Raw genomic sequence first — 72,089 nt, 5'->3', positions numbered from 1 at the left:
CAGAAAAAGATGACTGTGAAAATTCTACATCAACATTTTATCAGGAAGACAAAGTATGAGTCGCAGTTACAGATATAAATATATATATATATATATACTGAACTCTGATTTCAGAGTAGATACACATACCATGGTTTTGTCAGGCATTTGCCTAAGGGTAGGTGATTTTGCTGGATATTAAGTACCTTCTGGGGAGGAGGAAGGAGGTCAGATTTATTTTTTTTAATTTTCTTTAAACTTACCGGAGTTTCTTTCCAAATTTGTTCCAGCTTACTTTTGTCCAAGATTCTCTCTAAGTGTACCCTACCCAATGCGTGGGGTAGACAGACTTCAGAAACAGAAAAAAAAACAAATGTTGAAATTGCCTCTTGCTTTTTCATTCTTTCCTTCCTTTTTCAATGTTTCATTGTTGCACATAGATTGCAAGTTGCATTCCCACTGAGAAATGCAGGGCATGTTAAGTAAGGAGTAATTCAACCAACCAACCATCTCTGAACACTGCTTTCTGCATGGTCAGTGGTCTAGCCTCTTCCTATCCCATCATCAGTCACTCTTCCGCAAGCCTCCTCTTTCCTGTCCTCCTTCTCTGCTCTCCAAATACCCTCTCCTTTCCCTTTTCCTCTGTAACTTGCTTCTTTTGCCCCTATATACGCAAGGACATACCTCTGCACAATCATATTTGATCTCTCAATAATAAAGCTGACATTAAAATGTTAAGTAACCATGACTAATGATAAACGAGGTAGGACTTCAGGAACAATGCACCAAGGAAGCAAAAATGTCTATACTGAGCTAATGTAATTGCTCTGTGGTGGCCAGAAGTGAACACTTATGAAAAAAATGTGAAAACACATTGTTTGGAGCACTCCCTAACCTGAGAATGTTTTAAGATTTCAATCAGTTAGTGGTCCGGGGATTTCCTGTGTGGCAGCCAGCATCCAGACTACCATTCTCTGCATCCATACATTAGCTTCCTCAGTTAATTTTTCAGTGCCCTCTCATTTTTGCATTTGTGAGAAACAGTGATTGTTGTTTGAATCTTTTTACAGAACTTATGTGGTGATTCAGCTAGCATCCTTTACAACTGCCTATGTGCTATATCCAGTCCATAAAGCCAGCAAGTTTTGTTTCACATCCAGTCAGTAATCACAAGCTGGTATTATCTTCCACAATAAAAACAAAGCAACTATCATTATATCACATCTGTTTTTCAGCTTAAAGCAAGTGTTTAAGGGCAGCTCTGGAACCAGACGCATTTTCTCAAAATACCTTTTCCAGTTTGTCCCTCTGTATTGCCAGCGGTCATACAGTGCAAATTAACTCGTATGTTTTTGGATGTAAGCTCGATGGTGAATGCCAGCCCCTGATTTTCTGCAGTCCAGGGTACACACATCCACAAATGCATGTAATACTTACAATAATGCTTTGTTAAGTGGCAAGTCTAAAAAGAGGGTAATGTTGCCTGTTGAAGATCAGATGAACAAGGTAGGCAGTGTAGTAGTTTTAGCCTACCTTTCAAGTGATATATTTACAAGCAGAACAGAGCTTGTACATATCTCAGGAAATGTGACTTTCAAGAAATTTCAACGAATTTGAATAAAAACCCTCAGGGTCCTTCCAGGTTTTGTTGACAATTTTTCAGGAATTTGTGTAGTTTCTGCAGCTGCATGTCATAGGATTTCCAGAACGGGTTGACTCAGTCACACCCATGTATTCTTGTAGTGTTCTGTTATTTACAAGGTGCTCTGTTAAAATGGACAGTTATGATTTGGCTATAGGCATAACTTCAATTGTCTTTACATACTGTCACATATCTTAACTTCCACATAACTTAAGACTTTATCCTTCAAAGAATTCATTAGCCCAAACCAAAGAGTCCCGCTGATCTCACTGTATTCTGGATCAGGTTAAACATACAGACCACCACCAAGAGAAACAGCAAAATCTAAACCTGAACTAGAGGGATAATATGGTCTTGTAATTTTCTGCAACAGTACTACCTTCACAGCAGGTGAAATTCTGGCCTCACTAACATCGCTGACTAAATTTCTATGGAAGATTTCACCAAAAAGGTTTCACTGATACATACGCTTTACAAGTTAATCCACTTAAGCTGTTATTTCTAATTTGAGAGCATGCTGCCTAGAAAATGGTCAGAATGTTTACTCCTTAAAAAATAATTCTGAAAAGAAAGATGCAAGGACTGGAGAATACTGAATACATAAACTCAAAACCCTAAGCAGTCAGCTCCAATTTTTGATATATCTGATGCAATTTTCTTAATTGTTGCAGCATAATTCTAAATTACTAACAGGACATTTTTCTTTTTTCATTTCTTTTCTTTCCTTCTGTTTTCTTTAAATTTGCAGCTGCAAATCAATGCAAACTCATTTAGCCATTACCCAGGAGAAAACTTCTATTTTGTAAAGTGAACACTGTGCTTTCAGGACCTCTCTGAAAACATTTAACAATGTTCCACCCTTGGGCCTTTCCATCATCCAATCCCTAGCTTGAAAGCTTGCATTCTCACTGGCCATCCTTTTAAATATGCTTTTGTAAAACTGCACTGAAGTGAAAACTGTTCACAAAGAACTCTGTTTTATTATTTTAAGTAGAAAAGGTAGCTCTTCTGCCTTGATCCTGGCATCTTACAGGTTATTTTTTTCTTAAAACTTTGGCCAAAAATAGCAATAAAATAGACCAATTCCCAGTTTCCTATGTTACAGCCAACAAACTGATTGCATTATTACTGGATAACATCACCCTTTTGGAATTAAGCTGCTAGCTGAGGTCTTATAACAGTGAATTCACACCGCCACGGTTAGCAATGTCAGCATTTCTATTATAATAGTCTCTTCCTCCTCCTACTCTCTTTTCTCAAAGGACTGAAATTTGGACTTAAAAATTAACTTAAGGTTGAAGCACTGACAACATAATCCCTTGTCCATAACTCCACGTCTTATCATTTGAGCATATTTATGACAAGTAGTTTTGAAGTATTTTCAAGTACAGGCCCAGGCATGCCTTCTTCCTACTTCCAAAACTTCAGCATGTATCCAGAGAACATAGGACTCATTCCCACTACCTTTGTGGCTTAAGTTTCTTAATAAGTTTTTAATCATCTCTTAATTTTAATAAGACACTGCTTTAAAACTGTTCATCCAACCTATACGGTGGACTGGAAGATGTATGTTGCTAGAGCTTCACTTCAAAAACCTGTTTCAGAACCAGGATGTCATGCAAAAAGCATGTTTCTCAAAAGCACTGCTGATGCTGAACTACACAACATAAAGAATATGAAAAGGGTCCACCTGGGATCCACGAGCATAAGCAGGAGACCTGTTGCATGCTCACCATGAAGACATCTGCAACACATTCTAGCTGGGACATGCCACCAGGACTCCGTGGCAACCACATGCATCTAAAACCCTGCAGTTTGCTTGCTAAACAGGGCAGACCGTCCATGGCGCATTACACCAATGCTCCCTGCCACTTTGACTCCGGACCCCTTTCCAGGTCTTAGTCCCCCCTTCCCTCCCCACCCCGCCATCCAGCTGGCTCTGGGCTGTGTTTGCGTTCACCCGGCCGAGTGCAGGCGGCACTCCCTGATGCAGACGGCCGGGGCGGGTGCGTGAGCCCCGCTGGGCCGAGGTCAAGACCCTGTCAAGAGGTGAGCACCAGCACCGGCCCCGGCCCTAGGCCGCTTGCCCAGACCAGCCTTAGGGTTTCACCCTTGGCGCCCGGGCGCACTCCCTCCGGCAGCATGCTGGGGCCGGGGACACGAGGGACAGCCACCCCCTCCCGGGCCCGACGGTCACTTACGTTGGGGGCGGGTGCCGCCGGGAGCGCTGCCGGCCGCAGGGCCGGACTCCGGCCCTGCCTCCGACGGGGGTGCCGGGCCGACAAGGAGGGAGGGGGAGAGGGTCGGGCTCCCTTTCGGTGTCGGAAGGGTGAATATGTGCCGGAAAACCGGGCGTTTATTCCACGCTGCAGAAGCAGAGGGGCAGCAAGGAGGGGGCTGTGTGAGGGGGGCGGCGGTGCCCAGGGAAGGGCCCGAGGACGGCCGCAATGTGCCCGCTCCCCGCGTAGCTGGTGGATCCGCTAACCGGCGGCTGCTGCGGGCCTCCATGAGTCACCCTCGGCCGCGGCAGCGTCAGCCTCGCCGCGGCGTTGGCAGCTAGACGAGCCGCGGCGCAGAGCCGCCGCTGTCCTCGGATGAACCCGTGGGGCTGCCAGCGCCAGCCGAGTGCGCGCAAGGCGAGAGCCGGGGCTCTGCCGGCGCGGCGGCGTGCGACACCCCTTCGGCGGGGATGGCGGAGACGGGGCGGGGGGCGGGAGCGGGGGGGGCGAGCCCCTCGGCGGCCGGGCCGGAAAGGTAAGCGTGGGACAAAGGAGGTGCGGCGGGGGCACGGTCACTAGAAGGGCACGGGGCGGGGGAAGAGGAGCTGCCCTCTCCGGGCCGCTCGTCCCTGGGGGGGGGCTGCGGCGGCTTGAGGGGGGTCGGCGCGGCCGGGAAGAGGGAGTGGGGGAGCGTGGAGAGACCCTGCGAGCCGGGCGGAGGTGGGGATCGCCCCCGACAGCGGGGATGCTCATCGGTGCGAATGGCAAACGCCTTTGGCCCTGTCCTGTTAAAACAATAAAACAACAGCATTCCCTGCCCCGCGGTGCAGAGATCCGGCTCCTCTTGGGCGCAAGGTGTATGGTTGCCCAACAGCCTTATCTCCCCGCTCCCGACCGCGGGCAACGGCAGGAACCCGGGGCAGCTGCTGGCAGCTGCCAACGATGTCTCGAAAGCCGCAGGCAGGGTCACGGCCGCCTCCGCTCCCCGCGGCGTGTCCCCGAGGTGGTGTAACTCGGTGGGGGCTCGGAGCCAGAGCTTGCTTCTGCTCCCACCTGTCATCTCTAGTTACTCTTTGCAGTCTGCCCCCCCCCTTCCCCGACAGCTGGAGCCGGCGAGTCTCTTAAGGACGAGGCAGGTTGCCCACGCGAAAGCGTGTAAAGTTGGAACCCAGGCAAGACACTTTCACCCCTCCAGCCGCGTCCCGGGCGGCCCCGGCGCCGCGCTGTTCCCGGGGCTTTCAGCGAGCGTTGGCTACCGGGCTGGCGCTTGCAGGGGTCTGCGGTGCACCCGCACCCCGCACCTCCTCCCCTCGACGAGCCGCGCTGGGAGGCGAACTGCCGCCGGGGAAGCGCTCCGCATGAGGGAGAGGCGACCTGGCAAAGGGCTTTTAAGGAAATTCTCCGAGGGAGGGGGAGGTCCTCTTTGCCCCCGGCGAGAGAGCCCGATCTGCACACGCAGATGTGTCGTCGCGGTGCAGCAGGTCCCTAAGAACAGCGCCCGAGATTTCCCAGAGACAGCACCTTAATAGCCGTAATAATTAAAACCAACAACAACAAAAACCCCCTTCTGCCTGGCCTTAATGATCCTTTACACACATTCCCCGCCCGCTCCCTCCCCCGTCCCCCCAGTGAAGGGCACTGATTATTCTCACTCCTCTGCTTGCCGGGAGCGCAGCCTGATGAAAGGACTTTATCCTCGAGTGACTCCATCGCTTGCTCCTCCCCCTTCTCTCCCCAGCCCGCCGACCGCCTCGCTTCGCTCTCAGCCCTAATTGGGCTCTTGCTAATATGATTAAAGCCCAGTTAAATGTTTCTTGATAAATCTTGTCAAGAGAGTATCCCCCCCTCCCCCTCCCCTCTGTTGGTTGTCAGAAGCCTGGTTTACAGATAGGACATGCCTGGCTCCTGCTGTTCATACTCTTGTGGGAAGTTGGCATTTCACAATTGTTCCTTTAACAGGGTTGTTTTGGAGCCGCTCCTGGAGATTGTTCGTCTTCAGACCGGGCTTGCTGATAAGAACCGCCCGTGGCTTTTATGTAACACGTTAGGATTTGATCCTGGTCCCAAAATCCCACTGTAGCTTCAGCTTTCACTTCACTGTCCCCGGCCCCCCGCTCCCGCTGCTGAGCTCTTAGAATCCTCTTCCCGGAAAAGCTCTTGCTCGATACGAGCTGTCGAGGGGCGACCGCCCCTGTCAAAACAGCGCAGGTCTCGGCGGGGCTGCGCGGGGACGCAAGGTGCGCGCCGAGGCGGCTGCCGCCGACAGCGGGCGGCGGGCAGCGCTGCGCACCGTGTCGGACCCCTGCCACCCCGGTCCCTGGCGCTAGCCCTTTTCTTTCGCCCCTCTCTCCGAGCCGGGAGCCCTCGGGAGAGTCTCTTCCGTTGCTGCCCGCACGTTTTGCGGCAGCGCTCATGGGAGCGAGGGAGTTCTCTCCCCTTCACCTGCATCTGTTTTCTTGTGGTTTCCCTGTAATTGGGCTAGAGTTAAACCCCATCTCGCACCCTCTATCACTTGAGCAATTTGGTTGAATTCGTAGGAATTAGGAACCACGTGGAGGACGAGACTAGTCCCCGGGAGCCGCGGCCCTGTGGCCGGTCGCGGGCTGGCAGCGCTGCTCCCGGGCGGGGCAGTGCAGTGCAGCGCAGTACGGCGCAGCCTGCCCCGCCGGTTCGGGGGTGCTCGTTGGTGGTGCTGTGGTTCTCTCGCTTTTTGATTTTCAGTTTTCTTTGGGGGTGCCGAGCTTCGGCCGGGGCTTTTCGAGGGCGTTTGGTGGTTGTTGCTTCATCCTGACTGGGCTTGAGGGCTGGGGGGCGGGGGGGGAGGGCTGTTTGCTCCCCCGTGAAGCCGAGTGTACCCACGGACTGGAAGCTGTCCTGTCCAAGGCTGGAGGTGGTATTTCCCGGTGGCCCACTGGCTCCAGCCCGCGCCCCTCCGCGGCAGCCCGTGCCCCGCGGGGAGGCAGAGAGCTGCTGCCGCGCCGCGTTTGCGAGGGGGACACGCACCGCCTTCACCCGTGGGAAAGGTGGGGGCAGAGGCCACCGAGGGACACGGACCGACTGCCTCTGAACCCCAGCCCGGAGAGGGCGAAGGGCCCCAGAATCTCTCCCGCTCGCCACTATTTCAACCCCGCAGGGTGCGGGGCTTCTTCGTGCCCGGGGCTCGGCCGGGGACAGGCGGCAGCCCGCTGCCCGCCCGCCCTCGGGGCCGCCGGTGGGGGAACAGGAAGGCCCGCGGGAGACAGCGGAGAACAAGGTCAAAACCAAACAAACGAAAAATGACCGCCAGCCCCGGGGAGCGCAGCTCCAGCAAAGGCGCCTGTTCCCTGGACAGGGGGAATCCCGAGCCAAGGGACAAAACGGAGATGCGCCCTCCCGCCGAGCCTTGCTGCAGCCTAGCAGTGGAAGCCCAGGGCAGGGGGCTGAGCCCCCCCGGGGCGGGCAGGGAAGGGGCAGAGACCCCCGAGGGGGGCAGGGAGGGGGCAGAGATCCCCCGAAGGGGGGCAGGGAGGGGGCAGAGTCCCCTCAAGGGGGCCGGGAGCGTGGAACACAGCCGAGCCAGCCGAGCAGCGACCAGCGTCCCGGAAGGTGGTTTCTCCTCGCTGGTTCTCCCCAGCTGAGCGTCGGACCCCTCGGGCGAGGTCTCAGACGAGGTTTGAGGATGGTTCCCTCTTCCACCTCCTTTTCTCCCCGCCCCCTCCACACATGTCTATCCCTCTCCCCCCCGCGGGGGTCTGGGTTTGTATGAGACCACGAGAGCTGCGGCCCCTTCGCCCGGGGCTGTTGATTTACCAGAGGAGAGTCCCAAATAAGCAGCTGTTTGTGCTCTAGCTGGAACGCTGGAGGCTTTCTAAGAATGGCGCTTTTCTTACTTTTTTTTTTTTTTAAGTTTAATTTTATTTTTATTGGTACATCGAACCAGCCTACAGCATTGCTGGCGTCCTTCCACCAGGTGTCTGGGGCTCAGAGGAAAATTCAGATTTATCTTAAAATTATGAGACAGTTTCCCTCCGCTCCTCCCAAATAAAATAATTATTACAGAAAGAATTGGTACGAACTGTCCAGGTGGGGATTCAAGCTGGAAACAGAAAAGCACCTTCACCCCACCAGAGTGGTGAGGACACAGAAAGGCCTTCTGCAGGCAGAAAGGAATCAAAGCAGCTGGAAGATGGAATTTGACTGGTTTGGGAACCAGCTTCTGAGATGTGGTTACCACCCAGCAAGGGACTTGACCCCGTGATCTAAAACATCCTTTCCAATCCTCTTCCTATAAAATAATAATTTGTCTTTCTATACACCAAAAGAATCTCCAAGTACTTTGCACACATTAAACTTTTCTGCTTCACAGCAGTCTTGTAGGTACAAGTCCATATTGCCACTCTACAGCAGTTAACTGGTTTGCTCCCGGGGTCACACTTGGAGCTGGAGGCACTCTCTCAGTAATGACACCTGGAGCTCACATCACCTCCCAGCTCTGCTCACTGAGGTCCCAAACGAGACCGATGCTGTTAGAAACTATGAGAAGGCTACCTGCAAATACAAGGGGCTGCTTTGCAAGATCCAGGAAATACCAGTTCTGGATGTTGTTTTAAAGCTAAGTACACAGTATGAGGAAACAAACCTGGAACTGGAGGTTTTGAGTTTTAGACTCTCAGTGTTTGACTATTATAATTATTTAACTAAGCTCCAGTTAGTTTTGTTAATTAGTCCCTGTTACTTTTACATGAACCTTTCTGAACTTACTGAAATATTTCCTGCTCACCTGATTAAAAAAACAATTGTTTTCTTTCTGAATAGATGGATGAGGACTGGTTTATCCTCATGCTTTCGATGTAGAGTGAAAAACCTAGACTCAAATCTGTTTGCTTTTCTTATGCAAATCTTCTCACAGGATTAGAAGGGAAAGTAAACAGCAGTCCAGCCTTAAGATCTTTTTCCTTTTAGAGACAGCCTGTTGTATAAATCTGAAACAGAAACTGTTTTCATTTGAAGATCAAATAGAAGTTATCTAGTGAAGCTGACAAATAGGGGCAGAATAATCTGTTTGCATTTTTGGGAAATGGATAGTTCTGGTTTTGTTTCAAGGCAAGTAACTTTTAAATAATATTTAACGAAATAATTGACCTTGATGTTTAAACTACAACTTCCTTCACGTCATTAAGCCCACTGTTTTTTAAAAAAAAAGTTTAGTATCTGAACTCTGGCATTCATTCTACTAATCTCATAATAACATTTGTTTTGTTGGAATTTTGTTTGGTGAACTCATTGGTGAAAGAGGAGAGAAGGAGTTCAGAACAACATGAGCTTTGCAGCTCTTCTTTTTTCTTTTTTTTTTTTTCTCCCTGAAAAATAGCAAAAAAAAAAAAAAAAAGGCAGAATGACCTTTCAGGAATAATTTTTCAGATGGAAGAAAAAGGAAGAAGCTTTGAACAGCTGAACCATAAGCCTTGGGACAAACTGTTTTCTTTTAACATATATTCTTTTAAAACACATTGCAATCGTTGACTAGAAAAAATGATTTTGTGAAGTCTGTCCTCATGATAATTAGGGGCTGAGTCTGCTTTTGAAATGTGAGAGAAATGGAACTAACTCTATAAAGTGTGTCTATCACATAAAGCTTTTAGGACAGCTTGATTCACACTATATCCTGCTCTTTGTTCAACTGACAGATTTCCAAGTGCAGAAAGAGGCACATATCTGGGGGCTGCTATTATCTAAGCTAAATATGTACATTTTGGATCAGTTCTATTTTATATGAATACTCACAACTTCTGCTTGGGGATCTTAAGCGTGAAAGGATTGCAGAGATATGCATTTTATTAGCTATCCATCAATCTTTGTACATGGACAAAGGTGCATAAATATACACATTTACTAGTTCCTCTGCTCTGTAAGAGTTCAGAAAATTACATGCAAAATTATTTCAAATAAAACCAAACAAGCAACCAAACAACATATGCATTGCCATACAAGAAAGCAGGCAAACAAACAAGGTGAGGGAGAATAAAAGTCATAAATGAACATGGAGGGGTTAGCTTAATTTTTATTTGTCTGTAAATGACAAATAGCATGGCAGCAGTGGATATTTTTTTGTTGTTTGTTTAAAGTTATGTGATCCTTGAATTACAAAACACTGGTACCTTCCTAAACACTGTTGTGTACCCTGCACATTATGTACTCATACACAGATGAAAGCTCTTCCTTTATCCCTGCTGACACGTATTATTTTTGATTTTCAATTATTTTCTATTTTCAATATGTGGATGTAGGAGGAATCAGGTTGCTTTACTCCCAACAAAGGACACGTAGCTAACATTTCCACTGATCAACAATATTTGAATTCCCTCTCCAGTGCACAAACAGTCAGCTCAATAATGATTGCAGGCAAGGGATCTAAAGAGCATCGCGGTGTTATGCAATTGGAGATGTGACATTATCTGGCTATCTGAGCAGGGTCACGGTGATCATGGGACAATACAAGTTCCATGTCAGGCGTCATGTTGATGCAGGTTGTCTCAACTTCACACAAATGTTAAACACAAATTAAGTGGCAGAGTCATCTCCCATCTCAGCTTTATCCTTTGCCTCTTCCTCCTTCACGGCAGAATTGGCATTTCAGAGCATCCCAGTGCAGTCCCTCAAGCTCCCGTCCCGCTCCTCAGCCCCACATACAGGACGCCAGCTGACTAGCTAACCAGCTATGTATGACACAGGGGCAGTACCCACATCAGGAGAGATGATGTGTATTTCTAGGAGGTATAGCTACTGGTCAGTTTATGTTACCCCCTTACTACAATCCCATGCTCTGGATCAAAACCAGCAAGTGAAGGGAGGAGGCATCCCCATCCCATGAGGCTACTGTGCAGTTCCCTTGTCCACAAAGGCTGCTTTCATGCCCATCAAGCTGTATTTTTGCCACTTAGTATATGTACTTATGCAACTACTGCTGTTCAGTTTCACGCAGAATCAGAACATGGCACCTGGGGATGGCAGTTCTTCACCTGAGGTGGTGCAGATGCTACATCAAGGTAGCAGTTGTCATTCACCTATAGATCCTTGCAGAAGCTGCTGGTCCTATTTTTACTTTTTTATTATTAGTATTATAAGCTACAAGGAAAACACAGTACAGTAACTCTTGCTGGTGAATTCAGTGCTGTCTCTGCTATGTCACATCAGACCTATGACCTGCCTGTTTTGCGATATGCAGCTGACTCCCAGCCAATAGGTCTTTTCCCGACAACCAAATGCAGCCTGCAACATACTGGCAGTGACAGGAGATGGCAATCCAGTCATACTGGGCAGACATGCTTGTACCATCTTCTGTTACTCTGGTGATGATTTGTGATGAACTCACCTGGCATATTGCCTCAACCCAGGGATTACAGTGCATCTCCTCAGCGCAGAGTTTAAGCAGGGAGCTGTGCAAAACCAGGCTTTGCTGTGAGACTGAATACACTGCTCTTCCCTGTTCCCCTGAGGATGAATTACCTTGAGATTGTGCTGGACCTTGGGAAATTCTCTCACCCCAATACTAATATCAACTCCCCTCACACCAGGGAGTGAGTGACAGTGACTATGCCCTAAATTTCATCAGTCTCCAGCTGTCTTACTTTAAAATCTGATGTCTCTTCTTATCAGGTATGGGTATTCTTTGTAACCTCTGCTGAACTGCTATGGAACATTTCTGCACACTGCAAAACAGCCACTGAATATTTCCCCCTGGGCATCTGTGCCAAATTCAGTGGTTCTTAGGGAGATCATGCCATTGAACTTGCAAAGCTTTCTGGGGAATGTAGGTGACATGTTATGTCAATGTCTCTGTCTACCCTTGCTTCCCTGAGCTTAAACAGTATCTGTCTGGATACATTTCTTTACCCTTTCCTCAAAACGTACCTCTGGCTCTGTCAGAGAGCCCTGGGGAAGCAGAAAACATGATGAAGGTGCTAGCAGTGTGAATACATACAGAATTAAGACTTCTAGCTGCTACAGCATGTCACTTCTGCCTGCAACTTACTAAAGCAGAAAAGTCTTGTGGCTCTACTTCACTGGGTTACATGACACATGCCAGAAAGCGTGACACATGCCACTCCCCATCTCCTTGTCATTATTAGGCCAGGGTAGGAAGCATACCCAAAGAACATGCACACAGCTTTGACAGGTTCTGCCTAATCCACCCACATGATGGCATTTCTTATGCTAAGTGCCAGAGCAGTGTAGGGAAACTACTGCCTCACCAGCTGCTGGCAAGTCAGAGTTAGTTTCATGGTTATGTTTAAGAGATAGCCTGACATTACATTAAGAAGTCTTTGTCTCCTTTGGTGCAGTGCTTAGAGAATGACATCAAAAGCCTTCCTAATTCACCCCCTAGGTCATGGCACAGAGCTGTGTGTACCCCAGGAGACTGTGAGTCACAGTGGCATCCATGACTAGCCTTATTCCACGGAAGGAAGTAATGTTCTTTGAGCATAAAACAACCAGGAGTAGATTACATCCCTTCTCATGCCAGCTTAGCCCTGCTAGCTGTTGGGACAGGCACTGGAGAGGCAGGAGCAGCCTCTAATTTCCCAGCCTTGCTCCTCCCCACCCCTACCTCAGGGAAGCTGTTCCTCTCCATGCTGGGACATGCCATGTGGGCAAACCACACAAGAAGGGTTTGCTCAACCAGGCAAGGAAGAGGATGTTCTGGCTCTCTTCTCTGATGTGGTACAGAATTATGTCACATAGTGAGACATCCATCTCTCCTTCAACAGGCTAGGCGTATCTGATCATGAGGATGCTGTGTGTTCTCCATCCCTTGGCATTTGTCCTTGTAATTAGTCTATCTGTTTCTGATTTATTCATTTTCAGGCAGTCTTCTGCACCCTCGCTCCCTCACTTGGGCACATGGGGCAAACCACAGACTTACCCTTAAACTACACAGAGAAATAAAATCAGAAACAGACAAACCACAAGAATCAATAGCAAGAAGCAGAAGGCACATGATTGGATGATGCAGTTCCCTTTGGAGATCCATCTGCCTTGAAATGTGATGTAACTAGGCTCACATACCATGTCTCTGAAGGGGGTAACATCCCTTTTCATAACCTGACTCACAGGGTAAAGCTATGCTAGCTCAGAGAAGCGAAGGCATGTTTAAAAAATCATTTCTAAAGAAAAAAAGGAAGTACAGTTTGTGTTCACAGAGCTAAAGTGATTGCTTTCAAGTCTGATGTGACTCCTGTTACTGTTATTGTTGCTTCCTAGAATTTAGGCTTGAATTTGGCAGAAGTTGAGAAGCAAGGGCATGCATAGAATCACTTGTGAGAATCAGTGTGTCTGTGTGCAAGGGCCAATTCTTTCTGGAATAAACACCAGTCTCTAGACTGCTGGTTAAAGTGGCAATATAAGATGGCAGTCAGACACATGTAGGCAAGGCAATTTACCTTTTTCCTACAAATAAACACCACTGGCTAATGAACAACACCTCCCAGTGCCATTAAAATTAATTCCATAGCTGTTCCTCTTTTGTCTCCAAAAAGTAACATCGTTGCCTGAAAGGGAGTATCAAGACATTAATCAAAAATAGATGATCAGTACAAGAAATGAAGGCCAAAGAGATGAGTATAAATATCTTCTTGCATATCCAGAATACAGGAGGTGTCTGAAAACATTGTAATTAGAGTTGATACACTCTATAAAGCCATACAGATAGTATGCACAGCTGTCATACCTATACTGAACATCTTTGATACCCTATGATTCTGTAGCCCTTCATCTGGTGAACTATGTGAAGTTGTTGTTCATGTGATAGATCAGGCAATGGAGAAACTCTCCAGACAGAAACATCTACTTGTTCCTCGCTAGGAAGAATAAACCTTTCCATTTTTTGGAATCCACAGAAATACAGATGCAAAAGCAGGACATGGATAAATGAGAGAAGATAAGGTATTGCTCCTACAAGCAGAACATCCTGTCTTCAAGATAGGTGAGTACTTCCAAGCTTTCCAAATGTTTCATTGCCCTCCAGATAGACAGTAGATCTGCACACCTCTCCTTCCCTAATATTCCAGCATTTTAAGCCATAATAGAACCAAGCAGAAAGCAGAAGTTAGTCTCGAAAAAAGACATGAGACAAATAAAAGGAAAAAAAAAAAAAAAAAACTAAGCAAAAAAGCCTGAGGACCCTAAATTCCATAGTCAGCCTCCTGGATATGGCCACAGAATTTTGCGCATCTCCACAAAGACGTGGCTGGTTCTCATTTCCCATTAGCAGAACTTGGTGCAGCTGTATAAACAGCACATTTCTACACCTACTGGCCTTCATTCATTTCCTCCAGCGAGGTTTTTAATTTGACTGGCAGCTAGCCTATCTGGACTGCTGATAAGAAAAAATCACCCTCCATTCTTTACATCTCCACTGCCTTTCCTCTGATTCTCACCACAGAAGTGTACAAAGAATTAAAGAGCGCTCCAAAGGTTCATAACCAACTATTTACCCTAAGTGAGGTAGATTATATTTGCTTACTGTGTCCATTGCCATGCTGGCACGTGTACAAGACTAACTCCTTGGGGTAATATTGAATACTTTGAGAAAACTTTTGTTTATAATAAACTGTTTGCCAGCGGGTGCACATTTGGTGTTGTCCAGGGTATACTAGTGCTTAAGCTCACAGGGCGTATGGGACAGCGCCTCGTCTAGCTTCACAAACACGGCTTCAGGGACGGTCCTGGGGTGTGATCGATTTACCTTAGTCTTTAGCAGGATTATTAAGAGTATTTTGAAATTCTCTCAGGCATTTCACCAAGAGAAAATGTAATTAAACAATGTACAGAGGAAACATTCTTTCAGGAAATACAACCTGGTCTTAATCAGCTTGCCTTTTTGAGAGTATACATATCTTGACAACGTTTTAAGTGGAGATAAATTAAAACAATATTTACATTCAATAATATTTAAAGCATTGTTTTCCATAAAGTGAAAACATTGAAGTTGTTCACTGTTGCATTTAATTTTGTTTTGAACTTTATAACATTCATGTATTTAATATTTTGCCTACTAAATTAAATATTTTATTGTCACTGCAACTTTTGGCTTTCTGCTGTGAGAATGATTTGACACTTATGGAACACTTCCATTATGTCAAATATATTTTCTCTGAATTTTTAATCCATGAAAACTTCAGCACCTTCACTTTTTTCCCAAATACTGGTATTTCTCATAGAATGGAGATTCTGTTTCCTGACCAGCTCTGCTAACATTTCTTGTTCTATCAAAAAGAAAGGGGGAAGGGTGTCACAAATGCACAACTGTAAACTTGTCAGGATACATTTCTTATTGTTGGCTCATATGTTGCCCTCTTTTGGTAGCTTTTGTACTGTACTACACATAAAAAATTTAACAAGTGCTGTAGCAACTCAGCATCCGAAGGGGACGAAGTGCTGAATGTTTAAACTAAGTAACTGTATGAGGAGAGGAGTGGGTTGCAATCTTGAACTAGCTTATAGAGACATCTTATCAAAAAAAAAGAAAAGCACTAGGGTGTGAATGAAGCAGTGCAGTATAAAACTGGACTATAAAGGTCAATTAGAAAGAAGAAAAAGAAGGATCTCTATATATTTGCTTATGTCAATAATTTAACTCCATCTCTTGACTTCCATCCTGTGATGACAAACATAGCTTTCAAGTATTTGTTCAATCAAGATTTGTAAAGGGAAGCTCTATCCTAATCATCGTGATCCCCGTTGCTTTTTTTATAATCTATGCAGGGGTTTTATTAAATTCTTATGAGCATTGACCCGTCAAAACCAGAAGAGTTCCCCCTAACTTTCCAAGATTAAATCCCTGCCAAAGTCAACACTTCTATTTTCACTATTAAATTTCTGAAAGATAAAATTAAATAATAGATGTTCTTTTTACACACTAATTTACTAATACTAATTATAAAATCGTGTGATATTTACTGCACTATAAGTCTAGAATAATTATTTAAGTGAAACACTGAAGTGTTGATTTTTTCCAGAGATAATTTTCTACTATTTCTGAGCAAAATTAAAAAAAAAAAAAAAAAAAAAAAAAAAAAAAAGAACAATCTCAGTCTATGGCAATGATTAAAAAAGTCTAAGGAGCTGGGTATTCACCTTGTCTTGACTTTCAAAAAGATCAAGTACTAACTCGCCCAAAATGCCATTCTTAGAGAATGAACTGCTCTCTACTTCAGATAATTCTCAGTTATAAGCACAATAAATGGTTACACAGAAGAGATATTCCCACCATATCTGTGATCCCAGTTCAGCATTTCACAGCCCTATTTAAAGATTAATTTTTCTTGGTTTGAAAATTAGCATCAGGAATTCAGCCTCACAGGAACTCTTTTATGAACAGTCACAGAGATGATTTCAGAGCTCAGAAAGGAGCTATGTGTCCCACCTTGAATTGTGGAGTTTTTGTGGCAACTCCATATGATCAGGAATTCTTGGAATAAGGAAGGACTCCCAGCCTTTCAAAGACATAAAGCTGTGCTTTATAGGCATTCTCCAGTGCTTTAGTCAAACCTATCTATCCCAAAGCCCCAGCAATATGAGCTCCCCTTGAAAGACCATCTGACTGTCTTCCAATTTTCACATTGAAAAAAATACACCCAGAAGGCTTGATTCCACTACCTTCCTCCCTTTTAGTTATATGATGCTGCCTAGTTTAAGCCTTTGCAGACCTCTGTTCTGCGCATAAGAATGCAGCAGTCAAGCCTTATGGAAATATGACTGCCTGCTGATTTTGATGCAGCTAATACGAACCTTTCGGTGGCCAAGGGCTCAAAGACTTTTGTCGCATTTCCTCAGAGGTCTAACCAAGCCCCTTCTGCTCCAGTCTAACAAAGTGCTTAAACATGTGCACCCTTTAAGCTGATCTGTAGTTCCTTTGTTAAAGCCACCTAGCAGGGCTGTAAAGGGAGATGTAAATCAGCAGCACAGCTCATGCACTTTATGCTTAATGAGATGCTGGGTTTGAGCCTCAGTCTTTCCCCCCAAAGTGATTTTTCCAGCCTTTGAATCTTTGTGGGATTTTTTCCAACTCCTTCCAGTCAGTCAGTGGCTGGCAATATTCAACACAGATTTTAATGTAATGGCACAGAGCTTTACACACGAACTATAATGTCCCTGCTTTGTAACAGACATCGATATGTGCATAGCTTTTATCACTACACAAAATCATACCTCACTCCCATCTTTCTGTTTTACACTATACCTTGAAAGTCTATCAGCACTATTGGTGGCCAGGGCATACACATTCCAATATATCTTCTTTTCTCTGTGTGTGTGTGAGCTGTTTGGGGGGAATTTGTACGCAGCTTTCTAGCATCTGCCTGTCCTTTGATAGTATTTCTCTGCTGTCTCCTGTTTGCATTCCTTCCTGGTTTAGTATCATCAGCACATTTCACTATGTGAAATGTTTAGCTCTACTTTGAGATGAGCATAGAGATATTAAATAGAACAATGTCTGTCAAAATTCCCTGCCGTGACCCACAGGACATTTCTACAAGCTACGAGAACACTGCAATTGATCATTGCCCTTTGTTTGCATTCTTTCTCCCATCTCAGTCTACACGGCAGTGTTCCGTGCCAAAACAAGTTCTTTCTCTCAACATGAATACCTGAAACAGTAGCAAATTACATATTCAGTGCTCCCTATATCCACACTCCTGCATTCCCACCCAGTCTGTTTATCTCTTCACTCACTAGCTGTGCATGTTACCTTGCTTGGAGCACGCTGACCATGGTCCCCAAATCTATATGACCTAGGTCTATATGACCTAGGCCCCCAAATCTATAATGACCTTGGTCCCCAAATCTATAATATACAGAATGTATAAAGTTGCATATTAAGATGAAGGAAATGTTTAACATGCTTTATCGTATCTGTTGTGGTTGAAGCCCAGCCAGTGACTCAGAACCATGTAGCCACTCACTCACTCCCCCCCTCCCTTCGTCCCCCCAACTCCCAGAGGGATGGGAAGGAGAATTGAAAGAACGTAACTCCCACAGGTTGAGATAAAAGCAGTCCAGTAACTAAGGTATAACACAAATCACTACTGCTATCACCAATAATAATAATGATAAGGGAAATAACAAGGGAAGAGAGTACAACCACTCACCACCCGCCGACCAATACCCAGCCTGACCGAGCAGTGATCTAACCGTTCTGGGTAACTGCCCCCAGTTTATATACTGGGCATGATGTGCTGTGGTATGGAATACCTCTTTGGTTAGTTTGAGTCAGGTGTCCTGTCTCTGCTTCCTCCCAGCTTCCCCTCCTCCCTGGCAGAGCATGAGACTCACAAAGTCCTTGGTCAGAGTAAACATTACCGAGCAACAACTAAAAAAATCGGTGTTATCAGCACTGTTCCAGGCTGAAAGTCAAAAACACAGCACCGCGCCAGCTACTAAGAAGGAGAATAATGACTGCTACTGCTGAACCCAGGACAGTATCCAAGACTACACCACTTGCTCCTCCTGGTGATATTTGCCTCTATGTTTCCTCAGGATTAGTGGATGAAGAAGAGTTTGGCCTAAAATGTTTAAGAAATTTTCCTTGATTTATGACTTTTGAGGCCAGAAAGGGCCACTAACCCACCCTGTCTAACCTCTTCTGTGTCACAGGCTATAGCATTGCCCTATTCCCCATATACTAAGCCCAATGATTTCTGTTTGGCTGACACGTATTTTCCAGAAAGGGATCCAGTTTTGATATGTACACTAACACTTTCTTGGGCAGTTTGTTTCAGCAGTTCATCACAGTTATTGCTACAAATCCAAGTCTCATTGCTTGCCTAATTTGCTTGTCTTATACTTCCACCCACTGATTCTTGTAATATGTTCATCTGATGCAAGACAGTTTTTTCTTGGTGTGAAGGTAACTATACACTGTAATCCAGTCATTTTGGTAAGGGAAACAAAGCATATTTTCCAATCTGCAAGTGGTTCTTTTGCCTTTTATCTCACCCTTTTTAAGATTTTTAGCAGTCAAAACACGGTAACACACCACTGCCGTATAGGCAGCATTACACTCAACTCCTATGTCCCTGCTAATTCATTCAAAGACAACATTAATCCTCTTTCACACCATCAGACTGAGCCCTGTGTCCAGTTGCTTCCCCACAGTGATACCAAAGCCTTTTCAAGCACCACCCTCGGGATACAATTTCTAGTGCATCAGTAAAGCCACTGTTAGCACACAACTTAAAATTCATCATGTCTGCAGAGGTCTCGCTCACCAAATTTGGGCTGCTCCATCTTCATAATTTATTTTTCATTCCACCAATTTCAATTTCCTCCTTAATTTACTAAGCATTGTTTTATTAGGTATGTACTTGTCTCTCAACCATTAAGGACAACTCTGTAGCCTGCCAGGCATAACACCCATTTCTGCAAACTGACTCCAGAGCTTTCATTCAGAGCTGACAGATACTTTTTGACATCTATCAGTTAGTCAGTTCTTAATCTACTCAGCAGTCACTCAATATCTATTGTACAGCACTCATTTTTTCTAAGTGCCTAAACAGAGAAGGCAAACAAGTATATTTGAATGCTGAAAAAATAGACTTAGAACCTAAATCCTGCAAAGTGTTAAAGAGCCTAATCCCCACTGGTGCCTAAACACTTATTAGCATGCAGATTTATGGACTAGTTTTAGGTCTGCAGTTATGAAACCTCATGTTTTGTATATTTTTCTGTTGATATTAGATTCTCTTATCTGTGAAAGGCAAAACTTAGACATCACAGCTGTTGGATGGACCACACATTTTATTTTCTAGTTACACACACAGAGCGTTCCTTTTGTTTCGCTGCATCTCCACAGGTAACTGTTATTTTTCAAAAATAGTTGTAATGTCAGTGTAAATCTGTTAGATAATACTTGTAATAACGTTGGGTGTGTATTGTACTGCTATAGTGACTTTCATCCATATATTCAAAGATCCTAACTATTCCCTCATCTGTTTCTATCAATAGGATTTATTTATTTGTGTCATAGTGTTTCTTTCTTGTTAATTGCTTCAAGTTATTTTATGTAATTAAAGACAGATGGTAAAGCAAAGTTCAGTATCTCATCCATTTGTTAATCAGTGGCTTATGCAGCTCTATAAATGTAGCAGGGATGTTATGATTTTGGGGTTTTGTGTGCTGTGCTTTAAATTAAGTACTGGGACCAATTCCTAGTTATGCTGAAGCCAATGACAAAAACTGCCATTGACCAGGATCTCGCAGTGGGAGACCGTGGATGAGGAAAGCTGCAGCCAGCTCAGTGTGGTGTTTATGCTTTACAGAGGCGCATTGCTCACCAGCTCTTAGACCCAGGTCTTACTGTGGACCTTTGCATCAACAGCATCCATGGCATGCTGGTGGGAAATGAGGAGCCACGTCAGAGTGTCAGTGCTTGTTCTCCTGACTTTGTGGAAACCCATCCTTGGTCTCAGCATTCTTTGGGTTTATTCTATTTGGAGGATTTTTATTTTATTTTTTTCCCCATATGCAAGGGAGCAAAACATCTGTTTTCGTTAAGGACATCTTGTTCTTCAGATTAGAGAAAATCACCAAGAAAGGGAGAACAAATAAAAGTCTCCAGAGGAAAAAGAGGCCCACCATGTACTCCCCCTGGGTAGCCATCTTGAACTGATTCAGAGTGTTGTCCACAGCCGGCAGCCTGTGAGCAGGCTCTCTCCCTCCCACACAGGCCATGCACCACTCCATATCCAACCTATTCATGGGCTTATTTTGCACCAGCTATTTTTTATCTCCAGATCTGTCTGCAGAGTGCTCTCCTCACTATGAAATCCATCGGCAGGCTGCAGCATACTGTATTATTTTGATGCCTTCATCTTCTTTCATAAAGATTAGTCATGTTTTTGCTGGTGTGCCTGCCTGTTCCCTTTGCGCACAGACTGAGTGTACTGTTCGCACAGCCACACAGCCATCAGCAGCAGCAGTGGGTTTCTGACCAACTTGATTCTCATCTGCTTTTGCCTGTCTTTCAGTCCAACAAGCAATTTGACTTTATCTGTTTTGATTCAGTACTAGCCTACTCCTATTCTTTCTCACATTCTTGCATTTCCACCAGAGTATGTGACTGACAGAAATGCAATTCCCCAATTAGATTACAAGGGGTGTGCTGGGAATCGCAAGTCAGCCTAAGGATTTATGTGCTACACCAAATTATCGTAACTGACACAATACTTCCAGCAAGCTAGTTTGGAAATATCAGAATCTCCCCTATCCCCTCTCCACCCCCCTTCCTTTCGGAAGGCCACATTAGAGAGAAGAAGGATTTCTCATCGCTACCGTGAGTCATGCTCACACTGAGCACATGGTTGGTGAGGTCAGCGACAAGGGTTACTGGGCTTGGACTATAGAAAAAATGGATTCTGCTAAGTGACAGCACAGTCAGAGCAACATGAAAGAAGAAGAGGAATGCAGAAGCCACCAAGGCCCCTAAACCACAGGCAGAACGGAGGAGGAGACAGACTCATGCTTCTTGGAAGAATGAGCAGAGACAGGTGGCATGAGACACTGTGCTCTTTTATTCACCTACCCTTTTGGCCTTTAACATAAGCTTTTATTTTTCCCCCATGAATGTCCACGAATGGGGGAAATTCACCTATTTTACTCAGCCTAGGATGGGATTTTTAAAATCACAAACACACTTCTTGTTCTCAGGAACATGCAGTGAGGCATATTTGAAAATAAATGGGTAACTTCTGCCAAGTAGGTGTCATGCGTAATCACTATTTAAAATGCAGATATTCAACTTTAAGCACATGCTTAAGTCTCAATAAAGACAATGTAATTTAAGCAAAGTGTAATACAACACGTGCTTGGTTGAGTACTTGAATCAGATCACAGGCAATGAAGGATTACCCAGAAGTCCAGCAGTGGCTTGTAGGATGGTACTTAGATTGTGTATGTGTGTGTGTTCCTGTGAAACAAGTTTCATCCTTCAGGAAACCAGCTGTATTTGCTACCTATTGTAAAAAATGGCAGTTGAAAATTCCGAACTGCTTTAGCACAGAAATAAAAATTCTCTAATGTTGATGTTGAAATACAGTTTTCAGTTTTAAAGGTTGATAGTTTTTTGTTAGTTAGTTAGTTTGTTTGTTTGTTTGTTTTAATTCTTAAATGCTACAGCAGCAAGCAGACACACTTTACAATCTATTGCATCGAGCTATTTTTTGGTAGTTTGGCTCCTGCCAACAGCAGGTTCAGAACTACCAGTTCTAATAACTTTATTTTAAAGATATCTTTCACAGTTTATTCATGGCACTCTGAGAAATTTAAATTGCTGGATTGAGTAAATGGATACAGTTTCTTTTCTATTGATTCCCAAGTAATGGATTTAATTAACTGTTTCAGCAATTCCTGAGTGATCTACTATAGCTGTTGAAATAAATTTCTTCTTCGAGACAGGTCACCTAGAGTGGACTCCCTGAGTTGTGCCTATTTTTTTGCTCAGGGTTTAACTGAATTTTATTTTCCTTTGTAATTTTGTATTGCATCAGTCTAAAAACGGCCAAAGATTATTCTCGCCTCAAGAATTCCAGTGACAAATTCTTTTACTAGTCCCAGTTGTAATGGACAGTCAATTGCCATCATAAACTCTGTATAAGTATCATTATGAAATCTGTGATTTATAAGCATTTTCCATAGCAAAAAATATTTTGATAACCCATGCTTCTCCCTGCTGTGGCCAGCAAGAAAATGCAAGTGAAAGAGTTTTCTGCCTTCTAGATTTAGTGGGAAAATAGCGCCTTCAACAGCAGTCTTTTCTGAACACCAGCTCTAGAAATGTCACACATATGGGTGGCTAAACTTTACTTTGAGTTATTTCTCTGCCATCTAAGGCACACACTGAATGGAGTTTCAAAGGACCAAAATGTAGCCTTTTAAATTCATCCTGTGTTTACAGTTATTAACCAAAGAGCATGTATTATACTACTATAACTGGCACTTGTTATCTTGTATACTTTATAAGCTTTTCAGCTGAAAAATAGACTGGGTATTCTATTAAGTGGTGAAATAATAGATCATGTCTTGATTTTATTATTTGATTATTCAAGGTTAGAGAAACATAGTTTTACTTGTCCTCTTCAGTATGCTGATCATTAGCTATTTTAGGGCATATTACCAGCAGCAAGTCTTCTGAATAACCTGTATAGTGACAGTACCACATCAGAAAAAGCCCTTACAATTCATTAGAGCCCTATCTGCATGCTCACAATATTACTGAGTGACTTCACTAAGTGGCAGAGGTGTATCTTCACTAAGTGACTGAGATACACCTCACTCAGTGAAGTCAGATGTTTGCATTTACCAACAAGTTTTAAAGCATGACATTGGGTACAGATTCCTGAAGAGTTTCCAAATACAGACAGCATCTTCATAAATTTTGTCATTGAGACTCACCCCTGCCTCCTGGTTTTGGTGGCTGAATAACAGCCCTGAGGCAAGTACAACTGTTAACATTTAAAAGTGCTAGCTGAGAAATATTTAATGCATTTTTAGCTACTTGTAACACCATTAAATTGTAGCAGGAAAAAAAAACCAAACAACAAAGTCAATCCTCTCTGACCAGCCAGCTCCTCTACAGACCTCCAGCAGACACTCCTCAGGTCTTTGGTGGTCTGCAAACCTCAGTTTGAAATCCACTGCAGTGTAGAAATGACCTCACACTTAGAGCAGATGAGAGTTCTTCACACCTGTATTTTATTTAATTTTTTTTACAGTAAGAGATGGATCTGGCTTCAATTGCATGATAAAGACAGATAATTTTGACTAAGAGACATGTAACTAAACCACCAATATATTCTCTTAATTCAAAGCAGGAATAAGGGGAACATTTCCAAATCCAAAGAATGTATTATATCATCAGCTCCTTGGTTTTAAGTGGTTCCAAATCATCACAAAGATTGTGTAAGAGCAGCTAATTCCCAATATAGATATCCTTTTCTTGGGCACTAAGTCATGCCAAGACCCTGGCTGAAATTTTACAAGGAGCGTCTCAGATTGTACTTTAAATAATAGTTATTAGTCATAAGGATTGGCTACCTTTCTTTTCTTTGAAAAGAAGCTATAAATGTACCATCGTTTATTCATTTCTGAAATCATCGCATTGTCCTCCCAGTGTTGGCTTAAATTTACAAAGTTTAAGAGTATATGTTGTGGGGTATATGTTTTGGGTGCCCCTACTCTTTGAACTCAAGTTTAAGAGTTTGTGTCCCATCTGCTGTAAATTCTATCAAAAGTGTGTTCAGCTAGCAGTAACCACTTGAGTCTTTTCTGCAAATTTCTAAAGGTGGGATTTACTCCTTTAAATAAATTTAAAACAATTTCTATATTCAATAAAAATAATCTGATAATTACTTTTAGTCTTACACTGGTGTACCAGTTTCAAGGTCCAGTCATTAACTAGGACTCCAAGTTAATAAGTGGTGTACGGACAGAGAGGAAGAAAAATTTCCCTACCCCAAAGGGTTTGTAATGTAAACTCCTAATTTAAAATTCATTATTTTTACACATCACCTTACATAATAATCACAATGCCATAAAAGACTGAACACATGCTTGTAATTAAAGTGATGGCAGTCTCATCCCATTGTATGAAAAATAGCTCTATCATAATGGTCCTGACTTCATGCCAGAATAGCAGCTAATCATGGGAGAAAGATGATCTAACGCTTACAGAACATGAAAATAGAATGAAACGTTGTGGTTCCAGCCTATTTTCTCTAGACTTGCTGGGTGATCTTGTGCGTGCTACTTAAGCTTTCAGTCCTTCAATTTACCCATCTGCACAACAGCAATAACAGTATTTATCTGACTCAGAAAAGTTTTTGTAAGGATAAATCCATAAATCAAGTCTCTTACATACTCTCAACAAACCTTCTACGCAGCACCCGTCATAGATACTCTCAAGAGCCACACATGGACTACTGATTTTAGCCACATAATGTGTCTAAAAAGTAGAGTTCAGGAAATATGTGGCAGGAGCAAAAAGATCCATTATAGTCAAATAATTTCTATTCCTGTGCTATTTGTATGTCATCTCTAATATGCAATAAGTTTAAATTCTTTGTAAATGAACAGGATCACAATAAAATCTTACAGGGAGAGAAATTCTGGTAAATGCTACCGTGGATAACTTTTCATCTGAAAAGAATGCAGGAATAATTCTCAGTAGTCACAGCATCACTGTGTGCTTGTACCTAGCAGGAAATACTGATACCAGATCATCAAGGTCAGTAGTCCCATTCATTGACAAAACCATTCATGATATGAGAATGAATGAAGTGTCTTGAAAGTTAGCAGTGTCTGATTCTCTGAACAAGTTTCACAGTTCAGGACAGAACCAGTCTATCGGTGGCATACTTTCAGCATGTAATCGTCTGTAAAGTCACGTCCCAACAGAGATAATGAGGTCCCATTCATTATTTGCCAAAGAAGTGCAGCAGGCTTAGACTGCTGCACTTCTGCTGGAAAATTAGGTGTTTGAAATTTGGACCTGATTCTACCTTCACTGAAGTCAATGATAAGACACCACCTGATTTCAAGGGAGCAGCAGCAGACTTTTTGTAATGCAGAGATGGCATTAAATTCACTTATGCCTCTCTCACAGAGTGGAAAGCAGGTCATGGGTCTGATGTTTGCAGCAATAATGAGGAGGCTTTAGAAACTAAATGGGATGTAGCTGATTATTTTAGCACAAACTGAACTGTAAATACTAATGACTTACCAAGCATCATTCTCACCTGTTGCACAACCAGCACACGATGATGTCCAGAAATAGTGTAACATCATACTTTGGTAAAAGGCTCAAGGGCTGGTACTCTGTTCACTCACACCAACATGAATCAGGAGGCAACTTCACTGGAGTAATTCAATTATGTAAGACAAAAATTAGCAAGAGGAGAGTTAGGCTTAAAAAAGACCTCGACAAGCAGTGAAAGGGAAGAAGGTGTCACCTGCCCTCCACACTGTCCATCTGAGGTAAAGGCAGCCCAGATCACCTGTGCTTGTAGGGAGCCCAGCACCAGAAGCGTCCCCAGCAGCCCTCCTGTCACATAACCTGTGGCAGCTTTGTTCAGGATGAAAAAATCTGGGAGGGTTGGGATGAGAGACAAATCAAGCAAATGGAGCCACCCCAAAGAAACCCACAGGGAAGATCAGGCCCTTGAATTTTACAGTGACACCAACTCACCTTCGACAGTCCCAGGCTAAGGTACAGGGTTGCTCTCAGCCAGTTTTTCTGTCCAGGGGGCTGGCACATGGGTTGTAGTGAATATCCTGGAGATACGGTCTGGTTTTGACACTTGTCCTATCTCCCTGATAAACATAGCTGCCCTCAGCAGAAGGGCATTTGCTGCTTCCGGCATCGGGTCCAAATTCCCTGTATTCAGTGCAGGGTATTCAGACAAGCTTATCTTCAGTGTGTTACCACAGGTTACTCACATATATTATTTAACTTCGGTGAAAATGCAAATTTCTTGGTCCATTATCAGCTCCACTCCTGTTTATGCATCTCACATTCCCCGATACATGGTGAAATGCTCAGCATGTGCACTGCCCTGCAGTAATTCCTTATTGCCCACCAGCTCCTGCCCCCAGTTGCAGGGCAGGACAGGGCACTGCCACGAGTCACCAGCTGTTCATACAGGAGTGCACAGCCGCTCATAACAGCATCCTGTTGTGAGCAGCCGCACAACACCAGGCAAGGCTACATGTGAGTGCACAAGGTCCCCGCCAGGACATCATCTGACACTTAGAGAGGATTGGTCTAGCACCAGGAACTGAAAACTGATCTTTGAGTCAGAGTCTGAGGCCAACGGGGCTATGTCCTACCCAATAAGCGCTTCTATTTTCTGAGCTCAGAGAAACTAGAAGTATCATTATACAGCCCTTTTATATATTTTTACGTAGACCCAGTATGTCGTTCTGTCGAGACAGCCACAGCATTTGAAAATCAGAAGCAGAAGACCCTTAACTCATTCTTTCCCTTATACATAGCAAACACTGGTACTTTAACAGCTGTGGGCATCCCCTACTGTGTACAAAAAGCTAAAATTAAGATGAACAGTTCCTGTGCAAAAATTTAGCATTCATTATAATAAACAACTCTAGCTTGTAAAGTTAAGGGGTCTTTTACATCATTACACTCTTCATTAGTACTATATTTTGAGCAGTATTTTAACTATTTCATAACTATCTGTGAAACAACATTTTCCATGTCTCAGAACAATCAACTAAATCAAAGATTTAAACTAAATCAGTGCTCAACACAACTGCAGCCTTATTTTTGAATGCTGAACCAAATTACAGAAAGCTTTGTTAGAAAGCAAACTAATGCTATTTTTCAGCTAGAACATGTGCATACATATAAAGGCAAAACATTATTCAAAGATAAAGTTGCAGATGAAATACAAGATTATGAATACTGAAAATGTCATATGGTACTTTAGATTAGGAAGAATAACCTTTGCATTTTTCTATGGTACCTTACACCTGAGAAGTTCTAAATGCATTACAATAATGAAGTCTGAAACATCACTGTGATATATGTCCCCATTTACAGATGGGTAAGCTGAGACTGTAAATGGTTCTTTATGCCAATTTGTGCCTTACACAATCAATCAAAGAACAAAACAGCACAGAACTTATAATGTCCTGGCTTCCACTTCACTGGTCAAACTTTCACCAGATCATGTCTCATGCCAAGAGGACCTCATGCTAACAACCTCATTGTATTTGAGAGAGGGACCCGGAACTTTCAATTCCATTATTGCAATAACACTTCATCACTTGTATTCCTGCCTATTAGTTTAGCATATACAATTATTTTTACAGCCAAATAAAATAAGTTCAGGAATTCACATATTTTTATTTTAATTATGAATCGTATTATTTTCCAAGCACTTCAATTAAAATATCATTGAAAGTCTTTCTCTCATTTGTCAAAAGTCCCAGTACATTTATTCTCCTTTTATGTGGTATTGGATTATTTACTCTTCATTTTCGACATAGAACAAGCCCTGACGAGTAACTAGATGGCAGACATGACACGTCCAAATCCCAGAAACCTGGGCTCGTCTGACTTCATTGGTCTGTTGAGGGTTTGGCTTTTTTCCTGATCTTGCACATGTTAGCTCCATCTTTCTGCAAATGCATCAGCCAGCCTGCCTGAGCTGGTCACAGGCAGATTAGTAAAATTAGGCATCTGCAGATGTTAGGCTACCGAAAATGAATGCCAATGCTGTGAAAAATATTTCAGGGGATTTCATTCTGTGAGGGACTATGGGATTTGTCAAGGTGGAAGGCCTTCTGCCCCCGCTCCAGTGCAGATGCTGCCTTTTAAGACCCTTCTTTTTTCTCAGAGCTGCTGGGGCAGTTTCTGAGCCAGAACTGGGTCTGAAGCTCAGATGTGAGGTGCCAAGGTATCAGCAACGCCTAAGTATTGGCATACTCCTGCAGGATAACATATCTGCATGAAAAGCAGTTGCATAGTTTATAAGAGTTAGCAGGCAGCACGGCTAACAAGGACAGAGCAGCGCGATCCACGGAAGTGTTGAGCAACCACAACTCCCATTTACTTCAGCACTTTTGCAGATCAGACCTTCAGGATTATTTGCTTTTTGAAATAAGCCAGTTGTGGTCTACATCAGTCTGCCCTCTTGGCAGTGATGGCCCAAGCCATTCCTTGCTGGCTTTGACCAGCCATGATCAGCACAGCTTCTGATCATAGACCATGTAACATGGCTATTTTTAGCATATCAAATACACTGAGAGACGAAGGGCCCATTTTTTGCGAAGTGATTGAAATGCCTGTTTCCTCTCACTGAAAGTATTTCTCTCTCCAGGCTCAGCAAAATATTGTTTTTTGACAAACTGTGAGTCCCTATCATGCCACTGGGCAGACTGCTTGGGAGAAAAGAATCAGTTAGATTATAAAAGCTTTAGATGATTCGTTTATTATATCACTTCGTTTATCTTTTCAGTATCATTGTTCTGTCAAGTAATCGAGAAGAATAAGGGCTACATCACAATTACACTTTGCTTTGACTCACACAAACCAAGAAAGACGGATCAATGGTGGCTGTCATGCACTGCACCCGCTCCCTCTGCTGTCCCTTGGAAGGAGCTTTCGTTCACTTTTCATTTCTGGCTTCTCACTAGGAAGAGCCAATGAAGTGGGAATCTTCTTCAAGGTGATCTTCTGCATTGTTTACTCTTTTGCATCAGTAGGAAAGAAAAGTAACTAAGCAACACAATACAGGGTTTTTTGACTCTGACTTACAAAATTCTAAGGGTTTTTTCCAGAGTCTTTCCTGCTGCCCTATATCACTGCCATTGATTTATCTGTTCCATTGCGAAAAGCTTATCCTCTGCTAGCCTGATTCACTGCTATATCATGTAGACATCATTCATACACTCTCCCAAAAAGTTTACTTGCAGGGCTTCCTAAGATGAGAAAATAACCTGGCTAAGACAGCTGTAATTGGATTGATCTTAAAAAAAAAAAAAAAAAAAGTTTTCTAAAATGTTTTCCTGAGACTCATTGTGATGAGTTTTAATTTTTCTACAAAATATCTGAGGAACACAGAGGGACCTACCCAACCAAATCCAATTGCATTGCAACTTCGCTACCCACCTGGGTACAAATCCCTTCTTTGTCTGATTTAGAATATAGATGTAGGCATGGAGCTGCCACATGACTCCTTTAGTTGCTGGTTGCTTTGCAGAATTTCTCCGCCTCTCTCTAGCCCTCTTTCTCCATTTTCTGCCAATCTGTACTCTCCCTGCTGTCATCTCCTCCCCTGGTCTACCTCTAAAAATGTAGCTCTTAAAATATCCTGACCAGCTCTGTGGACCTGAGCAGCAACAAGGAAGACCTGGCTATCAGACAACTATTTGTCACACACACTGAGACTCATTAGTTCTTCATACACCCTTCAAGAGTATTTGTTTAGGATGGGCTGTGAACCTATCTCAATCAAGAGCATCTCCCATTCTCTGAGAGATGCAGGAGGCTCTGCCAGTAAAATTACTGGGTTCAGAAACACAACATAGCTTGTCATAACAAGTTGCTCTGGCAACATCTGTTAACAGCCCACAGAACTATGTAGCACTTAAGCCAGATATAGACATAATGTAGTTTTTTGCACTGAGCTGTAGTTATTTGTACCTTTCCCAGACAGCAACATATATTTTTTGCTCCTGGCCTCAGAAAACCCCACCATTTTTTCAGGAATCATTTGCAATTCTCTGGCATTAGGCTGCAATGCCCTGCCAGGTGCATCTCAGGAATAGCCTTTTTTTGAGACATCAAGCTCAGAATTACATCAAATTCTGTCAGACGCTCCTGTCAACGCTCAGCCAGCAGCACAGTCTGGTCCAGACATCATTGCTTCTCATTTCAGTGTTGCTCCCAGATTCACCATCACTCCAAATCCTTAACAACATAGCATCCAGTTTCATACACTCTATCCAGAACTGGAAAAGCTGGCCTGGCACCTCCATGCAAGACTGTAGAAAAGCAGTTTCGTCTTTTTTGTTCATCAGTATGACCATTCTGGTGTCTTACACTCATGGATTTGCACAGACCAATCCAGTCTCCTACAAGCAGTGAGGTCATATCAACATGACTACTCTACCACAAGTGTTGTCTATAAAGAGGGGTAGGTGATTGATAAGCAACAAGACAAGGACTCCTGTTTTCTTATGCACATCCTGTTGTGCATCAGCATCCTGTTGCAAGTCACAATTCTTCTATGCTTTTATCATTTTGCATGAGCAATGCATGAAGGAGGTGAGTGCAGTGACAAATTCCAGAGTTAAAATTACTTTCTTTTGGGCTAAGGGAGTCTTTCTGAGCGACTATAGAGACAAAAGTCAAAAGAGGTTAATGCATGCCACAGCTATGCCATGCCCTTCCTCTAGCTCTAGTAAGCCTGGTGGGTTTTTCCACTGAAACAGCAAGGGATTTTCCTATCAGAAGGCACTTGGTATCAGCAGATCTTCCAGCTTATCTAGATGTCACATCTCTTCCAATTTAAATGCTACATCAGTGGTTATTAAGACTGTATTGCAAAGAAATAAAAGTAAGGAAAACATTCTGGAGGTGCTCTGGATTCTATTAAGGGATTGAATTTCTCCCTATATTACACTTTTTCCATATGGCTGAAACCTGGAGCTGCATAATACTCTGAATATGCTCGTATACTCTTAGTGGTATAATCCCAGACAGTGACAAATGACCTCATTCCAAGAGCAGTGTATACATCTTTATGACACCAACGCTCAGCCATGCTCTTGGGATATTCTCTCCAAACAATGACTGGCAGATAACATAAGGTTTAACTTCTGCCTTCGCTTTTGTACTTGCTTTATGTCTAGCACTGCAGAGCTACTTGTTTGTTAAGCACTCAGCCTTGTAACAGTATAGAGATGACATGAGATATTCCCTTAGCTGCCACCGAAGGATCTCCTTTGGTCTGTGAAGGTCAACTGTGGTGCACAGTGTGTCACGATCTGTGTGTAAAGATATGCTCTGGCATGCTAGAAGTGAGTTGATAACGTCTTACCCCTGCTTGGGCCCTTCAGCTGCCTCTTGGGGAACTGCGAAAGGCTGCCAAGCTCAAGATGTGCTGCATCCTGCAGTTTGGCTTTCCCGAGAAGAACAACCCCTCCCCCCAAACTCACCCACGCAGTTCTTTACCCCAAGAAGAGGTCATCACACAAAAAGTAGATAGGAGGGAAAGAGACTGCTCACTTGACTATAACTGCAAAAGAAGGAGTCCAGAGTCCTCTTGAGATGTTGTGTAAAGAGAAAGCAATCTGGGCTGTCTCCATTTTTACAGAAAGACCTCTGTGCTTTTGTGGACTTCATGGCCTGCCAGATGGAAACGGCTCCAAGTAACACTGCCGCAGAAAACCAGGGAGAACTATAGCCCTAAGTACTGCAGGTGTAGGAGGGAATACTTGCTCAGATGATGATTCATGTCAGCATCTGAACAAATAAGGTCAGACAGCCAGAGATTATTCCAGTGAAGGGGAGTTGATTTGTTTGGGGGGCAGAAAGGAGGGGCTGTTTGTTTGTTTCGTATCATTATACTGAAACCTGGCCCTGCTCTTGAGTTTTTTTCCCAAGAATTAGTTCTCATTTATTTTAATTAAGACCTCTGTTCAGTAAAACATAAAACTCGGTGTAGCCTACCTGAACCAGAATAGCTGTATCGAAAGCAGAAAACCTAAGGTTGACATACACCGTACAGTCAGTATTATGTAGCCTTTATAAACATATCTGCAACACGTTTAAGGAAACCAACTCTGCTACAGAGCATTAAAAATAAAAAACTACTTGCCTCAAAGGGGTGAGAAAGGATTAATTAGTTAGTGCTCGTGCAGGACTGTGTAGATACAAATTGTCAGGCTGTGTTATTAGTAAGCAGAAGATGCCAACAAGAAGTAGCATTGTTAAAGGCACGAGGACTAACCATGATTTTGTTCTCACATTTCTAAACGATTCTTCTGCTATTGAAAGGTGTTGGCCTTTCAGCCTAGGAGACTGAAATCCTTTTTCTTCACCCAAAAGAGCCTTCATGGGCTGTGCATACTTTCTCACACTCCCTCACCAGTGTTCTTCACTATTAGCTTATAGATGCTAAACAGTAGTCCATTCTCCATAGCCCTTTTATTTCTTAGACTCTGCTTCAGCTGCCAAAAAAGGTGCCATTTAGACTCCACTGTTACAGTAGCTCTTATGATCTAGACATGGTGTCTAGGATCTAAGACTTCCTAGCAATTTCACATATGCTGCTGTGCTGCATCAGAAGAGAAGGGCTCCCAGTTGCCAAAAATGTGTGCAGAATTCAAAGCAGTGACCTACAGATGAAAGACACCCCATCCCAAAATAGGCCAGCTAAGCCATCCAGTCCCCAAAAGTCAGCTCTTCACTGAATGAAAGTGTATTGTCATGGGGTGCTGAGAAGGGGAAAAAAAAATTTAAAAAATTAAAAAAAAAGCAGGTTTAAAATATCTGTGGACAATGGCTGTCTAGAGCTGCGGCTGCCGGCATTCAGACCTTGCTTACGTAATATTTCTATCATTCACCATCCTCCCATCCAACTCCTCAACCCGTGCCAAGGTGCTGGAGGGAGGTCTTGTTCTTATTTATGCAGCATGAATACAAAATCAGAGAGGGTGGCAGAAACTTCCCACAGAAAGGTATGGTGCCTTTGGCATGCTGAGGAAAATAGCAGAGCAAGAGCAACTTGTAAGTTAGGGGGAAGAGAAAGATTAAAGAAATTGGAATAATCATATCCAAGCATTTTCTCAAGACACAGGATGACTGCAGCCCTTTAAACCCAAGACTCACACAGCAAAATACGCCATAGCAGAGCAAAGCATCTTTTCTCCCTATGTTTAATATATTGCTCACTTTGACAAGCAAAATCCATTTTTCCCCCATTGTCCTGCCACACATACAACCCCTGCCCTCCCTCCTCACCAGATGAAGATCAGTCAAGGAAGGTGATTTTGTCACCTGGAGTTAATTTATGCTGGTCTCCATTGTGTGGTACGGTTGTGCTGGGGTGGGACCTTTTCAGATGTTGGGATGATAGGAGAAAGAACAATGAAGCAGCAGAGTATGTGGCGGGTGGCCGAGTCATCCTATCACCATGTATTTGTGTAGTTTCTTTTAGTGCCATCCAATCTTTCCTTCTGTCCCTAAATGGCCTGTGTTGAAAATGTCCCTGCTTACAGTTGCTCAACTGGAATGAGGACAAACTGTTTGCAGTGGCCCCCTTCCAAATGCTTGTGCTGTAACTTTTTGTCTTGACTAGTCTCTGGAGATATCTCTAAAGTGAATTTCCTATGACTCGTTTGCAGTACCCTGAAGTCATGCCGGATTTTCTTCCTCTACACCTTCACCTTTGTAGCAGGGATCTTGTTTAAAACATCCCCATCACAGAAAAAGCCAGAGGACGCAGAGCCTTTATGCTGTTATGTCACAAGTTCCCCAGTGAATTAAAAGTGAGGGGGTTGGGTCTCAAGGGTGCCTGAGTTTACAAAGAGGTGCTAGCAGGAGAGCAGACCCACAAGCAGAAAAGGTATGGCCACACCAAGCAGTGTGGTTATTAAGTACCAGTGTTGTTACGAATGCATTGCCCTCTACCCTAATACATCACCCACTTCTGTAGGTAGAAATGCCTAGCGTCTTGGCCCTCCAGACTGCTTCAGTCCAGCACTGAAGGGGTGGTGAAGGTACTCTTCCCCCTCACACTCACGTGTGAATCAGTCCAGGATGAGACAGCAGCTAAAAAAAAAAAAAAAAAAAGTATAACAAAACCCAAAAAAACAGAATTAGCAGAACCTAAAGAACTAAGCCAAGAAAGGAAAGGTTTATAGTTCCAAAAACCATTGGATGAAGTTTTGCACGTAGACTCATTAACAGACATTACAGAAGAAAAAGTTCACTCCCCCCCACTTAGATGCATTACCTATTAGACATGTAAGTATCAATAATACCTGCCAAGGATAACTAAATTTGAAGACTGTTGTCTGCTTATTTTTAATGGATGTTAATTATTAGTTGTTCATCAAAAGTGCAATCTGCTTTTAGAAAAGAAGTACAGAGTTAATGCTATAAAATGGAGTCTTTTGAGTCCGCAAGAGCAGAAAAACAGGCCTGTGTAAAACATCCCCCCTTTCAACACTTTGCTGAAGATGATCTGAGGAGTCTGAGTGAAGGAGTGAAGTGTGGAAATAGGACGCACATGGCTCCTCCTGGAGCCCCTGGATATACAAGGGCCATCTTCCTGCTGTATGGCTGGAAGTAACCTGCCAGCACACACCCACAGCAGCTCCCCCAGAGGGGACTTTTCCCAGCTCAGCCTTTCCAGGGCTCCCAAGTCACAGGGGAGCCCTCCTATGCAGCTCCCCTCAAAGCATGCCAGCATCTTTCGCCTTATATCAAGAGAAACAGGAGTGGGAGAAAAAAAGAGCAATGAATCTTAGTGAAGGCATCTCATGGTTATTATGGTCATGGGGTTGTTTAGTTTGCTCACCACTTTAGGTCGTGCATCACTTTGCAATGGCACCTCCTACCCTGTGACTGTTTTCTAGTCTCTTGATTTGTCAAAGAGAATTCATCTTTAACACATATCCTTGTGTTTTTGAGATGATGTTACTGACTAGAAGTGGACACAGCACAGCTGGACAGGGCATTCCAGACACCTTGGGGTTGCTCAGTGTTTTCAGGCTTAGCAAATGTAAGGAATTTTTTATGACTTTGCCATTATTCTGGGGATTTAAAATCATTGCCTCTAGTGCTCTTTTTTTTTTTTCTTTTTTTTTTTTTTAACCCAAGCGGTGTCATATGATTCTATGATTCTATGATACTGTGCCTCTGCCTTCCAGTTAGTCAGCCAAATGATCACTTGCATTCAGGATCTCACAAAACACCAAGACTACTTTGTTTTTCATTAGCACCAGAGGGGAAAAATAAACAGGCTGGGCTCATGGTTTATAATTGCATATGTAATTACCACTTTAAGACCAGTGTTAGCAATACAAATTAGCTCACTGCCCTTTGTATCATCTCTGCAGAGCCTCTCAAAGTGCACGTAAGCCATCCCATTTTTGTCCATCAGGCAGCCAGATTCTAATCTCAGATGTGCCGAAAACTGTGATGTACCTCTAAAACTGATCTGCTCTGCTTGCAAACACAGCACCCAATATTTGGAGCCATCCCTTGACATTCACCATGCAGTTGGAAACAGAACCTGTCCAGACCAATCTTTGGGCCAAATCCAGCTGGCAACATTGTGTACCAAAGCACCTTTTTGTGGAGTTACCTCTGATTTGCTTTGTTTTCAGCATCTCAAAGAATCTATGGGAAGAGGTCTGCTGACATAGGAAAGGCAGAGTTTGCACTTGACATGATCAGTTTCTTCCATATAAGTAGTGGGGAAGATGAGGAGCATGTTGTCAATAAAACACAGAAGTTATTTACAATTCAACTTGAGCTTCTATAAAGTAGTGAATAGCAATGAACAAGTCCAAAACCATTCTGTTCTGGTTTGATTACTATTTTATTCTCCCAGAGCTCATATTTTAAAAGCGACAAAGCAGAGACACCCAGAGGAAGGGAAGTTTGATTCTAAGAAGCTGTAAAAAGAAATGCATAGCCACAGATCAGGGGATAATTTTATGTCTCACATGTTTTCTGACCCTGAGGAGCAGCTTTAAACTGTTGCTGTCCTACTTGATTTTAGCAGAGGCTGAAGCAGACTCCACAGTTTACAAAATAGGGGGTGAGTGTGAAACCTGAAAATGTAGATCCATAACAATATCTTGGTCACTGAGGCCAGAAGGACCCCTTGTCCACCCCTCTGCCTGTGGCAGGATTGATCTAATTATTCTATAACTATTCCTGTAGATGGGTGTCTGGCCTTGAATAACTCCAACAGTGGTGATTGTCCAATGGCTCTTGGCAGCTTGTCCAACTTCCAAACAGTTCTTCCACAGTTTTGCCTAATATTTAACCTAAAACTTCCTTTCTGCTTCAGCCAATTATTATTTGTCTCATCCTTGTTGACTAATGAGAATAATTGATCCTTGTCCTCTTTAAAACATTCCTTTATGTCTCCCGTTATTATGTTCCCCACACTCTTCTTTTGCCTTTAGGCTACAGGTGCCAAGTTATCTTAACCTTTCCTCTTAGATCTGAATGCCAAACTTCTTACCATCTTTCTTCCACTCCTCTAAATTCTTCAATTTGTACATGCTTTTTTCATACAGAATTGAATGCAGTTACTCCAGTTATGCTTTAACCACTGCCAAGCAGAGCGCAATAATTACTTCAGTAACCTTACTGACCCCATCTAATAACAAAGGCAAACTGCAGCATGTAATTAAAATCTAAAAAAAATAACTATTTTTAAAAGCTAATTGCCTTAACAATCAGAACGTTCTACAGCTCAGAGCACACACACTAAAGAATTTTAAAGTTATTGTTAATTCAAAACATCTTTTTCAATTATATTCTGTATATTGTATTCTGGGCTATATGCAGTTTTACTCCTATTAGGAATGGTCTGTACTGCATCTCTCAGTCCCTCCACTTCTTCTTATTTCCTGCAGATTTACCTCCTAAAGTCTTCTTGGGGCCCTGTTTACACTAGGGATATTTGCTAAGTATTTCCCACTGTTGTGAGCACTTCTCCAGTTCCACCAGTATGGCACAGCAGAGAACTCCTACTCATGCTTTTCATCCTTTAGGCTATTACTACGTCTTCCAGCCTCACTAATGTCGGTGGAGCAGAGCCAACAGTGAGGCATTTTTAGAAAGTTCCCTTTACATGGACAAAGTTTTCATCTCCTTTGCCAAGTCCATGGTGCCCTACCTCAAATCCCCTTCTCTCTGTCAGCTGGCTGATCTCTTAAGAGCTCTTCTGTCCTCTTCACATCCAGCAACACCAAACATGCCCACCATGCACATACTCGTCTTTCAAGTGCACTCTTTTCAGGAATGGAAATCCTTGTCACAACCCAGCACAAATTATTCAACATTACTATCAGTCTCCTGACAACAGCCATTATTAGAAAATGAATTTCTGGGATCCCCAAAAATAAACAGATTTGGCTCCATTAACATGAATGGCAAACTCAGACTGCAAACCCACTTGACTAAGCAGACACATTTAATTGAATTGTTTTCCTATTATGCTGATAATCAGAGATATGTCTGTTGTTAGTAGATGTAATAGTTTCTATTCTTGTTGCCCCATAGCACCTTAATTAAATTACAATTGTTCTGTTGGAAAACATGTCTGTGAACATCTCCAGGTAGAAAACACAGGAAAATATTCCCAGCAATATAGAAATCAGGAGTGCAATGTTGTATGGTAGGTAGGACAAAAAAGAACTGGATTAAGATTGCAATAAGGAAGATTCAGGTTTGATATAAGGAAAACCTAGCAGTAATTCATTGGAATATATCATGTGGGGAAGGAGTGGAGTTTCCCATACTGGATTATCTTGTATTGCAATTTAAATGATCAGCTGATAGGAATGATACAGACATAATTGTCCTACCTTGATCCTCATAGATGATTTAGGATCTGTTGAGGACTCTTTTATCTCTGTTTTCTATGATTGTACTTTGCTTTAAATGTCTAAAGAATGAAATAAACTCCTGATCTCATTTAAATGCATGAGCCCCTTATGTTCTATAAAGGTTGCATATTTACCAATGAGATCAGAATTTGGCCTCCTATAATAACACGTTGTAGCATGCCAGCAATCACTCTATAACAATGAAAGAGGAAAGTACCTTTCTGAATAGGTCTTGTCCCTTAACCAATACATACATACAAGGCAAAATAGTTACTGCTTTTTATAGCAAAACCTCATCCAAGTGTGTGTGTAAGACTTTCTCATACCGCTAAGGAAAGTAACACCTCCTCACACCATGCATCTAAAGAAGAGGTAGCTATAGAAGCTTGAATGAAGTCAAACTGAAATACCAGCTGTAAATTTATAGTGCGTAACCAGACATTGGTTGGAGTCCAGGGAAACACCAACTTAGACAACCTAGTATGTTTGTATGGTTCTTCGGTAGTTAGAGATTTTTTTCATTCTTCCTTACAATGCGCTCTATAGAGATTATATTTAATACCTCGGTATTCTCTTTTTTTTTCCAGTTACTTTGAAATAAGATTTGCACACATTTTTTGTAACTAAATTTAAAATCTGCCAAGTGGCTTTTTTACCAGTTCTTAATGCTTGCAGAAGAGCTGTTCATGGCCTCTTACATACAAGTATTTCTCTGGACCCACATCAGGAACCAGTCCCCTGTCGCTAACAAACACCCTCTTTGTCCAGAAGCAGAAAGGCACTTCTGCTTAAAACATACCAGGACATAAAATCCCCATTGTATTCCCCTAGCAAATTCCATAATAAGGCTCAAATTAAAGCCTATTTAGATTAGTTAACAGATTGCCATCAACTCAGTGAGTTTTGGGACAGGCTCTTAAAATATAGGTCTTAAGGACAGGAAACCCTTCATATACATGATAGTTCTTAGGGAAATCACAGAGGTCAGCAGAGGCCAATTGACTTCAGCAGATCACTGAGGTCAGCAGATGCTCAGTGGGACAAGAATTTTGTGGTGATCCAAAGCTATCTGAGAAATAAGTAAGAAGGTGGGAAGACAGAAGACAGTGAGTCCTCCCCACATGTCATTCACCTTCAGGCTGTCAGCACTGCAGCGACTGGAAAAGCCAACCAGACATCTCTACTCATCTCTACTCAATGTGTTTTGTAAGTGACTAAAGAGGTCAGCACTCCCACATCATGTAGAAATGGTTGTATGATGTGGTTTCTATTCTTAAATTAAATTTAAGATTCTGTTCCCTAATTCACACAAAAGCTAACAAAATATGATGGTTTTTTAATGATGTACAGCTCAATATTACAAAAAAAAAAAAAAAGTAAATATTTCCTTTGGCAAGAAAATATAAAATATCTCATTCTCGTAACATGAAAACTCTATTTTTGCACAGAGTAAAGTGTCCCACATTAGCATAATGAACTGTTAGCAGCATGAAACATTTTTAGCTGTGATGTCTTAAACAAAGCTTGAGTTACTGTCTGCAGTGCCTTTAAGCTATATCATAGTCTTCACAAGACTGAAACAAAACACAGCAGAGAGGTTTAATGCTTACATTAATGCTTGTAAACACAGAAGGTTTAACACTTAGCAATCCAAAAATTCCCCTACGACCTGAAGACATGCAGATCATGACCTGAGAATTAAGGGCTGTGCTAAGCAGTCAAGCTGTCTCCCTAAAGAAAAGACAAAAATAGCAAAAGACTAGCTGAGCCATTGGGTCAGCATATGTCAGGTACATCCAGGCCCAGTTCAGAGCCAATATATAGCCATGTGGGACCAAGCCTGACCTAGCCCAGCCTTCCCAGGCAGGACTTCCTGAGAAGAATTTTCAGAGGCAGTCCACTCTGGCTATCCCCACTGACCCCCAGGGAACAGGAACATATAAGCTATCATGCAACCAAAAACTCCACAAGAGAAAAATTCCTTTTGTCTTCATCTGTAAATGGAAAGCTCCTGGTATTATGTTGACGGAAAGAGAAAAAGTTAATTACTTTACCCTCTGTATTCCTAGCCATGAAGATGCCCTCTTGCCCCTCCTGTCTCCCTCCAAGGTCTCCTCCCAGAAGCAGGTGCCACAGTCCAGAAAAGCCTAGGGATAGAGGGGAAAGAGAGGGAAGAGAGGAGATTAAAATGTGAAACAAAGGCTTTGAACTAAATAGTTGAAGATAGGTAGGTAGGTCTTTGTTTAAAGAAAAGTCTGCAAAATAGAGAAGTTGGTTTGGGAAGGACAAAGGTTAGCAGAGCAAGAGCTCCAAACATCATAGATGGAGAGGAGGCATGGAGGGAGAAGAAGGGAGTGTTAAACAGCTGCCTGGGGGAGCTTAACAGGGATGCTCAGCGTGCTCAAAACACTGATTTTGCCATAGTACATCTGCTTGTGCCAAATTCCCATACAGAAAAATCTCAAGGACATGAGGCTGGCCTGAGTATCATGGGTTTACTTCTCTTGCTTTGTTTACTGCAAGCTGTGATACAATACACAAGTTTTCTATTCCTTACAAGATATTTTTAAAAGTTGATCAATATGAAGCTTACAATGAAGTTACTATAGAATTCCTGCTGGATTAAAATTGGACATTTCTCCATTTATTGGTAAATTGCCAAATGCTATTACAAGGAACACTCAACTGTAATGAACTTTTATTCAGAGTCCCAATGTGCTCATTACAGAGAGATGTATATATACATACATATATATTTATGTTAAATTAGGCAATGAAAAAATTCCACGCTGCATAAGACCTGCACAAATAGCAAAATTTCCAATCTGTAGGGAATCCTGTTATTTCAACTTTCATTTCCGTCCTAAAACAGGCCAAGAAATCAAAATATCAATTAAATAAATTGGTGGAACTCAAAGATCAGAATTTAGGTTTGAAAACGTCTATAGACAAAATACTGATGCTTACAATTGAAAATATAATTCCCAGACTGAAAAGTCCTGGAATATGATCCTCTTCTCATATGGGTAGAAATCAAGAATAATTCTGCTAGAAATCCATGAAGTTACACTGGTGGAAGCCTTCACATAGGCAATAAAAATGCCCAGAATTACAAGCATTTTATAAAGCCAAGCGCTTTGAACAGCTTTATGCTTTCAAGCTTCAGGGTACAAAGCAACCTAGGAGTCAGGAGGAAAACTTCATAGGTCATCCCCACTGCTGCAGTGGTGGAGGCCAGGTGGTCACACAGCCGTATCAGGGCCATGGGGATCACGGCTGACAACTGCTCAGGCTAAATGCAGGCACATCTACATTCTCTTTTGTTTAGCAAAAGTTGGGATTAAGGCCCACGTTTCACACAGGCTAGTGCATACAGCTTGGGAATGGCAGGGTTCAAGCTGCCTCCTGGACTTTCCAGGTGGCTTGATAGACCCAGAGAGGCAGCAGCCTGCTCTGCAGTGAGAAATACTGTCTGTTCAAAGCAGCCAGGCAAGCTCTGGCAACACACTCACATGGAAAGTGGAGACAAACTGTCTGCCCAGCATGCTGAACGCAGAAGTCCTGGACCTATGAGCAAAGAAACTTTCTTTGGACACTTGACTCCTCTCCAGGGTTCAGGAAACAAGAATTTAGATATATTCTTTGCAAGGGACGCAAGGTCTCACTGAAGAAACAAACCATTCTGCTGTCAGCTGTTCCTTTTGCTGAAGACAAAACAACTCCTGTTTGGTTTTAGTTTTTTTTTTTCTTTCCTATTTGTTTTTGGGGTTTTGTTTTTGTTTTTAAACAAGATTTCAAAAGGCCATAGCCTTCAGGCCACAAGCTAATCATTAACCATCCACTTAACTTTTCTGAACAAGCCGGCATCAACCGCTGTTGGAAGTGGTCACTTTGTGGAAAAAAACCTCATGGGCATTACCCTGTGAAGCTGGTTCTGCAGGGGACCTGCGGATGAGTCGAGATCTGGACAAGGCAGACAGCTGTCTGCATCACCAGAGAGCCAACACCAGCAAAATTGCCAGCTGACTTCTGATGAAAAAGGGGAAATTGAGGCTGAGTGCTACTGCCATCTCTTCTAATGGCGAGGGCAGGTGCGGTAGGACATTTCTGCCTGATTTCCACCATCTGCTCTGAAGATGGTCCCCATGTTTGCAGCAGCAGAATTACAGTGATGCAAAGCTGTGGTTTGGTCACCATTGGGCTTCAAATCTAGCACGTAATAAACACTTTGAACCCTATAAATTTCAGAGATGGGCATCCAAATTCAGTATGTTAATTTGCCCCAAATCTAGTCACTTTAACCTCTGAACATTACTATAGCTGGTGTTTGTAGAAGGTTAGAGAAAGAGAGAAGAGCTTTTGGAGTGCCTCATCTATTGCCACTTATTTAGGGTCCAGCACTGGGACTAACACATAAATCTTATTTTTTTAAAAATTGAGATCACCATCTGATCATGTGTAATATGATAATGCTCTAAGGATTAGACCACAAAGTAAACAAAAAAGACTTAAGGAAATTAATGCCACAACTTTAAATTAGAGATTTTTTTTAGAGAGATTTACAAAATAAAATCCAATAGCAAAAGAACAGAAATTGGTTTTGGGTTTTTTTTCAGAGAAACTAAGGTCCTAATCCAAGAAAGAATGAAGAATACACTGAGCCAAGAGTTTTCTAGATAACTTCGGAACCAAGCTGAAGAAAGCAGGTTGATTGCCCCCAGTTATTTATGCTTACTTAGAGGCAAATCACTTCAAAGCCATATTTAGTCACCACCTGAGAATGCAAAGTGTCAGTCATAAAGCTTCTCATAGAGTGACCTGCATTGCTCATTCCTGACTCATTCCCAGCCACTACCCCAGCAGTCAACCTCCTGAACCACCTCCATCCTACAGTCTTCTCTAGCCTCCACAGTGATTTCTGTAAAGTTAAGCACAATGGAACTGTAACAAAACGAAACTTCAAGTCATTGAACTCTCCTACAAAAGATGGCCAGCTTTTTCCATACAATTCTGCCAAAACTTTCCAAGTTTCAGGCTACATCCTCAGCCATCAGATAATTTTGCCTGGCCGAAGTAGGAATAGCATCATTTCAGGAATTATTGAGAAAGCTGGAAAATTTAGAATGAATGAAACATCTCGTTATCAGAAGAAAATAAAATAAAAAAAAAAAACAAAAACAAAAACAAGCCCAACTTCAGGAATCAGTTGGATGGAGCAAAAATTCAAGACAACCATATTTACCGGAAGAAAAAAAAAAAAAGCAAAGCCTGGTCTTAGTCTCTCACCCGAAACCAACCACGGTCATATTGTTCCCCCATAATATCAACACCATAACTAGAAATACCATAACTGTCTAAAGAAGCCACTAATTTTCATTACATTTCCAATACAGCTTTCTGATCAAAGTGACAGTTACATTTCAGTAAAATCTTTTGATCTTTTTGATGCTCAGCTGAATGGAATCATCACATCTTCAGAGCCATGAACACTGAGAACATAAACTCTGACAGCTCATTGCTTGAAGAGATTGCTTGCTATTTTTATTCTTGTTTTCTGCTTTAAGAAAAAAACTGAATCCTCTCTGTCAAAACCAACAGAAGGATTGTTTAAAAGTATGGCAACATATACATTCATTTAATAGAATACATACAATAGCCTACAATAACTTGATGAGTTCCATAAGTGTACTCGATACTATACAACAAAGTCAATCATGCTGGTAGGTAATTTATGCCAAAAGCGTAGAACTGTTTCAGAGGTAGATTTCAAGAAATAAAAACATCTGACTAAAAATTTAAGGGGTGGGAAAATATGAGGTGTGTGTGAAGCAAAGGGGGATAGCATTAGAGAATGAATGCAACACAAACCAGCTAACGGTTTCGTAAAAAACACAATTAGTCTTGCAGGTTTGCATGCTGAAGTCTCTAAGCCAGGAGTTACTGAGCTGTGATGTACAAACCTTCAATGGGTAACAAATCTTTGGTGGCTGCCCGCTGTCAGCTGGCTGAGCATTGTCTTTCTTGACCTAGATGTTATACTGAAAATGTAGTTAATGGATGTCAGATTAAACCAGACACAGCTATCATTGCCGTGGAGGCATTTACAGAACTACACATGGGAAATGAATAGGATCAAAAGGCTGAGTGTAAATATTTATTTCACCCTCGCACTGTGTGGAGACACAGAGTAGTAGATGTTAAATAAAAGGGAATTTTCTTTTGTCTGTTCAAACCTTTGCACCAGCAGACTTGAGCGGTCAACTGTAGACCAAACAGCTGATATATCACTCACCACAGTGTCTTAAAAAGAGTTCACAGAGGGAAAAAGTAATTTTGACTCCTGGCTTAGAGAAATTCCTGGCAAAGAAAGAAACTATGCTCGACCCCCAAATAACCAAACACTCATCCACTGCATATGGAAATTATTCTGCCACCATTTTACTGCTCCAGCAGAGGTGGTGTAGAGCCGTTTCGAAGCCTTGGCTCTTTTTGAAGGTTATTATTTTAAATATTTTGGTAGTGGGAACTGCATAGACCTGGCAATTACAGAATTAGAGTGCAGTGTGGAGAATGTCACTTTGAAATCATTTAGCTCAGCTAATTTCCTTTTCAAGCGCAATAGAAAGCAGATGGAGCAGGGAGGGCCAACATGCCACAGAAGAACTCCCCAGGCCTTGGCCAGCACTCTCCTCACCAGGACTTACAGAGGGGTCACCAAATCCCCATAGAGTTATTATCTTTTAGGAGAACCACATGCTAAAATTCAGCCAGGGTCCTGGTCTTTGGATCAGGTCACCTCACTCCTAGGTTTGTGTTACACACTGAATGTTAGACTGAAGTTGCCAACAAGGTCAACAGGGAGACAAAGCTCACACCAGAGAGCAGAGCAGGGAAGCCAATGAGAGAGGCCAGCAGAGCACAGCAGGAAGATTAAGTGCTTTGGGAAGAGGAAGCCTTGATAAAAAGAAAGAGGCTTCCAAAGTGTTGTCCAGTATGAAGGAAAGGCTGTTACCAAAAGAAAGCATTGCCATATACAGCAAGAGTTGGACAAGACATTATAAGCTTGACTTGCAGCAAAAACACATTATGGTCAGGAGGAAAAAAATAAATTAGGTGCAAGGGGACTGAAACATTGCAGCCTCTGTAGCTGATGCTGCAACACTGGAGGTGTTAAGGAAGAATTACAGGAATTTCTCCCAGGGACCATCTAGCAAAGTGTGATCTTGCCTCAGAGCAAGGGGATGACTTCCAAGGATGCTCTCCAGCACAACTCTTGGATAATTTAATAGAGCCTGTTACAGTTTGTGCTTTGTGTTTCTTATACTGAGAAAAAGGGATTCCCCAGAGGAAAGAAATGTATAATAAGAGAATCAGATCCAAGTGCTGGAGTTGCAGTAGGGTCTAACAGAGACACTGGGACTGAGGAAGTCCAAATCCATTCCAGTTAACATAACAAGAAACTTATTCACTCAGCGTCTCCCTCTGCATTGTCACAAACATCTGGGTGTCTCACTGGCCAGGGTTACTTCCACCAAAAAGCAACTTGAGTGAGCCCAGTGACATACCTAGCTATAGGCCTCTGAACCTACCCATGCACAGCTTCAATGTGACTCACATGTCACGCTCAAACCTAGCAAGCACATTGAAAGTGGGCCATGCTTTAAGGTTTCTGATCACCGCTGCTTCCACTTATTTCACTGCCTACTAAACAAGTTCCCTGTGCTCATCCCTGCAGTCCTTACTGCTATTTCACACCTATCACCCAAGTGCAGAACCCAGCACTTATCAGATACAAATACAGTATTTGGCATACAAAAGCCTAAGCAGTATTAAACGTGAAAAAAGTCAGTGCAGACTTGCTCCCAAGCTCCTCCACAGCTGTGTCCTGATGAGGTCTGGAGGGTCAGCCTTCATCTTCCTTCTTTCCAAGCTAAGGCAGGACCTGGGGAAGGGCCTCACTGTCTCGAGCCCTGAGGACACTGGTAACATCATGGAGGGGAGGTCTCACCATGTTGTCGATGAGGACTGTCAGTCCTTCTCCTAGGAACTTGCTTTCAACTTTCAGTGCAGCATTTTCTTTCTCTCCCAGGACTAAAATGTCTCTATCCAGTTATCTCCTGGCATCAGTCCAGCATCTTCACTGGCCTCAGGTGTCTTTCCTACACAAGGCAAACACCCTGGTGAGAAGGCTCCTTTGAGGCACACACCTGCATGCCAGGCCTATCGTGAGGGTGGCCAGGGCAGAAGCCCTCCCTCAGAGGGAGGGTGCAGCCTCATTGCCCTGAAATACAGCTGGGCTGCCTGCAGTCCTGACATCATAGAGCTACCTCATGCAATGCCAGAGCACGTGGCTCTGCAGAAACTCTAGCCATGGAGTAAGGAGTCTGACAGGGTGTGCCTGGGCAGGGACATCTTCAGGGGGAGAGAGGGGAGGATGAGCTGTGGCTGTGAGGCTGTGAGCTGAGAGGCCAGACTGCTGGACAGGGAGAGGGCATGTGTGTAGATGCATTGGAATAACACCGTCACAGAAAAACAAACTCCATCTCTCCATGTCATGCCAGCCGATTCCCACCTCTCCTGCCACTCCAAGGGCTGGAGCTCATGGGAGGGCATGTACTCTCTCAAACATCACTTTGAGCAGCCACTGGGGATAATGCGTGTGAGGTGCAAGGAGTCAGACATGGCATTTCTTTCCTCATTCTGCTTCTGGAGAGGTACCAGGAGACAAGCCTCCTCTTGGATTCTGTTTTTAAGGGAATCGATTGATTCAAAAGCAATCTAAAAGCAATGTGGTAAAAGGAAGTAGGGCATAAGCAATCAGTGTAGATTCCCCCTCTCTCCACTGCCTTATCTACAAAATCAAGTTAACATGATCTTCTTGAAGCAAAGGAGTCATTGAGAGGGTTAAAAATAGTCAGGAAGGTGAATTCTAAGAGAAATATTAAAAATCTTTTTTCATACATATGAATATGTATTAAGAGGCATAGACAATAATTACATGGTTATTACACTGAGTTATTTAAACATGAATAGAGTGTTTGGCAAATTAACATATAGAACAATACAGCTCAAATGATAATAGGACCTAATAGGATTTCCCTACCCCTAATTCTGCTGAATCAAAGAAAGGCTGATTCAAAAGCTGTAAATGTGCAGGAGGTGGCTTCCAAGATAATAAGATCATTTCTGTGTTCTGAAAAACAAGCCTTGAGGATGCGGCAACACATGAAAAATTCCTTTGGTTGTGCATCTCAGCACTGTTTGGATGAGCTGAGGCTGCCCCAGCGGCAGCTGTTTCTTGTGCACCCACCTAAACCAGGAATATATATTTGTCATATCTTGCTTAATTTCCATATGTTTTCTGCTTCTGTGGCTTTCTTGGCAGCTTCCTCTCGTCTGGTCCTGCACCCCACTGCATCCATGCACACAGAGAGAGTTCCCAGACTGATGAATTTGCAGAGAACAGGCAATGATGTCAGGATACATGAGGACAAGCACCCCAGCCCAGGGCGGCTCAGGGGCTTGATCTCAGCAGGTTGCAAAAGTGTTGGAGGCAGGCATGCAGGGAGGACAGAGAGATAATGGGCAAGTGAAATGTAAATAAGAAGTAGGTGAAAAGGCTTAGCCAGGAAAGACACAGCTGAGCTGTGTCTCCTGAAAATTCTTCAGCAAATTAGAAAAAAGCAAGATTCATGACACCAAAGGAGCACACATGCACGCAGGGACATGCATGTGTGTGTGAAGGGCATGCATATGCATGCGCACCTGTTGGGAGGGCTTGGACACATGACTACACTTGTGTGAACAGCAATAACCTCCCGGTTCCATTTTAATGTCATATCTAAAGTAAAGCAGGTGATGAAATATATGGGTCTGTGTGTGAGAACTGGCACAACAGAATGAATCTGAACAGGCTTAGTGCAACTTTTCATATTTAAAGGTATTAGACAGAGATAGATGCAGGTTTATAAACAGACAGAAGCACTAAACAGTGTTCAGTGAAATCCACACTCGTAAAATGTCAACATCCTGGACTAAACATCTGGTTAGGGGTGATTGAATCCCTTCACTTGCAAGTGTTACTGGTGGGTAAGCAAAATTACCTTGCTATTGTTCCTGTTTATGGCAGCACTCATTATATACTAGTTGCTTTCCAAACTGTTCTCCAAACAGCCAGCTACAACTGTTATGTGCATGTGGATGTAAATTAATTTTCTTTTACAGTACAAGTTACTCACTGTAGGCTTCAAAATTCAAAAAACACCATGATGGGTGAAACTGCTTAAACCACCGAAGGACTATAACTGCACAGGGATATGAGAGCAAACTCCTTACTGTGAGCACCATTTATCCTCTAGACAAAAAGATTCTTAATGATGAAAATCATGTTTGACTTTAAATTCATACTTGAATTCATAAGAAAACACTGAGGTACTCTATGTTTTCACTAATGTTTTTATTTTCTTTTACTACTGTTCCAGTTTCTGTGGACAATAAAAGCATCAAGTACTTTGGGGAATAAAAAGTAATAAGTGAAAGCTTAGAGATTTAAAGAATAATATTTCAGGAATTTTGCCTCAAATAGCCAGGTCTTTTATTTTTGTTGGTGCACCTAGATTATGCACAAGGAAAAACCATTGTGTTTCTGTCAAATAAAAAGAAACATCTTTCTCATGAAAACCGTGTTTATCACACTTTCAAACATTCTACAAATCAATGCCCCTATTTGTCATTGTAATTCAATATAATAAAAGCTGTCAAAACTGCTCACTTTGCTTGCTAGAGACAAATTTGCTGAAGTTTTGCAGCATGAGCCAAATAACACAGTACCAGATCCTCCAGCTTTTATTTCACTCTGCTCTAGGCAGTATTCCTACTGGTTTCTGTATGATTTTTTGCCTGAGTAAGAGCTGAAAGTTTCCGTTTTGAACATGAGACTTTTTTAGAAATAAACAGTCACAGAAACCCCATCTACAAAACACATTGGGTGACCGGAATGGTACTGCTCTCAAATTTTATCTCTGAAATGCCAAGCTTATTTCCTACAGATTATTGCAAAATACAGACTAGCTACATCCTTGATGAAATTCCCTCAAGGACCATGAGGTCCCCCCCAGGATTAAACACTGCCTGACCTTTTGCATACAGAGCTCAGAAGCACTGTATTTTGACGCCTACTATGCCTTTGGAGATGTTAGTCTGTTCCACTAAAAACAAAGATTACAGATCTCGTCTCCCATGGCAAGAGCTTTGATGAAGCAACTTGCTGTTAATACCTTGTCCAGAGACTCTTCAGGACCACACTGTGTCCCTCTGGCAATAGACAAAACAGATAAAGCTATCACTCAAGGGCAGCCTTGAGTAATGGCTACATTATCCATTATTTAAAAAAGATTTTTTAATGCATTAAATAAAAAAAACTATGATGGAAGCTTTGTGCTGGGAATAGGTAGAGTGCCAGGTCAGGTGAAAAGCAGCTGGGACAGTGGCTAGGGCAAAGGATTAGAGTTAGCTGCTCTTTTCAGTCTTCTCCACACTACTAACTTGTTCTGAGATTTGGAGTCTCTTATGGCAAAGTCTATAAACCAGAGTCCCCCATCTAACTCCTGCAACTGCCTTTCCACATCTGTGAAGACTGTAGCAGTTTATCATGTCGAAACAATTTTACAGGCTCAGATAGAAGCTGGTAAGCATTAACAGTTCTAGTGGCCAGTCAATGCATTTTTACCCCTTTTTGAACATGTGTCCAGAGCTTGTTTGATGACAATATATTCTACATTTGTAAACACGTGGCTGTGAAGACAGTGGGACCTGGTAAGACCAGACAATATGAAAAACAAGATGAAATCTACTGGCGACTGTAGCTCCCCTGACTCGAGCCTTTATGGCAGCTGCATGGACGGACTCCTCCCTGAATTTTTACTCCAGCAATTATTCCTAACTTGGCATCCAGAAGTCAGCCCTGGCTTTCAACCTGAAAAAAAAAAAAAAAGCAAAGAGTTAGGCTGACACACACTAGCCTCCATCAAGCATTCAGAGTATTGTGTGTGTGATAAAGGGTTGGATAAAACAGTGGCAAAAGTCTGCTATCTTCCAAGGCTCAGGAAAATAAACCACAAAGGCAATTCAACAAAGTCCTCTTTGTTCCTGAATAGAACCAACAAAATGAAAGGAATCTGGTGGAACAGAGAAGGCAAGAAAAAGGGCTGCTGCAGGGAGCAAGTACAGACAGAATCGCTCTTTGCTGGCTCCTCTGACAGAGCAAGTGCATGATTATCACATGAGCCTCACAAAGACTGGAATTAAAGGGGCTGACTCGGCTGTCACATCGCTTAAGCTCCACTGGGGTCAATCGAGTTCGGACTAACCGAGGTCAGCCACACATGGCCCAGGAAGTAGGGGGTCTCTTTGTCTAAGCAACAATTGCTCCAGTTGATAAAAATAGATACCTGGAGCCCATGATGTCTTATAAACCTGTCCTTTTATGCCAGATTCCCACGAAGTGCAGTATATAATCAATAGTGCTCTGAAAAGAACAGAAGCACAATGAAGGCAGTCAGATGGTCACTCGAAACAAGTGTAAAGGGCAAAAGACACAAGAGAAGTTGCATTCTGTGCTACTACCCCCTGAAGGACCCAAAGGAAAAAGTAATGTCTGAAATATTGGTACACAAGTACGATAAAATCCAAATGCAAACAGATGTCAGTGTCATGACATGACTGTAAGTGAGGCTGCTATTTGCAGGTCTCTATATCTCCTCTGTATATTATTTCATAAATCCTGTCACTAACAGAGACTTCTCCTTGCAGATATCCAGTGATGCCAGGGCTACTGAAGAATGTCCTTGTGCTAAAAATAGTACCTATTCTCTCCCATGCCCTCTGTCCCCTTTCAGCTTCCACTTCACATGATTCAGCTCCAAGAGAGGGGCACTGACCTTGTCTCACCAGGAGTATCAAACATCTCCACTGCTTTGATGAACATTTTGGTGAGAGTGGAAAAAGGAGAAATGTACACATCAAATGCGTAGTCATGTGCTGGATGTGTCTGGGTTCATCCCAAGACTTGTGTTCGAAAGCAAAACTGATATTCATCTCCTTCAGTACGCAAGCACAGAAAAGCACCTTTTGTTGTTTGTTTTTGGTTGGGGTTTGTTGGGAGTTTTTTTTGTGGGGTTTTGAGGAGACTTGGTTTCAGGGTTTTTTCTGTTTAGCTGTTTGTGGGGCTTTTTTATGTTTGGTTGGGGTTTTTTTGTTGTTGGGGTATTTTGGGGGGAGGTATGTTTTTTTCCTGGGCTTTTCAATTGCTTTTGGGCCAGGCCCATTGAAAAATCTATTAATTTTGTCACAGCATAGGACTATATCATATTTACCATCATTATCACTGCTGCATATAACCAAGATCAGGATGCATGTGAGCTTGTTCCACAGAACAGACCAAGTCACTGTCTCTGCCCAACAAACTCATACTCACCTTTGTTTCCAGATATACGAATCAGGATTTTCCATCTTGACATTGTTTGTGGCAACAATGCCAATTTTTTTAAATACCTTCTACAAATAAAGTCTGTGTCCCCTTCATTCCTCAGGTCATAACACTGAGGCTTCTTGGTAAACAAACCAGATCTACCGTGCCACAGAGTGAACTGAACCAGGTTTTCAAGCATCACTCTTTGTGGACAGGGAACTCACTAAAACAAACCCTGAGAGCAAGCCGAAGAAAGAAAACTGCAGGACCTCCAGGGGATCTTCACAGATGTCTTCAAGCTGATAGGGTAGGATTAATCTGAGAAAACAAGCCCTTGGGTAAGCTCAGTTCTCCTTTACAACCTGTTAATGACTATGTATTTACCTGTCCTTGAGGAAAGAGTCCCTGCTGTGGGACCAGCAAACCCAGAGGGATTCCCAGTGTCCTCAGGGAGATCTGGGTCAGAAGTCACACTGAAAACTCTAAATGCACTATCTGTGCTTCATCATTTGACAAACTTTAGACTGGAATTGATGTTCAGTATCCCATGCTCTAATAGCAGAGAACAGCCTTTTTTGTTCATCACTGTTTTTTTAAAACTATGCTACTGCATTTTTTTCTGCTCTGTTGCAAAGTTTGAAGTGCTGGTGCTACATCCCTTAGGTCAGAATCACCTTACAGAAGGACATGTCAATGGCTGTTGTTAGCTTGTGTGTGCATGTGTTTAGGCTAGGTTAAGGACAGCTGTCTCCATTGATAATGTTGTCAGAAAAGCACATTTGTACCCAGCATGCAGTAAGTTCATCCCACGTGCTCAGAAGAGATACTGCGTTTACTCAGGCTGTGGTGCTTGGTGGACTTTTCCACAAATCAAGCACACCAACAGCAAGTTTCAATGATCTTTTATATGCAAACATAATGGATTGCTACAGATCCCACTACATACTGATTGGTTATTAATTAACATACAGTTACATATTCATTCATATAGCTATGCATGCTCAGAGGATAGGTCTTCACCTATGTAAGGGTCTTTTTGACATGTGGGTGTGATTTTTAATATTATAATGAAGGCAGTTCTCTTCAGTATACCTTAAAAACTACTTTCAGTGCAAAGCTGTTTAATCAAATAGACACTTTGCCAAGCTGTCAAATAACTTATCCTTGACACAATCACTCCCGGATGTTCTCCTTTGATCTTTTAAATAGAACCGGGTCCTGGTTTTACTCATTAATTCCTCATTGTTAACGAAGGTCATCTTGACCCAGCTTCAAGATCCTAATACATACAGTAACTATGACTACCAACGGCAGATGTAAAATACATCAATTCCCACCTTTGTATCTTCTTGACATCTTCCACATCATAAGTCTAATACCACTCCTTTCTAGGTATTTGGTCTACAAAGAGGCAGGCACTGTAGTATGTAGCAGGTTATAATTATTAGGGCTGTAATGAACAATGCAAACAGAAAAAGCTGCTTTAGCCAATTAAGATTGGAAAGCCACAAGAGTAACCGAGAAACATCTAATCCTTATTGTTCTTTAATTTCAGATGCTAGTTCCTTTGATTGTTGCATTTTTCACTCTATCAGTTATGAATTATTCGTTAGACTGAAGCAACACATCCCTTTAAATTCTTCACAGCCATGAGTATATTGAAGGAGTAAGTAATCAATTGCAGCTCTGTATTCAAGAACAGCTTCTCTTATCTGCATTATTTCAGTTCCAATAGCTGTAAGTGACTGCGAAGTATAATTTATATCTTTCACTAGGGCATAAGTAATTCTTCTTATCATATGATAATTTGTAGCCACTCCAACTCCAGGATCTAATATAGCTGTGTCTGACATTTCACTTGAAGCATAGGAGTATTACATTCAGATTGACATTCTTTCAAAAGTCCATATTTAAGGAAATTATTCACTATTGGCTCTAAACCTTTTCTGGCTCCCCTCCTGCCTATCATTCAGATCCAGTTCCCATCATAAGTAAATCAGCTTCGGGAGGTATTTCCTGAGGCTGGCTGATCCTTTTATTTTTCGGACATCCATTTTTTCCAGTGTCCTTGCTTTTTGCAAAAGGCACATTGATTGATCCCTAGGGGTCTTACATATTTCCACATCCTATTCTCCTGCCTCTTCTTCCACACTCCCTAGGAAATCCCCTACCTCAAGCTGGCACGTGGGATTGGGCAAATGCAGCTGTTAAGATTGCAGCTTTTTTGGTTTTTGTCTGTTGACCTGTCTTTCTCTATTGCCTTTTTCTCTTCTTCTCGTTTGATATAAACTTTATATGCAATCTCAATTAACTATGATATGGTCGTCCCCCTGACCCCATCTACTTTCTGTAACTTTCACCTAATATAAGGGGCTGACTGTCCAACAAACAAGGTGGTAAATACTGCCTTATGTCCTTAATTTCCTGGGTCCAGATTAGTCTATTTTCCAGCTGCCTCGCATAAGCTTTCCTAGAAGGCGTAGGGATTTTTTGGTTGTCCCTGAATTATTTGAGTTAGTTTAGCAAGATTCTTTGGCCGAGTTACTCCGGTTTTTTATTTCATATAATATCAGTTGTTAATACTGCTTTGTCGTTAACCTTCTCCCAGTTGTGTTCCTGAGTTGGCATAAAATTATCTGTATATCTTACGTTTCATCTTTTATTCTCCATTTTAGCTTTTTCCATTACCATTTTTTTTTCCTTTGCTTCCTCTCATCAAAACAAATTTTTTAATAAAATCTGTATATCCTGGCAATTGGGGTTATGATTTTCAATTATCATCTTAAAAGAGTGGTACATTTTCTCTATATGATCCATCTGACTCTTTCCAATTCATTAAGTCAGAATTAGTAAGGGGCACTTAAACAAATACAGGCTTTCCTCATGGGCCTACAGCCTGACGAAGAGGAGCCAGTACTACAGGATTTTGTTGTGCTTGGTTTTGCCCTGTTATGAGACTTAAAATTATCACTCTCTCTGTCATTATTTCTATGACTATTTCCACTATCTGGAGCTACCAACATTCCAATGCTACATGCTGAACAACAACATGAATCTGATCTTCCATCATTGTTACATTTGAATCAGAATTTAAAGGTTTACATTTTACTGGAGTTTCATGATCATTTCTTAAAGCAAAGAATAAATAAACATAAGGTACTTCATCCCATTTGTCTTGTCCTTGATGAAACATTATTTGTAAAATATATTATACTTTAACGACCTTTTCTCAGGCAATTTTTCCCCATCTTCCAGCTTATACAGGGGTCACCATTTACTGCAATGTTCAATTGGCCGTTCCTTTGTTAATGAATCTTCTCCATATTTTCCATAATGTTTCACAATACACCCAGAAGAACAAGGCTTCATTTTAGATGGCTGAGTTTCCACATTTTTACCCAAAAAGAACATTCTGATCCACAATTTCAAATGCTCCAATTATCACTGTCAAGCATATATAAATTTTATCTATTTTATCAACAATCATCCTTAAGTACACGCACAACCTTATTCAAAACAGTGTCTCTTAAGCGTTGCACCATTGTGTCACTTGCCCACTCTGGGTGGAAATCACAGAGTCCTCCGTCAATGCACAATGGAGTCCAAAGAGCAGTGTCTCCCTGCCAAGAGTTGGCAAGTGGATATGGGCAAAGTGTTATAGCTGTCCTATCTGGGTCACCAAAAACTATTATCTAAAAAGCAGATTTATGGCCAGCATGCAATAAGGCAGTTCCACACACCCAGGAGAAATATTGTGTTTATTCAGGCTGAGGTGCTCTTTGGACTTTTCCACAAATGAAGCACAACAACAGCAAGTTTCAGTGCTCTTTTATGCACAACAATAATAGATTGGTACATGTCCCACTACATACTGATTGGTTATTAATAAGCATATGATTAGATATCCATTCATATAGATACACATGCTCAGAGAAGAGGTCTTCACCTGCATAAGGGTCTTTTTGACCTATGGGTGTGATTTTTAATATTGTCATAGAATAATCTTTGGACCTTTAGACCTTTTTAGATCTTTAAGGTCCCTTCCTACCCAAACCATTCTGTGATTCTTTGACAATAGTATCATAGAATCATAGAATCATAGAATGGTTGTGTTGGAAAGGACCTTAAGAACATTTAGTTCCAACCCCCCCTTCCACTAGAGCAGGTTGCTCGAAGCCCCATCCAGCCTGGCCTTGTACACTTCCAAGGATGGGGCATCCACAACTCTAGCAACCTCTTCCAGTGTCTCACCACCCTCACAGTAAAAAAAAATTTTCCCAGTATTTTATCTAAAGCTCCCCTCTGTCATCTTAAAGCCATTCCCCTTTGTCCTGTCACTACATGCCCTTGTAAAAAGTCCCTCTCTAGCTTTCTTGTAGGCCCCCTTTTTAGGTACTGGAAGGCTGCTGGGACGTCTCCCTGAAGCCTTCTCTTCTCCAAGCTCAACAAGCCAAACTTTGACAGCCTATCTTTATAGGAGAGGTGTCCCAGCCTTCTGATCATTTCTGTGGCCTCCTCTGGACTCTCTCAAGCAGGTTCATGTCCCTCTTGTGTTTGGGGCCCCAGAGCTGAATGCAGAACTCCAGGTGGGGCCTCATGAGAGAGAGCAGAGGGTGAGAATCACCTTCCTCAACCTGCTGGTCATGTTCCTTTTGATGCAGCCCTGGACACGGTTAGCTTTCTGGGCTGTGAGCACACACTTCCGGGTCATGTTGAGCTTTTCTTCAATCAAGACCCCCAAGCCCTTCTCCTCAGGGCTGCTCTCAATCCATTCACCGCCCAGCCTGTATCTGTGCTCAGGATTGCACTGACCCGGGTGCAGGACTGTGCACTTGGCCTTGTTGAACTTCATGAGTTTCACGCATGCCCACCTTTCCAGGCTGTCAAGGTCCCTCTGGAGAGCATCCCTTCCTTACATCATGTTTCCCCTTCACGTAGCTTAGTGTCATCAGCAAATTTGCTGACTATGCACTCAACCTTACTGTCCACATCACTGACAAAGATGCTAAACAGTGCTAGTCCCAAAACCAACCCCTGAGGAATACCACTCATTATAATGAAGGCAGTTCACTTCAGTACACCCTAAAAATTACTTTCAATGCCAAGCTGGTTAATCAAATAGACACTTTGCCAAGCTGTCAAATAACTTATCCTTGACACAATCACTCCCGGATGTTCTCCTTTGATCTTTTAAATAGAACCAGGTCCTGGTTTTACTCATTAATTCCTTATTGTTAACGAAGGTCATCTTGACCCAGCTTCAAGACCCTAATACATACAGTAACTATGACTACCAATGGCAGATGTAAAATATATATCAATGCTAACTTGCAGAGTTTAGAGGAAGCAACATAGAGTGAATCACAAAAGCCAGCAATGCTACTGAATGGTATGGGTAAGTCCTCAGACCATGGAATTTGGACTTTCTGACACAGCTGGCCTCCTGGTAGAGAGGAAAATCATAAGCAGGCACTCCAGCCATGTACAGACTGAGCAAGGTGAGGAGCTCATGCACAGGGACCTAGAATTGCTCATGTCTGACCTCCTGCTTACTGAGAAGGCTACAATCCATCAAGTAGTAAGACTCTGTTTACCATTCTCTACAGAAAATGTTCCAGTTTTCTTTATAAGGAAGTTTATTCTTGTATCTCCAAAGTGATGGTGTGTAATGTGTATTTCTCTTTATGTATGTTGTCACCAGTTCCTCATCCCAGCATGTCTTGATGGTAACTTACCTACCCAATGCAATAAAGCAGCCTTGGTCTTTCAAACCATGTTAAAGAAAATAATCAACAGAGTACTTAAACCAGGTTTGACTTGACTTCAGATTTCAATTGAGTTCAGTAGTAAAAGAAAACACTAGTAGTTCTACTTCCCCACAGCTATCCTTGCTTAATGCCTAGCGTTAAGATAAATTATGTTCTTCAGTGTGTAGGATGAAATAAGAGTTGCTATCATGGCAGGATGAGTTTGTCAAACACTAGTTACATCAGTCAGCAAAGTTTTCTTCCCATAGAAGGTAGGATTTTGAAAGTAGATGATCAAGCAGATCTTGTAGATGTGTCACTTGGAGCCATGATTCATGATCTATGTAGCCTCACTTTATATAAAGTACATCACTTTCTCTAACCCCCTTTAATAGGGACTTTGACAGAACTATTTTTTAATTCTGAAAGATATATAATCAAATTCAGCTCTTCAACTTCACTTTCAGTAACCTCTAATCATTGTTCTTTTATTCCAAGTATTCCTTGGCATGGTTTAAGAACTACTGAACTATTTAATAGTTGTTTAAAAGTAAAAGCTATAACTACTTAGACTATACATAAACAGAAGAAGACTAAACGATCATTACCTTTACAAGAAAAGTGTTTATGGAGAAAGATTTAAGAGAACAGTATTATAGATCCAATTGCTCCATTACTCTCTGTGATTTAAAGAAGAAAGCAGAGTGGAATTTGCAAAGTTAGGTAAAGGATAAGACTATTCTGAGTCTAACGAAAAGATGAAGGTACTGTTAGAATATGCAAGTTGCTCAACCCTTGGAAAAGTCAAGCCACTTCTGGGGCTGCTTAGGTAGGGATTCTTTGCTTCAACATCCCAAGTGTGATCAATATTTTATTGTGATGCTTGGACACTAAATTATGCTAGTTGTGAACAAGAAAGAATGTATTTTCCATTCATATGGAAAAAGGAGGGGGTAAGGTATAAGAAGTGTTTGAGATCTATCCAAGAACTTAAGAAATCAAAGGAAATATTTCTATGGAGTTCACTGTGTTCTGCATCACATCCTTTACAGAGCTCACTTTGCTGTCAAGTCCATTCCTTCTTCCCCCTTCTGTTGCTCAACTTACTTTCTGCTGTTAAGATCTTTTTCCCAAATATTAATAAATCTGTATAATCTTTGCCCTCTAGCTGAGCCTTTCTTGTATAGCACACTGTTTCACTGTATGCATGACTGCATGGCTGAGGATTGCTCTGGAAATTACTCATAAAAATGAATTGTCTGGTAATAACACAATTGTCAATATGTGTAGGTTGCAGCATCCCTGCTGGGCCATTGTAGCAGATCATAAAACCTCATTTCCAGGAAAGTTTCAAAACTTTTCTTTTCTAAGGAACATTAATTATCAGAGTTCAGATGACTCCCATTTCTCCATCCACTTTCTCCCTTTTTTTCCTCATCAGACATGGTAGTTTGAAGGCAACTGGCAACAGATCACATGTCAGGGTCCTGGTTTTATGCCCTATGTTCATATCAGTGTCAGCTTAAGTGTTTAAAACCAGTGAGACTCATAAGCCTAATGCCCAAACCAATGTTTGTATGTGACCATTTCCCCATCGTTAAACTTTTGTAACAACAGCTGATTTAAAAGTCTGACACTTACGCAGACATATGCTTTGGTATTCTACAGACTTCCAGAGATTCATGCCCTTCAGTGCTGCCTGTTGACCTCTCCTTCAAACACAAGGCTTTGAGAAATCTTCACAATGGCCAAGCCACTCTGGACCTACATGGTCATGAAAACTAGTCACACCCCCATCAGATTTTACAGTGATGCATTTTTTCACTGATGAATTATATTCTGTTAAGACCAGAACTTTTTTAAAGTACTTACCAGTTCTTATGAAGCTCTTACATGGGAAAGATTCTCATGCCTAGGATGAGACTTGGAATACATGAAAGAGCAAGAAAACTGTCACCCCTCTCAGATAATCATCCTAGGATCAAGACACTGCCGGGTGCCAGAAGAGTCCATATTTCAAGTTTGTGTTCTGCAAGATGTCTGAATGTCAGAATCCCGCATCCCAGGCAAGCTTTCTGGCCACCAAACTATCAGTTATTCTAACAAACAGCTTCCTCTGTCTCTCTGTTGGACCTGTTTCACTGTCTATAAAAAATTAAACATTAATTGGAACAAGGGCTTGAACTTAGGCTGCTCATTGGACTATTGCACTGGTGTTTTTCCAGGCCAGTGAATAGGTAACAATTTGCAAAAACTTGGTAAGTTGCAGAGCAACAAAAGGTAGCTGAGGGGATCCCAAAAATTCAAGAGAAAAAAACCAACAAAGACTTCTGGTAAAGTCATTTAGTAGACTGTGAAACACCTGGTTTTCAGCCCTTGACCTAAGTAAGACAGAACAAGGACTACTAGCTGTTCTAGCGGCAGCTTTGTCAAATAATCTCCAAAGGTCATGGTTCATTCAAATTTTCAAAGGAGATAGTATTTAAAAGTCATACCTTTTTGTCTGAAGTGAAAAAAAAACAGACCATGTATGATCCTCTAACAAATCTTTTACATTAGGATGAAGGTGTTAAGGATCTTTAGTATCATGACAGTTTGATTCTTAAAGTTTCTGAAACCTCTGCCCCAGACATGAAGAAGAACCTCAGTGTTCCAGCTCTCAGTGGAGTGATTTGTTCCTCTGACACTCTTTTCAGCCCTGCTGGAATTTTTCAAATGAAGGCTTAAGTCTATTATTTACATGATATTTTCATATGACGAATATGACATTTATTCATATTTAGTCATACAGAAAGATAAAAGAAGGCAATCAAATATTCAGTGATTACTGTAAGATTACCATAAAAGACCATATAAAAGGTAAGACAAGAACTGTGCGGGCTGAATCCTAATCCTTTTACCTATCCACTAGATAATGTTCTATAATAACTTTAATATTTATGCTTGGTGGTCAAAATAATCTGTTTTCAAACAACACTTTGATAGGGAACTTTGATTAAGCTCTTTGTTTAGAAACTAAAATACATACTTTAGACAGATTCACCTCTCTACAAAAATTTGATATCAACAAGTTGGTATTCCTGTAGACCATGCAAGGTTCTGCTTTTTTTTTAAATGTCATATAATATTTAATTTTCATAAGCACTCACATAAATTCAGTTGAGAGTTAACCAACAAAAATACACAAATATGAGGGAGGTTTTATGAAGAACTACAACTTCAAAAGGAATTGGTTTAGGAATCATGACCTTATTTTTTGCAATAACTTATGCATCATGAACTTACGTAATTGGCAGCAGATAACATATCACACTCTCGGTTTTATGTCCTTGGTTTGACAACAGTGTCAATTGAAGTATTTGCTAACTGCAGAACTAATGGAGCCTCATAGCTTAAAATGTTTTCATTCCAAAACTGGTGTTTGTACCAAAACACTTACCCTTTATTGTTCTTTTTCAACATTACTAAATATACAGATATACATAGCGGTATACAACTAATTTTGGACATAAAAAAAATATCTTTCTGAATACTATTTATACTAGCAAAATAGAATTATCTGAGAAATAAAAACATATATTTTCCTAATTAAATGTTATCAGAAAGCACAAAACCACACACATGAAATGGCCTTGGAGCTCTAAATCTTTGTTATCTTCGCAGCAGGATTCAATGTTGAGATAAAATATCGGGAAACGAGTGACCTGGATTTTAAAACACTTTTGTAGGGTAGGTTTGAATCTACTTCTCCCTTTTCCCAGAGACTGCATTAAGCAGCAGCCAAGAGGCAAGGCTACACTGGTCCTCTGTGTTGAAACTGGACACCTGTATCATCCACTGAAAAGGTCAGACCTCTTGGGACACTGGGCACCTCATAAGCTACAGAAGAAAATACATAAAGTTAACAATTATACAATAGGGAGGGGTTTAAAAGGAATGTTAGTGACTTAAGATCTTAACAGCCATTTAAATTCAATGGCAAAGAAGTCCAAATTTATTGAGCGATCTGACAGTTAGGAGTGGGACCTGTTTGGGTTTTGCCTCTGAAGTGAGTATTTTGTGGGGAACAATTACGTTTCAAGACACTTAAAAATTCACAATAATATACAACATAGAGTAGGCGAATTGCTGAAATTTTTTGTTCTGCTTGACTAAATTACAAATGAGAGGCAGGAAACAATCATATGCCATCAATTTAGTAGACTATTTGCTATTATGTCTGATCTGAACCTGAATTTAAACAGGCCTGAAAAGAACCACTTAACGTGTTTTGAAATCTGGCTAACAGTGGATTATCACCAGCAATGTAGATTACTTGGTAGACACCATTTTTGATTCAACTTTATTGAAAACTTTCAGTATCTGGGACAGTAAATTGCCATGAATGAATGCACCTTCAGGTTCCTTAGATGATCTCAAACCTGATCTTCTACAGCAGGAGGTTCTTCATTCTCCCAGTCCCTGCCTTTGCCTTCTGTGTCTTGGTCAGTGTGGCTGGAGCTCTTGCTGGGGAACACCAAGGTAAAAATGTCATGAAGTACCTCAGCTTTCTCCATGTCCCAGGTAACCAGGTCTCCTATTTCCTTCCAGAGAGGGTCCACATTTTCCCTAGTCTTCCTTTTATCAATAACATACATATAGAAGCTTTTCTTGTTGTCTTGATGTTCCTGGACAGGGCTTTAGCTTTCCTAATCTGATTCCTGGCAGCTCGGACAATTTCTCCGTATCTTTCCCAGGCTACCCATAGTTGCTGACGCCCTCTGTAGGCTTCCTTTTTGTGGTGGAGTTTGTCCAGGAGCTCCTCATTCATCCGTGCAGGCCTCCTTGTGGTTTTGCCTGACTTCCTCTTTGTCAAGTTGCATCGCTCCTGAGCTTAAAGGAGGTGGTCCTTAAATGTTCACCAGCTTTGTTGGGCCCCTCTTCCCTCCAGTCGTAAATTGACCAAATCCGTTCCTGTTTCTCTATGCAAGAACAACTGTGTCTATCTATCATATTCCCAAATTCTGTTTTGTTTAGCCTCTTCCTAAAAATCTCTCATCATGGATTTTATTCAATTTCCATAGTGCTTCACTGTCCTTATTATTACAAACATTTTCTTGAGGTCTGACTCAAATCTCTCTTCCTGCTATATAACATTGCATTCAGCTCTGGACAATACACTCCCAGAAAGATCTGGGTTGTATCTGCATTAGCATTTTAGTTCATCCCTGCTTTGGTTTATACAACAGCATCAGACACACAGATTTTCAGAAAAAATAAAAATAAAAAAATCAGAAAATGCAGTGCAGGAGTTCATCTAATGATCCCTAACCAGTACATAGATCCATTCCAAGGGATCAGCCCAGAACTCTTTCAATACCTTAAAGCCTGCATGACTGTGGATGTTAAGCCCTCATCGTCAACTATTTTACTTTACAGGTCCTGTTCTGCATCCACCCCACACTCTTACCAGGCCACACAACTTGCTAAAGTAGAGACATCTGCAGGCCAACATCCATTGGAGAAAAGCAAAGGATGGGATGGGATGGGATGGAAGAATGGAGGAACTGATTTACTAGGCAAGAGCAGGCCAGATGCACAAAGAAGGTAAAAGGAGTTTTGTAGCCATCATTTGCCCTGGTCCCTGTGACATAGAGAAATTATGTTCACGCAGCTGAGCAGCCCCTTCCCTTATTGTGATCAACACACCAGGCTGGTCAGCTAGATGACACAAAGGTGAATTGTAATAGCCAACACTATATTATAGCCTTTAAGAATGACAGATTTTAATTTGGTATCGCAGAACATAACCAAGGATAAGATGTAATTAAGATAAGAAAAAATAAATACTTCATTTTGGAAGACAATGTACTGGCATGACGTCTTTTAAACAATGGAACAGTCTCCCAGACTCTTCCCAGTAATGGATCCTATTTGTTTGGTGTTTTTATAGCCAGATTGGCAAATGCTAAAAAACAGCCTGCAGGATATAGTCTTGCTTTGGCAAGTGATGGAGCTCGATGATCATTTCCATCTAAGCTTCCTCTCAATTCACGCTGAAGTTTTGGAAGCAGGTTCTCTTTCTTAGTTTGTATTTGCCATTTGGAATCATATATCAGCTGGAGCTCCTAGGTATAACACTTAGTCGCAACAAACACCAGTTGAGCTCTTAGGCATGAGCACAAACATTGTGCAACAAGGTTAGCAGGTTACTTTGCCTGCTATTGCCTGAGTTAATATTTCCTGCTAAACTGCGGTGTGCTGACATAGCAGTAGAGTTTCTGAATTAAAGCTGGCTTGTACCTTGTCAGTCTGCTGTGTGCTAAGAGGGTTTGATTTGCTCTCATAGAAATATCTTTATTTAATCTCTATGCTTATAAGCTAAATAAATAAATACCAGAACAACTTCTCCCTTTTGACTTATTCCATGTGCTTCTTCAATGCCAGTTATCATCAGACTGTCAGTACACTGAGACGTGAATCATCTTTATTTAAAGTCTAATAAAGAATCAAGCACCTTGACCCAACACATGCAGCAGAGACCAGGGGAACTGCACAGCACTCGCAGTCAGCAGCAGCTGAAAGTTTTGCTAGTTCTTTGGAACTTGTGCTTGTCCTGTTAAAAATGCCTGTAATGCTGAACGTTCTCCTCTAAGAACTTGTTTCTGAAAAGTGTGCCAGTGTAGTCACCCATAAATGGAGTTACCTAAGCCTTACAAGTCATTTTGGAAAATCACAGCCACGTTCTTGAATGGAGAGGACACATTTTTATTTCAGCCATATGAATGTAAATTAAAATCTCTCCTTCTCCCTTTCTCAAAATCAAAGAATAACGCTCCTTACAGAGCTATAAATTGTACCCCTTCAACACAGATACATGCACAACGAAGACCATCAATAGCAAATGCAGAATTATTTATTGCCATGTAAAAGACAAGTATACACAACAGAGCAAATAAGGGGAAAAAATACTTTTAAAAGTAAGATTACAGAGAAGAAGTAACAAGAGAAACATTTAAGCATATTGCTGCCCCAAGCGGCTGTGAATTTCAATGGAAAATAACTACCAAATGTTTCCAAAGCCAACCACAGAAATCAAATAAGATTCAACTTAAATTCAATTTATTTTGAAGATTTTGTTATTATAGAGGCACACATGCATGTAGTATTCATGGTTATTTCTCAAAAATTAAACTCTTCTGGATTCAAATTTGTGTAACACCAAAAAAAGGGTTTTAAAAGGCGAAATCCCTCTATTCTGTGAAACCGTTTCTGGGAACTTTCCTGGAAATCCCAGCAAGACAAGCCAAAGAAAATTATCTCTGGGGAATTGCGATTGTTGCAGCAAATGTGTGCTTATACTCTGATTCATTTAATTAAGCCCTTCGAGTGAATAACAGGATACAAAAACAAGGGATATACTGAAAAAGAGTAATCAATCTATAACAAGATCTCTCAAGTTATTGACTGTATATTATACAAATGTAAGTCCAGATCAGAAAAAAAAGCTCTTCTGCGCTTATATATTATGATCTTTCAATAGAAGTTTGAAAGCAGCATTTGCCAATGGTGTTAATTTTAAATTATATGACTAATGACAACACTGTGTACCACCCAAGATTTTAGCATGCTGAGAAAATCTCATTTATCTTTTGAAGTTATAGCAAAAAAATACCATAAACCAATCATTTCTGAAGGATATTAATGCAGACAGAGTGAGAGAAGAAACACAGTGAAGAAGTTAAAATAAATGATTTATGTATAACAGACATAGTAAATTATCCAGATTACAAACCCTGAGTCTCTATTCATTTCTCTTTCACTTTAAATGAATGGCAATGCGTGAAAATTGTGCAAGGAAAATAGAAGCTGTTCCCTCTTAAGCAATACTGCTGTTTTCAAACAACTGCACTGTTAATACATTCACTTGTACTGTATAAGTAATAGTCAAAATTTGTTATGAACTTGTTGAGTGAATGTCATTGATAGCCGCAGTGAATTCCTTTTGGGCAAGCACATCATGCTTTTGGACAAGCTGAGTTGCGCTGAGCAACTATGGATCTGTGGCTATTAATGGAATTGTCTTCAAGTAGATCGACAGTTACATCTAGGTGAAGACTGGTCTCCAGTGGTCCACAATTAGATGTACATCTACCCATGCTCATTAGTTTGGAAGAATGCCACTTTGGAGATATATTAGGAAGAAGTATAGGACAGAAAGGTGGAGACTGAGGTGCTGCTGAAGTTACAGATGATGTTGATAACTTTTTAACGAAATGCAGCAACACAGACAAAAAGAGAGGCACTTGCTTTACATTAGTTTCTGAAGTTTCTGAGTGCACCATTCGTAACACCACCACAACTGAGGCATGCCAGCTTGGACTAGGACTTCCAACAGTCTTTTAAAAGCATTTTATCTCTCAGTACGGCCTTGAAAAGTTGCCTTAGTCAGACCTTGAGTGCCTCAGATTACTCATAGTTCCCCATGATATTCTGATGTTTAAATTACATATGATACCAGGTTGGATGAGATTAAATAGGCCAGATGAATAAATGTAATGCACTTCATTTTTCCACTAAAAAGAAAAAATAAATAAAATAAACTGACAAGTTATTTTAAAGAGAAGAGTTGCATTTTGGGCACCTGGACACACATTTATAGCACCATCCAGTTAAAAATATGGCAAATTTTAGGGTAGTCTTATACAACTTATACAAGCAGAAAAGGAATTTGCACCCCATGCTTCAAATACACACAGAGGGAGAGAAATGCTGCATTCTAACTTCTCTGTCTTATACAGAAGGGAGAAACTTCACCCTCATCACACTACATACCTGAACTGGCAGAAAGCTGCTAGTAACCTCTTTAGTAACTGTCATTCTCATGTACTACAGGACACAAATGCCCAGGCTGAACTCCAACATTACATTGTTCGGCCCTCAAATGGCAAAAATCCATCTAGAATTAAAAAAATGGTACATTAAAATAATATACAGTAAGTAATGTATTTTGCAGTCCCTACTTAGCAAAACAATTTCCTCACATCACCTTTACCAGAAAGTGAAAGCTGCAATACAATATATGGTGCTAAATTAAACCTTGCGCAAACATTACTGACAAGTACAGATGTACACTACTTCAAGTGCTTACCGTCTGCAATTCAAGCAAATAGCAAGTTATTGGAGGCCACGGGCAAGCATTAGAAGAGGATTTTTCAGCTATTCAGAGCTGTGAATCAAAGGTGATGTATTGTTAAATTGAATGTCTGTACAAGAGGGTTGTGGTTATGGAATTTGATAGCAATGAGAACTGCACTGAATATAAATGTCACCTTATTTATCATCCCTTATTATTTTTAGATTTTTCTTTGCAAGGAAATACATTTAAGCAACTTTAATTCTGTACTAGAAAGCTCTCTATAAGAGAAAAAGTTGATTCAAGAACTTTTCAGAAATAATATTTTAGTTTCTGCAGTTCCCACAGCTGGGAAAAGAAGCACCCATTCAACTGAAGTCTATAACAATATTAATCATATCAGGTCATTTTGTGGTACTCCCACACAGGTGTTTAGCAGATTATGGCTTGCTTTCCTAATAAAAAAAAAACATAATTAATCAAACACCAAATAAAGCAGAAATTTTTACACACAAAATGGAGGATAAATATTTTTATAAAGTCCTTCTCTGACAGATTCTAGCTTAGAAATGGGAAAAAGTTCCAAACACTTTCAAAAGTGATTCATTAAATGCCAGTGGCCTCATCACTGCCTCTTATTGCCACATGGTCAAATTTTATTATCTCCTATCAAAGACCTAATGTCCAAAGTGATGTCAGCAGCCACCAGTTAAGCAACATCTGTCCCAGTTCCCCAGATGAGATACTGCTCACCAAAACCAGGGCTGCTCAGTATGCACTTCCAGCTTGGTCCCCCTCTACAATGGGGTCATACCATGGGCACTGCTAGGCCTAAGTTTGGGTGGTTCTTGATGAGAGCTGATTATCAGCACCAAAATATTTCCATTAAACCACACAGATCTAGGATCCTCCCCTTCTTGCTTCTTAATTGTCACCATGACAATGTCAACACTTAAATCACCAGTGCTGAACATATGTGAGATGTGGCCCAGTTTGTATCTTCTGGAGTTGTTACCTAGACTGTTTTCAGACACACATTTGGTTTATATTTCTTAGGTATTCTTCACAGCAATAAAACCGGAGAGAGGGGATAGGAATAAGATAGCCTCTGTGGCATAGAGAAGATGATAGCAACAAAATGCCCAATTCTTTGGGTATCAGAACAAAACTGCTTTAAAAGCCAGCTCCAAGGCCACTGTTGAAATGGACTGATGTCATGCTAAGAAGCAAGAGCTTGTTGCAATACCTCTCTGGCATCTCACTTGAGAAAGAGCAGCATGCTTTATCACAATAGCTAGGGGTCATCTGTATGTAGAAAACACAGTTATAGCAGGGTTAAATAAGGGAGAATATTCCTAATAATGGAAATCTGAACCTTTAATATCGTAACACTTTTAATATTACGGTGCACTCAGTGTTAATTTGGTCTAGGAATAGCTATTTCATAAGCATAATCGTATTTTTAAGCAAAACCTTTTGAATTCTTTTAAAAGATGCTTACAGTAGTTAAAGGAGTATCACATTTTAAAGGTACATTTCTAATTACATTCTGGCAGAACCTTAGCTGGAAACACTACCAGTACTATTTTGATAGCAAACGCTGTGACAGTTTACATCAGCTAAGGTTATCTGCCGTCTGCTTATTATCACGATCAAATATCATTACAGGAATATTGTCAGCAGAGATGACAGAAAACTGGGGTGCAAAAACTGGGAATGAGCTTATGAAATCTGTGAGTATTTAGAACAGAACTGGGCTATTTCCCTAGAACTGCATGACTTCAAGGACTGAAGCAGTACAAACAGGATGGAATCCAGAATTTCCTAGCTCAGTTTCATAAAGCTGGCAGTGAAAAAATATCACTATAAACTGGGCAGTTGCCAGCTGCACACGGAGGAGAAAATTCTAGCTGGTTCAGTCAAATTCAGGGTTAGCATAAGCCCCTAAAGAGAGGCAGCCATGGCAAAGTACAATTCAAAACCACACAGGTATTTCCAGCAGCAATGGATGTGCTGGTCGTATGTCACTGGAGTACTGTGTAAAATTTAGGTCACCCCTTTCAAGGACAGCCACAGCTGTGCTCCATATGGGGGACAGCCACAGCCACAGCCCTGCCACACGGCCCCTGAGCATGTGCCTGGGCTCCCATGTTTGTGTCTGGGAAATCCCATGCCATGCACTGCATGAGCAGGAAATCCAGCCTGTGGGAAAAATGAGTGGCACAGATGGCCCGTGAGTGCACAATCCGCCCAATGCTCTCTGGATGCACTAGCCTCACCAAGATGGGTTGACTGCAGTACATTGGCTGATACAACAGGGAGGCTCCAGAACTACTATACATAAACTTCTAATTTGTCCTTTGGGTTTCAGGTAGGTTCAAGCTGTATTGCACAGCATCAATCAAATAACATAGCACACATAGGGTACACCCAGCATGTTCCTAACATGCCATACTCGTTGCCCAGGTGTTCAGCTGTCAAGCTGCATCTGTGTTTGTTTAGGACTTCCAGACGTCAACCAGACTGATGAGAATGATTGTACTGAACCAGTGACCATATGCTGTGTCAAGCAGTGCTAATGCAAGGAAAAGGAGGAGAGGGTACAGACATCTCTTGGTCTCCAATTAATCTCTTCCTATACATTGCAGGAAAACAGACTTGACATGAAACAGGTGCCGAAGATGACTTCTAGGAGGATCAGAGAAATGGAAAATCCATCTCATGAGAAGTGACTGTGAGCACATCTGAATAAACAGGTGCAGACCAATATGAGCCTCAGATGGCCTCGTACTGGCCCAGAATCCTTATAGACTGAATTAGCACAGTGCTAATGAAATCTCCCACAGAACTCACCAGCTCAGGCTTAGCATTACACTGCCATAGCTCTACAGGCACCAGGAGAGGGCCAGTTTAGACCCCAGCTCACTCAGTTCATTAGCGGAGAGAATCTGAATCTGCCTGTCCCCATCAGTGTTGATACACCCCACTAGAGTCTGGCTTATTAGCCACAGTGGAGCGGTGCCCAAGGGGATATAGGACTGCCCTTGATGATCTTAAAGGTCTTTTCCTTTAAGCGATTCTATGATTCTTTAACACAGAGAAAGGGGAGGCAGGAAAACTGCCTCGGCAAAGAGACAAAGTTGGCACATGAACAAACGGTGTAAACCCACCATAGACACATTTAAGCTGGAAATATGAATAATTCTAGCCATTATGGCAGTGAGATCCTAGAAGAGCTCTAACAAGTAATGAGGACAAAAATGTAACTAATTTTAAGATGATGTTTGATGTTTCAGAACAGACCTCTCTAACACAAAGGTGTCTGAAATACTCCCAATGCCCTATAAGACCCCACCCTGAAAATCTCCGTTAGCTGTGAGCTGCAAACCAAAATCCAACTGAAATCAGAAATTTAATTAAAAGCAGCACTTCTGAGCTGGCTGCTGGCAGGCATTACACTGGTAAAAAGTGACAGCTGCTTCATTGGCAGCGCAATGTCAACATCTGTAAAAGAGGCCAAGGAACAGGCACAGGCCACCGCTGCCTGAGGACCACCCCACTTTGAAGAAGGTATTTGTAAAAAAGGCTTCACTCTTTGGTCTATGCTTTCATCAGCTGAAATACTTTACTCCTACTTTAATTTATATTTTGCTGCTGTCTCCCTTTTTTTTTTTTGGCTCAGTGGGAGCATAATGCCAATTAAAATTAGTTAAGAGAGAAAATGTCAGTTTGTCCAAATACAACATAATTCTTCTTAAAAAAACTGTTCTCGCAGTACCTAGTAAATCCAGGGTTTGTTGGCAATAAATATGCATTTCAGAACTCTCTCCTCTTTGTACTAGTGTGCTTACATCACTTTGATCCATTTTATTCGCATATATATTCCCCACTTTGTATATGATTTCCATTTCTAAAAAGGGATTATTAATACCTTTTTTAAAGAAAACACCATTTTCTTGTTTTAAGAAATTCAAATGTGGTTCCAGGTGAGAACCAGCACCAAGGGATTAATACTCTTACAAAATCAATTTTAATAAAATGTCAGAAATAGAAGTACGGCTGGATTCCGGGAAGCAGGTTTGCACATATGTTAATATTCAGAGGTAATTTTTGGCCCTTAAATTAAGTTTCACGGAGGATGGTGGACTGCTCCTGGTAGCCACAATAATTCACACACTGCAAATAGTGAACTGGAACTCAAAATTTAATATCAAAGCTTAATGCAACCATTTAATCTTCGGTTGTTTTTCTTTTTTTCCTGAGAGAGCTTCAGGTGGAAATGATGGGCCCTGTGAAATGATGAGCTGCATTACATAGCTCTATGCTTGTCACAGTTTTTCCCTGTGAAGAGACTGTATTGCTTAGTCTAAGAATAACTTTAAAATTCACAGAAAGTAAGAACTGTTGAGCAGCTAAAAATAAAAAGTCATAGGAGGACGCGCTGTTAGGCATAAACATTGAGACCCTTCGAATCATCTTGAGCTGTTGAGCTAACCTAAACATTTTGGGTCAGATCCTGATCCCAGTGAATTAAAATGATTTGTGGTGAGAAATAATGTTTCTCCTTTTATTTCTGTTTTCCTGCTAATGAGTATCAGATATAACATTGCAAGACTATTCTGTAAACAGAGTGCAAAATTAATCATTTTCAGAGGAACATTTTATTCACAGTAGGCTGTGTAGGGAAGGAATTAAGCCCAAGTAAACAAACAATGAAGGTAAATAAGAATACACAGAGAAAGTGAAAAGATGTAGAAAAGATGACAGATATAGTTAAAAATTACTGGATATATGATGAAAGCAAAATACACTGCTTATGAGGAAAATTCAGGTATTGAGTAAAATGCTGAGTAATTTCATCTGAGCATTAAATTATTTGCAGTTTCCTGCATAAAAGCAAAAACATAACAGAAATTCAGGCCCCTGTTATGCCAAAGCTCTTTTCTTCATCCAAGAGCAAAGAAGCTAGCAGGTTTACACAATTTTATGACAATTAAAATATTCCATATAAAAAATGCATACTTGTCCAAACTAACTGACTTCCACTTCCAATTCTTTCTGGGCAAAGTCTGAGAAAGAAATACCGTGCTGCAATATAAAATAAGCAAATCGCATCTATTTTGGAACAAATGAAGAATTACATGCAGTTCAGATACATCAAAATCTTTCTATCTGGCTGCAGAGTCCTAGGATGTGTCAAACTGTCCAGAAGCTTCCTTCTATTATTGATAAACAAGCCATGCATTAAATTAGGAGATTAAGATGTGTATTCCTTTCAGTTCTCATGTATGTTTGTCATTAATCCAAAATAACACTGCCAAACCCCAACCACAGAAATAGTGAAAATAAATACCAAAGGTCTGGGAAGAGAAATCCTGAGGTCACAAAGAGAAGGTAACTTCAAGGGAGTATCCTGGAAATTAAGACTTACAAATCATCATGGACTGAAAGAAGCAAAATTCAGCAATAGCATAATGCCATTTTACATGGTTAAAAATAATGAATAGTGGGGCAAATGCCAGGAAAAAAAAAAATGACTGGAAAACTTCACAAACATTTATGTTCAAAGAAAAGACTTCAAGCGAGTTATTTGATAGAGACTAAGTGCACAGCAATGGTGCCTTCTAGCCTGCTGATTGGTATGCTGCATGCTTCAAACAGGTCTGTCATGCTTAAAGCGATCATTTACATAAAACCAGACCACATTATGTATGTAATATACATTTTAGTGATGTTGGGGATAAAAGGTCAGTAGATGAATCATCCCCACTCTATATTCAAAGGTGGG

The 72,089-nt window shown here is 41.7% G+C and overlaps 1 long non-coding RNA gene across 2 annotated transcripts; it reads left to right on the top strand.

Moving 5' to 3' along the window:
- Positions 1-13,716: 13,716 nt before the first annotated feature.
- Positions 13,717-70,175, top strand: LOC136017082 (uncharacterized). 2 transcript variants are annotated; one of them, XR_010613828.1, is made up of 4 exons: positions 13,717-13,801; positions 51,561-51,777; positions 62,605-62,772; positions 68,950-70,175. It is a non-coding gene; the product is annotated as an uncharacterized LOC136017082 (long non-coding RNA). The 2 variants fall into 2 exon arrangements; XR_010613827.1 differs by lacking the exon at positions 68,950-70,175 and having other exon boundaries at positions 62,605-63,531.
- The last annotated feature ends 1,914 nt before the right edge of the window (positions 70,176-72,089 follow it).

The sequence above is a fragment of the Lathamus discolor genome, chromosome 6 (genome assembly GCF_037157495.1).
Source record: "Lathamus discolor isolate bLatDis1 chromosome 6, bLatDis1.hap1, whole genome shotgun sequence".
In the NCBI taxonomy this organism is placed as follows: domain Eukaryota; kingdom Metazoa; phylum Chordata; class Aves; order Psittaciformes; family Psittacidae; genus Lathamus; species Lathamus discolor.
Note: the sequence above shows the minus strand (reverse complement) of the source record. Positions and strands in the feature narration are given on the sequence as shown.